Below are 72089 nucleotides of genomic sequence, written 5' to 3' on the forward strand. Positions count from 1 at the left end.
GATGTTATTAAACAAGTTATATGCAAGTCTTCAACATAGGATTCATCTTAGAGATTGGACAAAGAGGTTCAAGATCTTCTTTAACACCAAATATTCAGTGACCTGCAAATTTGCTTACATTTTTTGAAGTACAAGGCATGAAAATTTGTGGGCAGTGGCACGCGGTGTGACAAGTGGATCAGTAAATGTTGCACTATCTTAGGTGAGGGACTTTGATTTTAGATCTTGCTAAAGGGATGTCGTTTGCCACTTTGCCTATCCATAGAAGGAAAGAAGGGAAGGGCCTAAATTTCTATCTCAATACTGACAGATTATTAAGTGAATCACGTGAAACATAACTCACTGCTACCCATCACTATTATTTTATATCTAATTCAATTGTATATTTGCAAGAAGCCATGCTTAACCATGATGAAACCAATAAGAGGGCAAAGTCAACATTCGCAAGCACAAAGTAAAAAATCTGTATGTAAAATACTAATATAAATAGAACGAACCATAATGGTGGTTCTTCCTCCTTATAAAAAAAAATTGAATATAAAATTATTCAAAAATTGGATAATGATACACGAGGAAATAAGGTCCAAAATCGCAAACCACTTTTTTTTGAAAGGCAATCTGGGGTTAGGCAGACCCCTACCAGTTATACAATGATACCATTGGGATTTGAACTTGCAACGTCCCGACACAAGGTGCAGTGCACTAGCTGCTCCTACCAGACAAGCAGAGCCCCCCAATGGTGATTTGCAAACCTTTTGGTACATGAGCTTAGCGGAACTAGGCGGAGAGAACCTCACACGAGCTCATTTAGGCCCTTACATGTTCTCATAGCTTTTCATGGTCCTATCAAACTTGGAACACTGAACCGCCGGGTTAAGAAATGGTTGATCAGCATGAATTAAAACCAGCAAATTAGGCCAACAATGGAAGTCCTGGCAGTAATCATTTTGAAGTTCCAGCAGAATCGATCTAGAACCATTCTGAGCTTAACCAATCAGCAGCATACGAAGGCAAGCTTATAACACGCAAGCAAGCACAACCAGCATGCTCCCATAGACGTAGGTCTTGATCATGAACTAAGAATTCTGTAAGACAGGCTTCTTTTTCTGACTACGTTTTCAGTTCATGATCAACTTGAATGTGAAGCCATTTGTCAGGGTCGTAGCATCCTAATACCTAGACAATAGGGATGCAAATGGGTCAGATCCAGTATTGGGGTTTTATGATTTTTGGCTGTTCCAACCTGATACGGATCCGACTCCCCCCCATGTATTTAGCTGTTCTGAATCCGATCAGATTGCATCGCTACTAGCCATGGGCAACAATGTTCAATTTTTGCCAGCTAATCATGAAAGCGACCAATAAATAATGATTAACTAAATGCCTTCCAGTTAAGGTTGCAAACGAGTTGGACATGGTCGGACAAGGTTGACCCAACACTGGATCAGATTTATGGTGGGTCAAGTTGTGGATCTGATTTGAAACACATAGATATGATCCAACCCAGACTGATACTGGACCCACAAACAAACAGGACAAGCATATTAGCTTTCATGTGAAATATATAAAATACGTCGGATTAGACTCGGCTCAAATCAAATTCTGAACCCATTTATTTATCTCATTCAACCTGGATCTGACTAAGACCAACATTATTTGTTCCAAGGATGTCCCATTTATGAGATAGACAATACTTTATGGACGGTATCTGGCCAAAATACAATGAGTAAGGTCAGAGATTCAATCAAGATCGGACCCACTTGCAGGCCTAGCCTGAAGTCCCACTGGACACAAACTAGTACCTAAGGATCCAACCTGGCACACCATGAAAACCGATGGCCAACATGTTCCACCCAACCCAGGAAACATCCTAACAGCCTATGTTGGTCAAAAGGTTTAGGATTCTTAGGACCCAATTAGTTTCCTTCAGACACAAAGTACACCATGACCAACGGGGGGTTCTGTTTGTCTGGTAGGGGCAGCTAGTGCACGTCACCTTGTGTTGGAACGTTGCAAGTTCAAACCCCAATGGTATCGTTGTATAATTGGTAGGGATCGGGCTAACCCCAGCTTGCCTTTCAAAAAAAAAAACACCATTACATCCGACTTTCCAAAGGTGAGGACCCAAACCAACTAGCACCTCTAAAGTCATTACTCCCAAGAAAATTTGGTTCGAAACCACAAAGTTCGGCAGTTAGCCATCACATTAGCCTCTTCACCATGAGAGCCTAGGCACAGACTGTTTAAGAAAGGTCAACTTGTGTCATATTGGGAAGTGAGAAGTTGACAGAGCTCACAAGAGACAAGTTGGGTTGTAAAATAGGGGGTTAAAAGCCACAAGTTAGAAATCCACAGGTGTGTGTCCTTGGTCGCAAGGCCGAAGCTGGGTGTACTCCCTGGTAGGCAAGGGGACATGAGGTTTTATGCCAATGAAGGGGGTTAAAAGTCACAAGTTAGAAATCCACAGGTGTGTGTCCTTTGCCGTGAGGCCGAAGCTGGGTGTACTCCCTGGTAGGCAAGGGGACCTGAGGTTTTACGCCAATGAACTTGGTGAACGAGGTGGTTTTCCCCTATTATCTAGAAGAAAAAAACAAGGGGTAACACTGGGACATATTTCAGGCACAGAAGTCGGCCATAACTGGTGCAAAACGGGCAATGCATGTTCCCTCCCACTAAATCAAACTAAAGCTGATCTCAGTTAAACTAGACTAGGATGGGTTATATCGCATGAGATATTTGACCCATCTGCTTGATCAGCTCTATTGCACACAAAGAGCATCAATGTCGTAGAAAGAACTAAATGTTCCTCTTTCCATTCCTCCAAATGCCTGACATTAACTGGGAAAATGATGGGCACGTTGAAAAAACCAGAAAGAGAAAAGAGGGAAATACATGAGCTCCCAAATAGAAGACAAAAGGGTAAGTTCTTAACCTACATGCAAGTTCACACAAAGGATGTTAAAACGCGCACGTGCACACAGGAGAAAAAGATACAGAACACAATTAAACTAAAGATTAAAAAATTTAAGCAAACTACTTATGCAGTTAGAGAACAATTTAAAAAAAAATGAACACGTTTTTCACCTTAGCATGTAAAGAAGGGTGCGCACACAGGAGAAAAAGATGTAGAACACAATTAAACTAAAGATAAAAAACTTTAACAAGCAAACTACTTATGCAGTTATTGAACAATTTTCAAAAAACAAACACGTTTATCGCCATAGCATGTAAAGAAGCTCTCTCTCGCTCAAAATAACTATGATTGTCATGAGTCGACACCATGAACATCCACTGGCACTCTAATCAAGTTACAGGGTAAACCACCTATGCCATTGATCCAGTCTGCATATAAGGAAGATGGTGGAGCCTCCCTCCAAAGCAGAAACACAAGACAAGTGTTTATCTAATAAAAAGAAACCCGGAAAAGCCCCCAGGAGTTGCAGATGACAAAAAGATGGAACACAATTAGCTAACATTAATTTTGTTAATATAATAGTTCCATGGAAAGGTAAATCTAGAAGGTGTTTGATCAGGGCAAAACCATATAATTAACTAGGCAATCAGTCATGATCCAAGTAGACACAATATATTGAGATGTAACATACATAGTAATTACTTTGGCATAAGCTAGTTTTGCAGGATTAGAAGCACGCCAAAGACTACGATGCTTGTGCACAACATTGAGCAGTGAATAGAAAATTCACTCTAACGAAGACTTAAATTTCAATACAATGATGAAGATTACAACTAAAACAAGGATTAACAAGCAAAACTCTCAAACAAAATTTTAACAACGCTGAACTCTCAAATTCTCACAACACTGTCTTTCTTCCTATATACCCATTTGGAGCCAATTGCCTTCTTTCCTTTGGGTAGTAGGACAAGATCACATGTTTGACTCTTTCTCAAGGACTCCATCTCTTCACGCATAGTCAGCTCCCATTTATGACTATGCTTGTCAGCCTTACCTTCTTGCAATGAACTAGGTTCAACATTCTCAGTCACTACAACAAAAGCAACCATGTCATCAAACTTATTTGGTGCTCTTCTAATTCATTGAAATCGCCTCAATGTTACAGGAGTTGCAGGCTGGATTTGGTCAGTCAAAGTTTGTGACTCTTCTTCAATAACTCCACCTGCTTCAGAGTTGTCATTGTCATTGATATGACTTTGGGGTTCATTACGCAGTTCATATTCTATTTTTGAACTAGCCTTATCATCATCAGTTTTCTTTTGGACCATAGGCATATCATTTTCATCAAATACATCTCAATCAATTCTTAACTTTTGATCATTGATATCCCATAGTCCATACACATTAACCCCTTGATCATATCCAAGCATGATGCATTTTCTTGACTGAGTCAAACTTTGATCTTTGATATACTGGAATCAAAGAATATGCAGCGCATCCAAAAATTTTGAAATTAGAATAGTATGAAGGTTTGCCTGTCCAGACTTCTTCAGGTGTCTTACCATTCAATGGTATAGACGGAGACTGATTCATCAAGTAGCAAGCAGTGTTTACTGTTACAGTATAGTGACTTACTCCTTGTCAAGTCCTGCATGATTCATCATGTATTGTGCCTTCTCTAACAGTGTTTTGTTTATTCGCTCTGCAACACCCTTTAGTCGAGGATTGTCTGTTACAGTATAGTGACTTACTATACCATTTATTTTACAGAAGCTCTCAAAATCATACGACACGTACTCCCCGCTATTGTCTGAACACAAAACTTTGATTTTTCGTCTTGTCTGATTTTCAATCATGGCTTTAAAATCTTTAAATTTCTGGAGAACATCGGACTTCTACTTCAAGGTATAAATCCACACCTTTCTCGAAAAGTCATTTATGGAGACAAAATAATTTGCTCCACCTCCAGAAGTAACTTTTGTAGGATCCGATACATCAATATGGACGCAGTCCACAATAGCCTTTGTGTTATGAGAGTCGATTGAGAATATCACCTTGTTTTGCTTTCAACAAATACAATCTTCATAGAACTCCAGCTTGCAACTTACGACTCCTTCAAGGGGACTTGCTTCAACAGTTCTGTCACGCCACGTTCACTCATATGGCCAAGATGTTTGTGCCATTTTTGAGTCATATTCTGATGGTAATTGATTGCCACTACATTGTCTCCAATAACAGTGTGACCGCACAATAGATACAAGTTACCCACTTTTTCTCCTTTCACGATAGTCATGGCACATTTTAATCACTTTCATGACTCCACCTTCAATTGAAGTATTATAGCCAAGGTTATCTAGCATTCCAAGGATGATTAAATTCTTCTTGAGATCAGGTACGTCTGACTTGAGATAATGTTCGAACACAATTGTCAAACATCTAGATTTTGATGGTGCCAATTTCAACAACTTGACAGGAAACATTGTTGCCCATCAGGATATTTCCTACATTTAATACCTCATTTGTGACAAACCAGACTTTGTTCTAGCACATATGATATCGAGGATCCACACCTCATCATATTGATTGCAGACAGCAGTCGCACAAAGCAAGTCATCAAGCTTCTCTTCCTTGGCGACATTTGCATGTGTTGTACTTGTGCCAACACCATTCTTCTCATCTTCAATCTTCTTTCGACAATTACACCAGATGTGTCCTGGCTTTTGACAATAAAAGCATGTAACATTTTTTCTTTCAGGAGGTCGTGACATTGATCGTCTAAGAGGATTTGTTGATGTAAGCTTTCCATTAGTTTTGTTTGATTGACGATTCTTTGTTCGTCCTCATCCTCCAAACAAACCTAGTGCAGTGGAGTCATCATCTACATGCTTTCGCCTCAACTCATCAGATAATAAGGCAGTTGTGACATCTTCCAATTTGATTGTGGCATTTCCATAGGTGAGTGTTGTCACCAGGTGCTCATATGATTCAGAAAGAGAAGTAAGAAGAAGAAGAGCTTTGTCTTCTTCATCCAGTTGTACTCCAATACTCAGTAGTTAAGTGATCAGCTTATTGTAAGCATTAAAGTGGTTAAGGATCCCTCCTCCATTTTGAGAGTGTAGAATTGTTTTTTCAAATAAAGTTGATTTGTCAACCACTTAGTCATATACAATGATTCAAGCTTTTGGCATAGCTTAACCGTTGTATCCTCATGCAACATATTATACAAAACTTCATCCGGCAAATAAAGACGAATCGTTTTGATGGCTCTTTTATCAAGAATGGCCCAAACTTCATCTTTCGCATCAGTAGGTTTTCCTTTTCCTTTAAGAGCAACGTCTTGCCCATTTTGAACTAACAAGTCATATACTTTGACTTGCCATAAATCAAAGTTAGACTTTCCTGAGAATTTCTCAATTTCAAATTTTCTAGCAATAGTTTTCTCTGTCATTGAGAAAGTATTCTGAAAAAATATGAAATATAACTTTACAAACAAAGAAAGAAGGCAGAACCTGAGACCAAAGCCTTCTGCCTAGGAGTGGAACCTAGGCTCTGATACCACTTGTGCGTGGCGTCGAGCAGTGAATAGAAACTTCACTCTAATAAAGGCTTAAATTTTAATACAATGATGAATATTACAACTAAAACAAGAATCAACAAGAAAAAATCTCAAACAAAATTTTAACAATGCTGAACTCTCAAACGACTCTCACACAACTCATAAGACTCTCAAAACACTTACATAGGTCAACTCAATTGCTCTCAAACTCTGAGGAGCACAAAAGCTTTATGGCCTTGGATATCTCACTTGGTGGTTATTTATAGAGGATTTCCCGCCAACCGTAGTCACTTCTTGTTTAACACATGCTCACCAATCTTCCACAGTCAAGATTTGTGGCTGCATGTGTACACACAACTCTCTCTCTCTCTCTCTCTCTCTCTCTCTGGTGTGGCTACCTAACCTCAAATCTAGCCCAACCTATATAGCCTACATTATTCTTGTAGCCCAACTATTTGGGAAGATCCTTCACACTTGGAGTGAGAGCCATATCAACAACAACCTCAACTCCAGACATATGTCTATAATGTACCTTGAATGGTCAAAATCCCTGGTTTTCCTTTTCTCCTTGTCTCTTGAGAACTTATAGATATCTTTTATGTATGAAAAATTTACAAAAACATGCCTGAAATTTGGTCTATTTACAAATACATGCTAACTTTTGAAATATTACAAATACACGCCTAGTTAACAAAATAATTCTCAAAGACCCACCTCCCATAACTCAAGTGGGTTTACCATGGTAGAACCATGATTAGACTTGAGAAAGTTACCTATTTGCCCCTCCCTGTCTTTTTTACTATCAAAATGAAAACCTCGACTTCAAAACAAAGGTTTTTGTCTCTTCAACAGCCTTAATGTTGACCATTCTCAATTATTGGAGCTTGCCTCCCTTGCCAGACGTTGATCACTAGAGCGACAACTGCTAGTCTGCTGGAATCCTTCGAACCTAGTGAGTCTCTCTCTCTCTCTCTCTCTCTCTCTCTCTCTCTCTCTCTCTCTCTCTCTCTCTCTCTCTCTCTCTCTCTCTCTCTCTTGGAAAGAAGAGGAAAAAAAACCTCTACAATCTTTACATCATAAAATCAAATTGGAAGAGCAATGAAGGGGGGGGGGGAGCATACTACACTAGAGGACTCTGACAATCAGCCATCGGCAGAGGAGGCGAGATCCAGCTGTGGGAAGAGAGAAATCCTCGATTTTTTGAATGTGGGGGTTTGTAAAACCATATTCATGGTAAAAAAATAAAAGGGTAATCAAGTAATCTGACCATCGTAAACCCACCTGACTTAAGATGGGCGGGTCTTTGAGAATTATTTTGTTAACTAGGTGTGTTTGTAATATCTTAAAAGTTAGGTGTGTATTTGAAAATAGGTAAAAAGTTAGGTGTGTTTTTGCAACTTTTTCTTTATGTATTCTTTGTATCTAATTTGAGGTAGATCACACTGCAAGATTTGTAAATGACCCCCTTAGTTTCATTTCTGTAAAAGTAACTCTCTCAAGATGTATCTTGTTTCTTTTAGCATTCTTTAAATTTTTTTTCTTATCCTGGATAGTTCCAATCTTTCCGACTCAAATCCAAGTTACTTACATGCATGGCCGCAAAATCTGCCGAAACAAATCACAATGACTCTTTCTTGAGAATTCAATATATATTTAATGCAACACGTTGAAACAGCATTCATATTCAACTCTTCTTGTTTGATAAATCTTTCTTTAAATTTTACTATATTTTAGTTTTGAAGATAGGCATGTGAAAATATCTCAAAAGAGATAATGTGCAAAATAAGCACCACCTCCACAAAGGGATATGTGCACAAAGGCACAAGAACACTTAGAACAAAATGTACAAAAGGTACAAATAGAGAACACAAATGCTAAAATATAAAGGATCTTTATTGAACAATGGAGAACAATGCTCCAAGCATTGAATACATTTAAGAGAGGGGTTCACCCCTATTTATAATAGAGAGGAGACCTTGGAGGGGCTCCTACTAGACGTTGAAGCCCCTCCAACGGTTAGAAATCTAACTGTTGGAGGGGTCCAACGTCTAGTGTTGGACCCCCTCTAATGTGTTGACTAAGTCAACAAAAGAAAAGGAAAAAAGAATAAAAAGGAAAAAAGAAAAGAAAGGGGAAAAGAATTACAAACATATTCACTAACCTGAATATGCATAAAAAGTAAAAAAGACAAAAATACCCCTACGGTTACATGATGTGAAAATGAATATATATTTTTATATATAACGATAGATACATATACATATATGTATCTCTCTTTATATATATATATATATATATATATATATATATATATATATATATATATATATACAAAAAAGAGATACAATTTAACACCCTCCCTCAAACTTAGGGGGCAATGACCGAGAGTTTGCCGAGAAGAAAATTGAATCTAGGAGGGCAGAGCGCCTTGGTGAAGAAATCTGTCAACTGATATTCAGAGGTCATGTATGGAAGATCGATGACTTTTTGCAAATATGTTTCTCTAACGTAGTGGCAGTCTATCTCAATATGCTTTGTGTGTTCATGAAATGTGTGATTTTTAGCAATGTAGATTGCACTCTTATTATCACAACAACCTTGTTGTGATCCTTGAACTTGAATCGCCATGTCTTGTAACAGTTGATGAATCCACACAATTTTCATGGTTGTGAAAGTCATGGCTCAATATTCTGCTTCTGTGGATGATAGAGACACCTTCTGTTGTTTCTTGCATCTCCATGAGATAAGGGATTCACCTAAAAAAATGCAAAAACCTGTAGTGGAGTGACGGTTATTTGGGCCACCTTCCCCAGTCAGAATCAGTATATGCAAATAAATTAACTCAGAAGATGAGGAAAGAAAAACTCTTTTGTTTATAGTTCCCCTTATGTATCTAACAACTCGGAGAACGGCGCCCATAGGAGCATGCTGGAATTGGCTTGCAATGTGCACGGCATGTGAGATGGCTGGCCTCGTGATGCTAAGATACATTAGAGACCCCACAAGTTGACGGTAGGGTGTAGGATCCTCCAAAGGTATCCCATCATCGATCTTCGTTTTTTATCCCACAATTTCAGGGGTCTCAGATTTTATCACCAGTAATACCTAATTTGTCAAGAATCTCACATGCAAGTTTAGTTTGAAACAAAAAATAGCCTCTATGAGAGTAGGCTACTTTGATACCAAGAAAGTATGTCAAATACCCTAAGTCTGACATTTTAAACCTCTCTTTTAAAGTGGTTTTAATACTTTTGATCTCATTTATGTCACTACTGATTATCAACATATCATCAACATATAGCAGTAAAATCACAATTCCTGCATCAGCCGTTTTGACAAACAGAGCAGTGTCAATGTAGCATGAAGTAAAACCATCTTCAACTGTTACTTCATTAAATCGATCATACCAAGTTTTAGGGGCTTGTTTTAAACCATGGAGTGTTTTTTGCAAACGAAGGATTTTTTCCTTTGGTACGTTCATGCCATGAGGAGCATCTATGTAAACTTTTTCATTAAGGTCCCCATTTAAAAAGGCATTTTTAACATCCATTTGATAAATGTTCCATTTTTTAATAGATGCAATGGTGATCAAACATCTTATAGTGACCATTCGTGCAACAGGAGCAAAGGTTTCTTCGTAATCGATGTGTGACTATATCCTTTTGCAACAAAGCGTGCTTTATAGCTTTCAAGAGTGCCATCACTCTTGGTTTTGACTTTAAAAACCATCTACATCCTATTGATTTCTTTCCTTTTGGAAGATATTAAAAGGCCCAAGTTTTGGCTTTGTTGAAGGCTCTAAGTTCGTTATCCATTACGTCTCTCCACTCTATCCTTTTCTTAGCTTCTTCAAAATTTCTAGGTTCTTGATATGATTGAATGGTGTTAAGACATATATAATAATACATCTATATATATAAATATAGATGTATTTATAGATGTATTCACCATAATACCTGATAGGGGTATTATGGTCTTTTCATAAGTACCCAATAGGGGTACTTGTTTTATTTCTTTCTTTTTCTGTTTTTTAATTTTTGTTTTTTATTTTCTAAAATTGCTTTTTGGGATACAAAAAGGGGCCCCACAATGGAGTCGTTGGGGCCCCCAACAGTCACAATTGTGACCGTTGGGGGCTCCCAACGACTCTATTGGGAGCCCCTTTGGTCTCCTTTTCTTATAAATAGGGGGAACCCCCCTTGTATGTTGTATTGCTCTTGAGAGCTCCTCTTCAATAAAAGAGATTATTTTTCATGTGTGTAGTCTTTTTATAAGGCCCTTCGTATATCCCTTAGTGGATTTCCTCTCTTATGCTTGTTGCATTTGTCCGTGTTGGACATAGTGAATGCTTTAGCATTCTTGGATTCTTCCGCATATTTCATTACAAATGGCACTAAGACATGCCCTATGTTTTGGAGAAAAAGACTCATAGGATATAAATCTAGAAAGATTTTTCCTAGATCTTTCGGTTCTTCAAGAGTGGTTGGAAGGTTCACTAGGGTCACTATACTTTTTTATTGCACTTCTAAAGGTACTTTTATCTCTATGTGTATAGGTAATTGGTTCATCTATCATTTCTTCTTCATGTTGGATGGGTGGTGGAATACTTTCACTTATATCCTCATCCTCATTCAATTCATCATCGCTAAAAAGATCCTCATTTCTAGATAATAATTCAAACAAAAAACAGTAATCAACATTATTTTCATGAAACATATAGTTTGTCATACTGTGTTCTTCAAAACCACTCATATTTTCTAAAAATGTTACGTTTCTTGAAACATATAGTTTGTCATTTTTAATATCATAACACCTAAAACCTTTTTGTGTTTCCGAATATCCCAAAAACGCACAAGGAATAGCTTTGGGAGATAGTTTATCATTCTAGTCGGTGATGACAAAACATTTACAACAAAAAATTCTTATTCTATTGTAATCGGGTTCTTTTTTATACAAGGTTTCAAAAGGAGATATTTGATTCAAATTTTTGAATGGAAGTCTATTTATGAGGTAAACCGATGCAAGAGCCGCTTTGGCCCAAAATCTTTTTGAATTTTTTTGAGAAATGAGTAAGGTCCTTATAGTTTCTATTATATATCTATATTTTTGTTTGGTTAATCCATTTTGTTGAGGTGTTTTGAGGCAAGACCTTTGATGAACAATCCCATTATTTTCAATATAACTTTTGAAATCATTTGAAAGGTATTCTCCCCCGAAATCGGTTCTAAGAATTTGTAATTTACTATTGAATTGATTTTGTATCATCATATGAAAAACCTTAAAGGTAGAGAAAACCTCATGTTTATGTTTGAGGAAGTATATCCAACTATATCTTGATAAATCATCAACATAAATAACATAATACGAAAACCCTCTCATAGACACTACGGGTGCCGGTCCCCCATACATCCAAATGCACAATTTCAAAAGGCTTAGTTGAAAACATAGTTCTTTGTCCAAAAGATAAGCTTCTCATTTTACCAAGAATACAATCATTACAATCGAAGTTGTCTTTACATAAAGTTTTAGCAAAATATAAATAAAAAAGCTTGACAATATTAAGATGCCCAAGGCGTTTATGCCAAACATTTATATCTTTATGTTGGGAACATTACAAAAAGAGTGTTTCGAAATTTTAAGAAATTCTATAAAGTATAGATCTCCCTTCCTAGAGTCTTTCCCAATCAACTTCCAGGACCGGCGAACCTGTATCCAACATTTATTTGATGAGAATTTGATATCACACCCATGATCCAATAGTTGAGAGACGAAAATCAAATTTAAATTTAGTTTTGGGATAAATCTAACTTTAGGAATAAAAAAACCTTGTCTTTCAAAATCTCCAATTCCTTTTATTTCAAGAGAAGCCCCATCCACGGTAGAGACAAAAGAGGGTGACAAATTTTTTGAGTATTTAGAAAGTGCAAAAACATTTGGAGTCATATGAAAAGATGCACCCAAGTTTAAGAGCCAAAAAGTCTTACCGGGAGGAGAGAAGGTTGTCATGAAGGCTCCAAAAACGGATCCCTTGAGGAGAGGTTGAAGAGCTTCCTTGATTTGATTTAGAGACAAAGTAGCATTGTTGGAAGTTGATGGTCCTTCCTCCTTGGTCGGTTGAAAAGTTGCAGACATAGCCACCATCTTTTTTCATTTGAGACAAACTGGTTTAATGTGTCCCGGTTCTTCACAAAAGTGGTATATGATTTTACTATAATCTCTTCTTCCATATTGTCCACCATTTTCTCTTTCTCCTTGATTTTTGTTGAAGTGAGGGAGTTTATATGTTTTGACATTATTCTTCGGTCTTGAAACGGCATAAGCACCCCGATCCTCATCCTTAGAGGGAACGGCCAATACACTTTGATTGGTTTTATTCATCCTCAATATAGTTTCTTCTTCACTTAGTTTGGTAAGCACATTTTCCAACGGAGAAGAGAAAGAAGATAAAATAGAGAACCTAGTTTGTTCGAACTCGGGTCTAAGCCCATTTAAAAAGTTGAAGAAATGATCATCTTCTAATTGTTTGGCCCTCAATTCAATAGCCTCTCCACTCCATTTAGGTTCTTGGAGAGCAAGTTCATCCCAAATAGTGGATAGCTCGGCAAAATATTCTCTAGCGGACATTTCCCCTTATTGAAGAGTTAATGCCTTCTTTTGAAGATAATATTTATGGGACAAATCTCTTGAAGTATACATTCTTTCAAGATACTCGCATACTTGAAAAGCTTTCTTGAACTTCAATATATTTGCATTTATTCTCGTTTCAACGGAAGAGAAAAACCATGAAAGAATTTTGTAGTTTTTCATCTCCCATTCTTCATGCCTTTTGTTGTATTCTTTCAAAGGCTTTTTCTCTCTCTTCACCATCAAGAACCTTTATTTCACCCTTCTCAACAATGGTGATCTTAGGTTCGGGAACGATTCCTTTGACATATCCCCAAAAACCTTTCCCTTTAATGTGAGCCTCCATATTACCGGCCCAAACATGATAGTTGGAGCCATTTAATTTAAAACAAAGTGAAAATGAGACTTTTTCACCCATTAGAGAGGGAAGAATAAAGAATTTATACGTACCACAAAAAGACTTAAATCTTGTTGTAAAATCCTTCTAAAATATTGAGGAAAAAGAAGTCCCCACTTCAATCACCAAGAAGCCAAAGGCACACTTTTCGAGGTACTTGCAAATACGAAGAATCACACGATCTTCAACCTTGCTCTGATACCATGTGAAAATATCTCAAATGAGATAATGTGCAAAATAATCACCACCTCCACAAAGGAATATGTGCACAAAAGCACAAGAACACTTAGAACAAAATGTACAAATAGAGAACACATGCTAAAATATAAAGGATCTTTATTGAACAATGGAGAACAATGCTCCAAACATTGAATACATTTAAAAGGGGGGTTCACCCCTATTTACAATGGAGAGGAGACCTTGGAGGGGCTCCTACCAGACGTTGGAGCCCCTCCAATGGTCAGAAATCTAACCGTTGGAGGGGTCCAACGTCTAGAAATCTAACCACTAGATGTGTTTAGCATGCTCGATTTAATGGGAATGGACTCTTGGATCATGTTTTTTTGACAAAAAAAATGTATTTTCCCACTAAACAAAACCTATAGATCACATCTATGGTGTTAGATGTGAGAAAAAATACCAAAAACTACGATTTTTGAAGAGGCTTAAAGGGGCAGAACGAGTGCATTATATATATATATATATATATAGCATTTGCTAACGTCGTCCTAACCATCTGAATGAGCTAGAAATCATGTGTGGGTTGTATTGACCCAATCTGACCTCATGGATGGATTCAGCGTGATCCAAATGCTAGGAACCGGCTTTTGGATCATGTGTTTTCGACGAAAAAACATGATTTTATGAGCCAAGAAAATATCGCACATTGTACGCCATTGATTTTTTAAGGCTCATAAAATCATACCTACATGTCTTAATCGGACGATCTAAGCACCGACCTCAACTAACCTAAACATGTAGATCACATCTGTAAGGTTAGTTTCATGAAAACAACAAAAAAAATAATAAAAAAATGAAAAGAAAACACATTTGTAGGTAATGTCGACATGAGCAAATGTTAACTCATATATATATATATATATAATGGATGTATGTAGATAAAACATTGAAACCCAAAATCATTCCTCATAGTGTTCACATAGAGACGGCTGCTCGAACACAGAAGGCAATGGTTTGAGGTTTTGTGATGAATTTAGCGTATTGAACACACAGTAGAATAATTATGAAAAAGAATACAAAGGAACCCGATCATGACTATCATGCAGTGTCCAATTCCAGTTACAAAGGGCTTTGCATCTAAAAAAAGGATAAGGGTAAAAATGAAAAAAAATGAAAAGACATTCTTCATATATGCCCAAAGATCTGAATTCCCAAATGACCTAAGTGATTTGTAAAATTACATGAAGCCAAAACTTATGCACTTGAACCATAGCACTTCTAAATGACCAGCGTGGTAACTACTAGATTCTATCTTGAATTTGAGCCTTTGACCCATGACCAGTGTGCCACAATCACTAAAATGATCCTATTGTGAAGCAAGGATCATGAGCATGATGATGGCAGAACAAAGATAGATTTAACAAATGGAAATGTATGGTGTGATTCCTACAAGGCAATGGATGTTGGACTTACATGATTGCATTTCTCACAGTCTCAAATGAGAACATGACAAGTCACTCTCAAAGATTTTACAAAAAAGTGATCATTATGAGTTGAATGTCAAGCAGAATCGTATGAAAATTTTCTTTTTTCCTAACATGCAAAGTCTACAGGAATCTCCAAAGTCGAGAAGTATCACGGATTTTTAGGATCTACACTAGTTCTATTTTTATCCCATGACAAGCAACCTAGATTGGACAATCAGCAGCCTTTGAGCCACTAAGGGATCTTAAATATTGTAAGTTGGCCAACTTGCAAAATGGTTGCACACCTAAAAAGTGCTTATCACAATGATGACACAACTAAGATGCTATATGTTTCAGACCACTAATACTGCACTCCATGTCTTTTTTCATTTCTCTAATTGGGAATTCATATAATCATCTTATGGTATATAAATTTGACCAAATTGTTTTTCACCTGTATATCAAATTCAATGAAAAAAAATAGCAAATCGTTCATGTTGGAGAAATCTTCTCAATTATTGCAGCACTTTCAGCAATCACATAATAGGAAAATCAACAATAAAATTCAAATCTCTCAACATGAAAAAACAACAGAAAAAGTTATGGAAAATGCATCAATACGTAACATGCCTAATTTTTCCAATCCTGTGCACCTCCTCAAGACATTTCAGTGTCATTGCATATAGAAATTCAATGAAATGGCGAAAGCAGAAAAGGAGATCTGAAAAGAATGACAGGAGCAACTGCATTTTGAGAATGATTCTAAATTTCTAATATATTACAAGTTCCAGAAACATAACAGCAGCAGGAGCTGCTTCTTTTCGCTTTAGAAGACAAAAACTGTGAATCCAAGGGAATGTTTATAAGTATAATAAAACTAACAATCATTTTCACCTACATAGCCCATGCCATGCCCTTTAACTTGATCACTCATCCTCATCATCATCATCAACGTCATCATCATCATCCTCTTCCTGCACAAGTCAAGGCTCATAGCCAAGCAAATAATAGTAATAACAATAACTACTACTAATAATAATAATATTTATTATTATTGTTATTATTATTATTATAAATGTGAAGAAAAAGAATACAGCAGAAATCAATATGCAAAGCAATGAGACCTAGACTGGCTGAACTAGTCCTAGTCAAGTTGTCCAACAACTTGCTAGGTCGAGTATGAGAATTCTTGATTAGGCTCACCTATTCCTGCTTAGACTTACCTTTGCTCTAGAGAATTTCATATCAAAGCAGTTAATATTGGTTTGACTTCCGACCATAGCTATCGGAAGCACCCATCCATGCTAAGAATGATGTTTCATAAGAAGCAGGAATCAAAAGTGATGAGGGGAAATCTCAATTTGTGTTCAGTGCATAGCATTGCTTCCTGCTTTATCAACTATGGTTAAGAGTATCAGCTTGGTATCTGATTAGGACATTGACCATGTTTTGGTAGAAACCTATGTAACATGGACACTTCTAAAAGGGCAATGCACCCGTGTATATGTGGGTCGACAATTGAACACGGCTTCTATAGTGTTGAGTGCTGTCAACTGCACCAGAGTCCATTTCTGTCCGAAACTGAACTTGGTTAACCTTAAGCAAGTCTAGTTTTACCTATATTATATACATAAATATGTAACAACACACACATATGCATATCCATGCCCTCACACCCAACTTTTTTTTAAATTTCCGTGTCGCACCCGCACCTATCTAACCTTAGTTGTCAAAAGCGCTAGTCGGAGCCTAGGTGGAAGACCCCTAAAAGTCGGGGCTTAAGCGTGACTAAAAAAAATAAAACATCAAGAAAATGAAAAATGTTACAATAAATAGTTAAATTTAGTAGAAAATGTATGATTATAACTATAGATGAAGTGTGTAATTTAGTGTAACATGTCGCAAAATTCATGAAATTGCATAATATTGAACATACAACAAAACTTGGGGCACACCATCCGATTACTATATATATAGAGAGAGAGAGAAAGAGAGAGAGAATAGGGATTATCCTGGCCGTATTTCGTTAGGTAACTGTTAGGACCTTCCAAAAATCATAGTTTTTAGATGTTTTATGCTTGATCTGAACCGTTAGATGTGTTTATGATTGTTGATGAATATAGAACATGTAATTGATTAAGCATCCTTATGTTCAAATGTGTATTTTAAAGAGGTAAAAAAAATTATCGTTGTCATCGTACTAAAATTTCATGATAAAATGTTCACATTTTTACATCAAATCAATTTGAAACAAAGCTTGTTTTTTAATAAATAAGTATTGATAAACACATCTAATGATTTAAATTTAGCATAAAACACCTAAAACTTTGATATTTGAAGGGTCTTAAGACTCTTAACAGTGGCATAAAGAAAAAAGGGGCAGGATGAACCTTGTTCGCATATATATATATATATATATATATATATATATATATATATATATGATTAAAAAAAATATTTTACGTGTGTGTGTCAAAAACACATGCATACATGTAAACAACAAAAATAAAAAAAGAAGGAAAAAAGAAGACAGTAGAGAGGTGAGAGGAGGAAGAAGAAAAAAATAATAATAAGGGAAAAAAAGAAAAAGAAAGGGGAAAAAGGAAGAAGAGGAAGAAAAAGAGAAAGCGGAGCGGTGAAAGGAGGAAGAATAAAAACAAATAAAAATGTAAAAAAGAAAAGCAAAAGAAGAAGAAAATGAGAGAACAAAAAAGAAAGCTTTTGAGGCCGGAGGAAGAAGAAAAAGAAAAAAAAGGAAGGAGACAAAAAAATTAAAAAAATAGCAATCATGTTCCGGCGGCCTAGGTGGGGATAGCCTAGGCGTCGCTTAGGTGAAAAAACAGGGTCATACCGCCTAGACCCATAAGCCTAGGCGGTGGCCCTTTGCCTAGCCCGCTTAAGCAGCATCTAGGCACCACTTTTGACAACTAAGTATGTGACATAGGTAGAAACTAATGTGAAAAAGATTGAGATCCACTTTGGCTAAGAACAAAAGAAACTGGAATCTATCCTTTTTGTCCTAGGTAGAGTAAAAAAGGACCAAAAATTTAATACCTTGTCATGTGTAGAAAACTAATTTGATTTTAAAGTTACACATATTTCTAGGTTTTCATAATCAAAGTCATTTACCGTAACAATCCACTAGTCAAATATCCCCTCTTGGTCTATGACGTGGTTTTAACTGAAGTTACCAGAAGCTTCTTACATAAGTGGAAAGTCTGCTTTCCAAAAAACTCACTTCGAAAGCACGATGCTCCTCACTTCTGAAACTTGATAGGAATCTCGATTCTCCCACATTTCTCTTGTACTTTCCACACACTTCATCTATTCTTCTTATATGTTCTTTCACTCTCCTTTTCATATTTTTATGTGTTTTCTCTCACGCTTCACACACATCCATGTGCTTTCTCTAAATTGGCGGTCATCATTTTTAGATTTTGTTAATAATTTAATTCTTACACTAAAAATCATGAAATTTAAGAATAATCACTTTTATTTTGGTTTTTATTTGCATTCCATTTCAATTCCCATTCAATTCTTATATTGTTTTTTTATTACTCGTTTCCCGCTTCCTATACATTTTAAAATGCATCGATTTTCACTTTTGCTTCCCGTATAGTTTCCCGCTTCCACTTCCTAGTCTCGCAACCTTGGTTTTAACCACAAGATATTTGTCCCAGTTAACTGAGACACTTCTAAGCAACAATCTGGCAGTGCAATCAAGAATCAACCAGGACTCACTTGACTATACAAATCATAGATAAACAGAATTTTTCCATACAATTAAAGACTGGATTAAGATATAAATTTATTTTGTTTCTAGACCTAGACCTAGGCTGATTGAGTCCAAGACTGCAATAGGTTGAAGCAAGTGAAGGAAAGAAAAAAAGGATCAGTACTATGACAATGATTCTTGATAGCTGGTACATATATTTGGTAAAGTGATCTAAGAAGCTTTTTTTTTCTTCAATAGTTAAGGGTACTAAGTATTGATTTACATGACTAGAGTGATTCCACATCCTGATTCCTGTGCTAAGCGAATCTATTATGCATTTTATTTTTCAGAACATAACACACAGGAAAACCTGCATCAGCCCATTTAATGTAGAGACTGAAGGCCATCACTTTCATTTTTCATGTGCTTTCTTCTTACTAGTGTTACTTCTCTTTATGAAAGTATATTATGCCCCATTCACAGGTCCCTGCCTATGAAGTTTTCTTGGACAGTGTGTCACGGTTTTCTGTTGATGCTCCTAGTTGTGACATGTGGAAGATGACTTTTCTTGGTGCTACTCTGGGATTAAAGTTAAACTAAAAATGAAATCAGTGTGAAGGAATAGAAAGTCAATAATATGGATGCAGTATCTCAGATGGCTTTTGCCAACAATAGGTCAATGCTTTTGCATAAATGCCGGCAATCTATGTCACATGGGTGCGGGTACGGGTGCGGATGCGGATGCGGCACTTTAAAAAAACTTGGGTGCGGGGGTGCGGGGGTGATATATATAATTTTTAACAGTTTTAAGTTAACACTACGTGTATTTATGTGCATTTATGTATTTATATATAGAATATAGATAAAATGGACTTGATTAAAGTTAACTGAATCTACTTTTGGATAAAAATGGACCTCAGTGTGGATGACTTCACCTAACACAAAGAAAATTGTGTCCAAGTGTCGCACCAACATGGGTGCGGGTACGACGCAAGTGTGGTTCCCTGTTAGAAGAGTCCGTGTGACATAGCCAGCAATCATGTTTAAAAACAAGCACATGTGAGAAACACCAATTCTGCAAACCTTTTAGAATATGAAACAATTGAATGCTTCAAGTTCTGAAGCAGGTATTCATATGCAATTCAACAAACTCTCTCTCTCTCTCTCTCTCTCTCTCTCTCTCTCTCTCTCTCTCTCTCTCTCTCTCACACACACACACACACACACACACCATTACCTCATCATTTTCCAAATCCTCCTCATCATTAACCTCAGACTCTTTATCCCCATCATCAGCCACGCTTTCCTATGAAATACAACAGCTCTGGTTCATTAATTAGCATGCAAAAGAACCAGACAACTATTAGTCATTAAAATGAAAGAAACTGCAAAGAATGGATTGAAGGCCATGCCTTTTTCTTGTTATAGGCCGAAACAAGCTTCTCATATTCACTTTTCTTCTTTGCAGCTTTGGCTTCAAAAGGAGCTTTCTCCTGCCAAACACAAACAACAACATCAGCCTTGTGTGCATCTGCGTGTGTGCACGCATGTGCCTGTGAGAGAGAGAGAGAGAGTATGAGGAAAAAATATAAATTAATCAAATTGATATATCCTGTATTTGAAAAGTTTTAAGCTGAATTTTTTAGAAGAAGGAGAAAAGTATTAGCTAATATACTCAATTAAGACCTCACTACACTTCAAATCTAGGTATTTATGACTAAATTAGAGAGTGGAGCTAAATTTAACTTTTTTGCTCTCACCAGATTGCACTAAAGGCTGATAAATTTTACGGATAGTAAGGGATACAACAAGAGATGAAACAATGGAAGTGCATGTGAGAAAGCCTCATTAAGCAAGAAAGGACAAAACCAAAAGATGCATGTCACAGAAAGAAAGAATGACCCTTCTCCATGGTAGGACACTGTCACACGGACACTATATTTTGCCCTCCGTACCCATGTCGACACGCGTGTCACCGTGTCGACACACCTGGACACACCATTTTACCCTCCTTACATACAAGTTTGTATTCAATTTATAATTTATAATTATATTTTCAGTTTATAACTTTATATTTTCAGTATATAATATATTTTTTAGATATAGCATATATATTTAGATTATATTCAGTTTATTTTGAATTTATTTCATATTTATGTGATATTTAATATATATATATAGTCGTATCCCCGTACCCACATTTTTTGGAATTGTCATGTCGTACCCGTACCCGCACCCGCACATGTACCCAGGTGACATAGGTAGAACGTTACACAAGCACTTAAAGCACCAAATTTCCAAACAAAAAATGAATTTTTTTATCTTCCAAGTATAGATTAAGAAGGCTCCTCATATATTGAAAGAAACAAGACCAGAAAAAGCAAAAGTCTGTTGAGAAACCTCACTTTTCCTGTTCAAAGAAAAGAAAAAAGACTTACAGCCTTAGACATTGACTTCCACTTTTCACCTCCAGCTTTGCCAACCTTCAATTTTGTAAAATTAATAAGAATTAGTCGGTATAATAAAATATTAAAAAATGACTAAAAACTGATTTTTAATACCCAAACTACTTACAATTAATACAGACTTCACATTAGGATGCTGTTGCTTGTATATCTTTCTAAATTCTTCACTGTGGAAAGAAAGTACAAAAGAAACAATAAAAACATAACAAAAGAACATTAGGTGAGTATCTGAACACTTTGAAACGATAATCGACCTAATGCGGCTCAAATCCATGCTACGGACCTAAAGAACAGCGACCAACAAGGAGGAAAAGGAAATTTACAGAAATACAAAGAAAGCACTCGGCGGCCTCTTTGGCTTATTAGGATCTTTCTTGGCTAGTTTTTCCTTCTTTGCCGGCCTTTTACTTCCTTTGCTTGCTGTTGTAGCTGCCTTGCGCTTCCCAAGCTTTCTGGAGAAAACCCAAAAAGGAAACCAGCAGAAACATAAGCAGAATACTTCTTAGATCATGTTACTTGTAGGTTGCATTCATAAACAGCATATCACATGGGCTGAAGATATCCAACAAATAGTAATATTTTTACTGTTTTTGCTTACTGTGATATTATCAATTATTGTAACTGTTTTTACTTATTTTCTACATCTTAAATGTGTTTTTCTTCTTTATTTTGTATTTTTTACTTATTTCTTTTATTATTCATATACGTTATTATCTAAACATGATATTTTCTTACTTATTTTTGTTCCTTTTATATATTTTTTATTTTTTCATTCCCCAAAATTTTCCCGAGATTCATCACCAAATAATATCGCGAGAAATAGCCTCGCCGAGATATAGCCGGTACCAATATTTGTGACTGGTTACAAAAGACGTACTAGGAACTTATTTGTGACTATGGGTACAACAGACGTACTAGGAACTTCCTAGTAAGCAATATCTTAGGACAGCTTCACTAAATGTTGGTAGAAAATAGTCTTTGGAAAACCTCCCTCAATGTGCAGAAAATCAACCATGCTAACTAACCCACTTAAGCCATCAAAACAACCATAGACATATAAACAGTTATGTTCTTCTTCACAATAACACCCCCCCCCACACACACACACACAAATCTCTCCCTCTGCCTTCTCGTGAACCCAGTGCTAGCGATTATTAGTATCACCTAAGTCACAGGAATTCGGCCAACCAGGTGTCTCACCCGCATCGACGCGACGCGAGTGCAGCACCCGGTGCAGTCAACCCGACCCTAGGTGCAGTCTGCACCCAGGGTTATTTCTGTCCAGTTTTTAGACTTAAAAAAAATACCCGATGAAATGGGCTGCGGAGGGGAGGATTAGGGCAAAATTTTTTTTGCCCTAATCCTCCATTCCTCTCCTCCCGACCTCTCCTCCTGAAGTCGAAGTCGGCGACGACCTCTCCGCTGAACCCCGATGCCGACGATGACCTCTCCGTCGAACCTCTCCTCCTCAGGTACTCTCTCTCTCTCACTCGCTCTGTCTCTCTTCTCTTTGTCTCTCACTCTCAATCTCTCTGTCTCTCTCACTATCGCTCTCTCTCCCACCCTATCTTTTCCTCTCTCTGCAACCCTCTCTCTCCTGCCCTCTCTTTCCCTCTCTACGCAACCCTCTCTTTCCCTCTCCCAAACCCCTCTATCCTGCTCTCCCTTTCCCTCTCTCTGCAACCTTACTCTTCCTCCCATTTTCTGTGTGGTTATGAAGTGCTCCCAATGATTTCAACGTTGCTTTCTTATACACTATGCTGTTACACATTGTATATAGTGCCATTATCCTTGGGCAACTAGGAAGGCACATTAGAATCAGCTGCTGAGCTGCTGGTTTTACCGAAATAGCGACAGTTCTGCCGGACATAATCTGCGGGGGGACGCTGCCTTGCATTGACAGTTCATGTTTATACTTGTTATTTGCAGTACTACGGCTAAGAATGCTCTCTTCATCACTAATTTATAGATGGCTTCTGTTGTTATATCTCCTTCAAGCATAGCTCCATCATGCTAAGCTAATTCTAGAAAGCAGTAATCATCCAAACCAAACCCGAATTTGTGTACTCGGATTTGATAAAGTGAGGAGCATCCAATTAGCAATTAGATTTGAATTCATGTTGAACAGTTGAAGCTTCACACTTGAATTTAAAACCAATAGACTCTTGATTATGTTGGTTTTTATGATGTAGAATAGAATTGTAGATTGTTAATTTGATTTATTGCATGCATGATGATGAATTGATTTGATGATAGTTGTGATAATTGTTTTTTATTTCATTAGTGTTACTGTTGTTAACTGTTAAAATATAAAAAATTATATATATATATAATTTTTTATATTTTTGGCGCACCCCCGCACCCAAGTTTTTTTAAAGTGCCGCACCCATGTGACATAGAGTATCACTATCATCACATACATCACTTACAAAGAAAATCAGCAGAAAATAACTAAAGCAGAAAGAATCATGCTTCTCTATTAACTTTCTCAATGACATAAGAGTAGTACCACCATGCTCAAATAAATATACAAGGATGTGTAGGAACCAGTAGGCTCATAGAAAACGTAACAGCATTGTAAAGTGGCTAATCTGAGGCCCAAGACAAGAATTTGCTGGAAGGCTATGCGCCAAGCAAAACTTTGAGTTAATTGGGATTATTTCTAACCTGTCATCAACAGGCTTCAGCGATGTTTCTTTCTTTGTAGCTCCCTTTCCCTTTCCTCCTTTCATCCTAAGGAAAACAAATTCCTAGAGAAATGAAAAGAAGAACACGCACACACGCACACACACACACAAAAGAATTTAGCATGAAGTGAACTAGATGAAGAAAAACGCCTCTTTGTGATTTGATAGATTAGGAATATTTGGAATTTGGCAAACGAAACACATCAAAACCACGCTAAAATATCACAACTTTGCTCAAACAGGTCCCTTCATCAACCGTGGTCAACAGAAATCAAAACAGAACGATCCAAAAGAAAGACTGATAATTTCTCTGGCCAAACAAAAATATGAAATAATCCAAAATATTTTGGAGCATAACCTATAAAATGAGTCGAGAGAAAAAAAAACAGAGTTAAGGAAAAAGAAAAAGAAAGAAAGGGGAAATTGGAAGAAGAAAATCCAAAAGATACGTTAAAGGAAAGCAAAAACCATAACTACGACAAGCATTTCTTCCCCAATAACTACCGTTCTGATCAATATCTATCAAATGATTTCCAGAGACCAAGAAAAATAGCATTAACACAGAAGAAAGGCACGACACCTCACGGTAAGGAATGAAAAGAAATTGTAAAATCTACAATCACAAGAGAATTTTGCATCTAATTCCATAGATTCACTTTAAAGAGGGAAACAAAAAGAAGAGAGAAACGTAAAAAAGAGGTAGCATAAGGGAGGAAATGATCACGCCGATCCTGCTGATCGGAGAAGGGCAAGCAAATCACAGGTAAAAATGGAAACTTTCCACACAATTATCGATCAAAGAGATGATCGAAGACGAGCAAATCAAAGGAGAAACTCGGGTTGAAAATGGATAACCTTTCCCAGAAACAGAGAAGAAATGGCGGCAGACTCTCTTCCCCTTCCCTCCTTTTTAAGCTAAAAGCAGCGCAGGGTTTTTGTAAGAAACGAAAATAACTCCACGAAGAGAGAGAGAGGGTCTTGCTGGTGTGATTTTATAGGACGACCGGACCAACCGGTTGCTGCTTCTGCTTCGCCGCCACACACCCAGCGACGACGATAACGTTGTGACGGGCAGTCACCGGTTGGATATTTTTGCAGGGTCTCGTTTCGTGGGGCTCCGAATCCGATTACACTCTTCCAACCTCATCTCCTGGTCTTCTATGTCTTGGGGAGCTTACCTGCAACTGTACCCACCCAGACCGGACCGCTTCGACTCCCCTTATTAGGGGTGTCAATCAACCGATCAGGTTTGGTTCGGACCCAGGTTAAACCAGACTTGAACCAGATTTTTTGGTATGGTATCGAGTATGAAAAAACCAAATCCGAACACGATAAGAACAATATGAACCAAACCCAGTAAAACCATATTTTTTATCATTTTTACATTGAACATTTGCAGGTCGTAATCAGAGCTCGGGTGGGGTCCGAGTTTAGTATAAAATTTCACAAACTATACCCAGGTCCATGTATTAATCCGACTTTGAGGTCCGGACCCAGGTCTTAATCAAATCTTCTTATTTATCACCATACCCGGACCCTATAAAGTTTGGTTCGGGTTGAGTCCGAGTAAACCAGCCCGTTGACACCCCTATCCCTTGTTCTAGTTTTTTTTACCTGACTGGAAACCAACCAAACCTAGCCTACCTAAGCTCTGCTCATCTGGTAGGGTACAGCCTCCGAATATCACCAAGGGTATGTTTGGCTGCTCTTTTCAAAAATAAAAAGAAAACTTATGAGAATTGAAATCTCATGAGACTCAAATTCATTTGATTTGGAATCTCATGCTTGTTTAATGTTAACGAAAGGAATCCCATTTGCGTGATAATCCATTTTTTTGGTTTGGCTGCTTGACATGAGTAGGGGTGTCAACGGGCCTGGTTTACCTGAACCAAACCCTATAGGGTCCGAGTATGGGGTGATAAATAAGAATACCCGGGTCCAGACTTGAAGGTCCAATTAATACATGGACCTGAGTATAGTTTGTGAAATTTTATACTAGACCTGGACTCGACCCAATTTCCGATTAAGACCAACAAATTTTCAATGTAAAAATGATAAAAAAAAAAATATGGTTTTACCGGGTTTGGTTCATGTAGTTCTTATGAGACCGGGTTTTTTTTATAGTGGACTCAATTAGACCTGAGTATGGACCCGATACCATACCTGAAATCTGATCCAAGTCTGATTCTACCTGAATCCGAACTAAACCCAACCCATTGACACCCTTAGACATGAGATTCATTATCTCATGCCTAGCAGGAAAGGTGATGAGCTAGAGGAATAAGCTCCCTAAGCCCAAAAAGAAAAAAAAAATTGCCTACCTCATCGCGTGGATTTTATAACCCCGCATGAGGAATGTTGCCACTAAGGCGAAGGCGAAGGCGAAGGGAAGGGAGCCTTGTATAATAAGTTTATTCTGTACCTAATGAGAGAGAATAAAGAAAAAAGGGGAGGGCATCAGTTGAAAGAATCGGCCATGTGCACCAACAGGTCCCTAATTTCCAGCCAACGCTTTCAGTTGATGTGTGTGTTGCAAGCCATCCCTTCCTCTTTTGTTCACAAGTGACTAAAACGATCTCTCTCTAGAGAGAGAGAGAGAGAATTTTCTCAATCGTCATATTGTAATAAATAAATTCAAAATTTTCTACAATAACAAAACAAAAAATATTGATAAACATACGAGCTTTGCAAAAAAAATGTATTTTGGTGGTGTGCTATTTTCCCGAATACATATGTATTTTCCTCATTTTGATCCAATCATTATTCAAGAAAAAATACATATGTATAGATGTCTGCCATAAATGAATGAAAGTTTTGAAGAAGCGTTGTTCATGTGTTGTGATTCATGTTATTTGTTCATTTATGTAGTTTTATGTATATGTTGGCTCACACAATGGTACACATTTGTTATTTCTTTTAAAAAAAGAAATATATGTATATATATCAATATATATATAATATTTTGCTAATGTGCTCGTAACGAAACTACGGCCTCCACGACCCTTGTTCACTTTCCTCTAAAATGCTTGGCTAGCGAGTCAGACCAACCGACGGGTCTGACTACTCCAGTTGGCTGCCATCATCTTTTGCAACCTATGTTGCAGACCTACAAAATACAACAACCCTGACTGATGTGTGGTTGTAGCCTACAATGACCGCCCCCACTAGGTGTGGGGCAGGCTAGGTTTGCTGACCCTAGCCCACCTAGCTTGGACTCAGCAGCCAACCGAGTTTACCACCCTTGATTGTGTGTTGTAGCTCGGATGAAGATATATATATATATATTACTAATCAATAGCAAATGAAATATATATATATAAAATATGTATTCGTACTGAACACAATGGAAAATATATGACGAAGAAGATCATTCTTGGATGTATGTGAATGACAAATACATGAATATGCATAAGTTCAATTAAATACAGATCCTAAATATTTGTTATGGACGATAGTCCAAAGAAAATTGGATATTTGATCATTTTGATCATCACGTTATGCAAAAATGTGCATGCAAGTGTACTTTTGCAAACATAGCTCAATTACTACTTTATGAGCAAATTAATGAATTATTTACTTGAAAGGTTTGCAAGACAAATATTGTGATGACTGTGATGTTTTGTCAACAAATGCTTTATGAATTGAAGGACATGACTGAGTTTCATTCACGGACCCTGCCCCACCGAATGCATGATTTACAAATATGTTGCATTGCAAACGAATGTTTGCAAGGTCATGATAAGGCCCAAAGATGAGCATAAGGTTTTAAAAAACCTTCTTGGTGACATGTAAGTACTTGTGACATTTTATGTGTGTCATGCAAACTTTGCACTGTTGATCTATGGTGTACTTCTTACACCTATGTGTTGTTTGAGATTGGTCATGTGGTTGAAAAAGATCAATGGGGTACGATGTGTGTGCCCAAGTTATTAAATAACAGCATGCACACAAACCTAAATAAATGCCTGATCGATTTTAACGTATCAAGACATTGTTTTGGCACTCGTTGGTTTAAATGCACTACGAGCTCACTGGATGGGTGATCCAAACGCACCAAACACAATGTAAATACTTGTAACTATCCTTTTCGTGTAGTATACAATCTTGCTTTACACTGGTATACTGTGTACCCCAAAGTGGTATTTGGGTTATCAAAACCCTAGTTTACTCAAGAGAGGTAGGTACACAAAATCTAAATTAATCAAATAAAAAAAATGAATACTCATTCAACATCGGGCTACCTTAGAGAGGATAGAGTGTACAAACTTTGTTGGGTTATTATTGTTGAAACATACAACGTTTGTTATTATGCTATGAATAATAATAGCTCGACGGTCCTCCACTCACAAAGTTAGGAGACTCGGAGTACCTAATTTTTTTAAGTGGGTAGGTCATGTAACTTTTGTAGAAGTCGAATGCATCTTTGTTTATCTTGGTTTTTAGGTTTTTTTCCTCAGTCATTATACTGTTACTTTGAGAATTTGATTAAGGTTGTTAATTGAGATATTAAATTATCTAAGAATAACAGACCATGATTGATCTCATTTGTCTCGACGTATTCAAACTGTGGATACCCATAGGAGGTTAAACAAGTAAAACATAATTTTATGCAATTAGATATGCATACATGCTTGAATATATTTTATGTTATGATTGTGCTAGATATTATTTATCTGAAATTAAACATGTTACTTTGATTGCTAAACTTCAGCGTGTTCTTGTATGCTGACATTTTACTTGCATGCTTTGAAAAGAGATTCTCCATTGATACTTGTGAAGTGAGACCTCTGATATTACCATTTTACAAATCAGAATGATTAAGAGAGAGTTGTGAGATGTTTGTCACGAAGATCACATTTTCTTTGTCAATCTAGGATTTCTTTTATTTGGTTAAACAGTCTCATGAAAGTTTAAATTTATTTATTGTAATAACTCTTTAAACTCGGATGATTGATAATAATTATCGATAACTTTATCAAATGTGAAATCATCTGTAATTGCCCAAGATTTTTCAACTTCACTTTGTTTATTTTCGTTATTCATTGATTTAAAAAAAATTGCCTAAAAATTGGATAAATCTTGAGACGTTATATAGAGGTAGGGAGAGTGAGAGAAATTGAGATAGGGAGATAGAGTGAGGGAGTGGCGTGTGAGGCTCTCTTCTCACACAAATTTTGGAAGGGAGAGGGTGCATTGCCTTTTTCTTTGGGTGCCCCTCCTCCTACAAGGTAAGTCTTTTGGTTCTTCTTTTTATTTTTTACTTTTTTTTTTATTTTTTTATTTGATTTTACTTTGAAAGAAGAGGGGGGGGGGTAGATCCTCCCTCATTCATTTATTTGGATCCTCAAAATAGAGGATCTAATAAATGAGGCCACTCATTTAAGTAGAAGGGGCCCACTAGGGAAGGGTGCTCCTTTCATTAGGTTTTCTTTCTCTTATTTCTTGTATTTAATTTTTAGGAAAGCATCTAAATGATTTTTAACGTTAAGTAGTTTATTAATTAGATGAATTAGGTTAGATTTTTTTGAAAATTTCTTTTTGGGTAGGAGGGTCCATGGGGGGCAAGCTACCCTTGAGATCCTATCTACTATATTTATTAAAAATATTATTTATTCATAAAATATTAATTAAAACTCTATTCTAAGTTTCCTATTTGATTCTGGATTTAGATTGGATCCACTATCTTTGAATTCTAATTTATCATGAAATTCAATTTCAAGTTAAATTTATTAAAACCTTTAAATTCATTCAAATTTATATTTTGAATTTTCATTTGCTTCTGATTATATTTAATAAAAATTAAATAAAATTCTTTTTTATTAATTTAAATAATTATCAAAATTTTACAGTCTTACACTCACAGAAATTTTTTGCCCGTGACAATATCATTCCCTTTGAAAAATATATAACACCAAATCCTTGTAGCCGTCTCAGGTGATCAAGACTCAAGAGAAGCAAAACAACCCCTTCTCGTGACTTCAATATACAAGGCCATCAATCTTCCATGAACAATTGAATACATGCATAGAAAATCAAATGGACTGCAACATGGGGTTTGCACTAAACAAGCGAGACTCACTGCGACGGATGTTGCAGCCTCACGTAGTCCTCATAGAATCGGTAGGAGTGGCTGTCGTCACGGTGTGCCGTGTAGGCAAAACCACCATGGCTGGAGATGTCCAAACCGGCGACCTCCTCATCACGAGAGATCCTCAGCAGGCTCAACTTGTGAAGCACGTAGAAGAGAGGGCCCATGGTCAAGCTCACCCATCCCACAATCGCCAACACCTCAACCACCTGGGCACCAAACAGCCTCCACCCACCCCCCATGAACACCCCGTACGGCCGCGACACCGAGCTCACACCGCCCGAGTAGGCCTGGACCACCAACTCTTGCTTGGCGAACAACCCAGTGAACAGCAGGCCCCACGCACCGCACCCACCGTGCAACTGAGCTGCCTCCAGCGGGTCATCCAACCTGAACCTCGCGGCCAACATGTTGAGCCCCATCAGAACCCAGGCCGCAAAGAACCCGCACACTATAGCGGCCCACGGCTCGACCACGGCGCACCCAGACGTGATCGCTACGAACCCACCCAAGAGCCCGTTGCATGCGTCCAGCGCATCCCAATGACCAATAAGCACCCGCCTCCCGAAAAGCGTGACCAGTCCGGCTGTTGACCCGGCCAACGTGGTGGTGACCGCGGTTCGGCCAATCGCTGTCCAGTTCCCTTCCGACGTGGTGGAAGGGTACGACACCAGTATCTTTACGAACGAACCCGGGTTGAACCCAAACCAACCGAACCACAACAAGAACGTGCCCATGACCACGAGGGTCGCGTTATGACCGCGCATCGGCACGGGCTTACCCAACGCATCAAACCGACCTACTCTCGGACCTTCTATGAGTGCACCCCATAGGCCCGCAACTCCACCTACCAGGTGCACAACACCACTACCCGCGAAGTCAATCGCACCAGAATCAAAAAGTAGCCCACCTCCTTTGTAGCTGGGGCTAGCCCACCCACCGGTCGACCAGACCCAGTGTGCCACTACCGGGTACACGAACCCAGTCAAGAGAAACGAGTAGAAGAGATAGGCCACGAACTGGGTGCGCTCGGCAATGGAGCCGCTGGTTATGCCGGCGACTGCGATGGCGAAGGCCCACTCAAAGAGGAAGTAAGAGTAGTCGAAGGTCTGGTTGGGGATGTCATGCAGACCGAAGTAGGTGGTGCCGATGAAGGGGTTGCCGGTGCTGAAGGCAAAGCCGAAGCCGAAGATGTAGTATGAGAGGCTGCCGACGGCAGCATCGATGACATTACTAAGCAGGATGTTCATGGTGTTCTTGGCACGAACAGAGCCCGCGCAGAGCATGGCGAAGCCGAGCTGCATAATGAAGACGAGATATGCAGAGAAGAGGAGGAAAACAGTGTTAATGGAAGATGTCGCACTGCTCTCCCAACTCTCCGCCATTGATTTGCTTCTTGCTTGCTGAGAGAGAGAGAGAGAGAGAGAGAGAGAGAGAGAGAGAGTTTTGATGAGAAGGCGAATCTGGTTGGTCTTAGACGCTTTGAATGGTAGATGTGGACTATTTGTACTAATTATTAAGTTCGGGTTGATAATGATAAAGCAGCTCATTAAGTATGATAATTAAGATGATTGTATGAGTGGCTTGTTTTCCATTTGATGGAGGAGTGCACGAGATAATGCTCATCTTTTAAGCTGGTGGTCAGGCTTTTATTGTATCCAAAGAAAAAGGGAGATATTTCCGAGGCTGGATGGATGGGCTGCTAGTTGAAGTCCTGGGATTATGGATTTGCTAGACCAATGGTTGTGCAAGCATGACAGCTAGTGTCAAGCTTGCAGTTGGGTTTCACTCATCCCCCATCTTCTTTCCCTTAGATCTTATGATGCAAGTTGTTTTGATCAAATCAATGACCCAATAGCTAGATGGATTCAACATAGTCTATTCATTGGATCATATTTTTGTCAATGAAAAAATATCATCTTTTGAATGTTTGGTGGTAAAAGAAAAGCACAGACAACAAGTTCATGAGGTCATCATATCCAAAGTGCGTGGTTCTCCTGTTTCGCTCATCTCCTATTTCTATTAATGAGGGAGAGAACAACTCATGTCGTTAAATTGTTGGACAATATGACAAGCAGGATATTTCTGAGCAAGACAAAGCACAGGAAAAGATATATGGATTTCAATTCTCTTTCCTGCACTTTCCAAATTTCCTTTGTAACCACAGCTATCTTGGTTTAGTTTCACTCTAATCGATTCAACTATATATATGCACGAGTTGAGTAGACAATTTTTTTGTTTTGTTTTTTGAAAAAGAAGAATTATATCAAGCAACATATACAGATTCCAGATAGAATATGTACATAGAAGAGAGATATAGTTTACGAGATCAGTGTGCCTACAGAGACTGCACTTATCTGGTAAAAGTGACCTAGACATCACAAGTTCGAAACCCACAAAGACTTTCCTTGCTGCAAAGGTTGAAGCTGGGTGTACTCCATTGTGGGCAAGTGAGACCTTAAGAGTTTTATTAACTGCAAGCTTTGCCAATGTTGAATCGGTGGTTAAGAAAGGTTTTACTTCGACCTAGCTCAAAAAATAATAATAATAATAAAATACATGTACCAGACTCGACCATAGAATCCTTGTCCAATCATATAATCATGAGAATTTGGCTTATATAACCATGAGTATCTATCTGACTAACTCTTAAAGCGGGGATCCGAATGTGCTATGAACAGAATTTCATAAGTTATATCACAAATTCGTACTTAACTTCCCTGACATGTACTATTTAAATTTTAGAAGACTAGCTTAGCAATTTTCATTACATGGCGTCGAGGTATAAGACACGGATAGGGGTGCAAATAGGGATGGCAGTGGGGCGGGGCGGGGGACAAGGTCTCCGCCCCCGCCCCGCCTCAAGATTTTATCCTCCACCACCGCCTCCATCCCCGTCCGGGAATGGATTTTATCCTCCATCCCTGCCTTCATCCCCGTTTCATGTCCTCCATCCCCAGTTCAAACGGGGATTAGGCGAGGCGGGGCGGAGATATTGCGGGGAAAAGTGGTCGGGGAGGGGATGAGGCGGGGATCATGGCGGGGACGGGGCGGGGCGGGGAAAAGTGCACGTCCATCCCCGCCTCCACCCCCGGACGGGGATGGATTTTAACCTTCGTCCCCGCCTCCATCCCCGTTCCAAACGGGGCGAGGCGGGGCGGGGCCGGGCCTCGCTTTCCCCCGGTCCACTGCCATCCCTAGGTGCAAATTAGGGGTCTCAACGGGTTGTGTTTGGTTCAGAGCAAGGTAGAACCAGACCCCAGACCTGATTTTAGATGCTGGTATAGGGTCCGAACCCAGGTTCAATTGGACCCATCATAAGAGACAACATACCCGGATCCTATAAAGATTACATGAACCATACCGGGTAAAATAAAGTTTTTTAATTATCATTTTTACATTGAATAATAGTAAATCTTTTTTGGAACTCGGGTCGGTTTTGGGTCTGGTATGAAATTTCACAAACCATACCCGGTTTCATATATTAATCGAACCCAAACTTTTGGGTTCAACCTGAATTCTAATCAGACCTTATTTATCACCAAACCCTGACCCTATAGGGTTTGGTATGGGTTGGGTCGGGTTGGTCCGGGTCAAACCTGACCCATTGACATTCCTAGTGCAAATAGATAGGATATGAGCTGGATCATGTCAGATCTAAACCTGGATCTGAAAACATAAAATAGGTTCAAATCCAAGTCTTGATGTGAATGATATTTGATGAGGTAGGGTAGAATCCGAAACCAAAAGAAATATGATATTATTGCCCCCCAAAAAAAACAAGTTTTTTCACGTAAAAATGCAACCACGTCAGATTTTATATGAATCTGCAACAGGAAAAGCTATATCTTGGATTTGGATTTAATAAATGAAAATCCCGATATATACATAGCCTTAGATATAGGGGTTTCTCTCATCCTTTTTTTCTTGAGATCTAAGAACCAGTTTTAAGAAAATGATACCAACCATATTGGTTCTGTACGAATTGCAATACGTCAAGTCAATCCGGAGCTGGCGTCTAGCTTGGGCAACCCGAGATCCAATGCCATCTGATTGCTATTGAATAGGTGAGGTGGGGTATGGATCATCAGAATGCTGTCCATTGTCCAATCAACTGCATCCACCTCAGGAAAGATGATGGTCACCCAATCTCATTGTGGGTTTTTTTTTTAGGCAAGGAAAAGTTATTTGCTGGACAATTTTTTCAGGAAATTATTCTCATTATATTTCTTAAATACTATAAAAACAAAAGCATGGGTAGTGAAGGCCAAAATTTTTATTCTATATAACTTTTTCTCAAATGGCACATTCATCGTGTCTTTCTTGAATGAAATTATAGATTTCTTTGGGTATTTGTAACTTTTTTTCCCAAAAAAAAAAGAAGGAATGTATTACTTACATGCATGGCACTTGTCCAATTTTTTGCATCCATATAAGAAAGATTGGCATATCCTCAAAATATCTCTCTCTTAATATTTTCAATTACAAACCCTTTTTTTTTTATAGGCGTCAATGCCAACCAAAGGTGAAGCCCTCCCACTTTTTTGCCGTTAAATTGTGATAACTTACCTTCCTCAACTACAAGTGGTATAAAAAGCTATTTTTTGCTTCAATAATTTTGTTCATATATATTTCTAAAATGTTTTATTTTTAGATGTATACATATTGTTTATTAATCATATTTTTATCATAATAAAAGTTTTTAATAGAAACTTATTTATCTAGAGTCTGCATGCTTGTTTCACTAATGAATATAAAAAGATTGAACAAAAGTATGAAAAAACAAAAAGTATATAGAATTGAGATTAAAATGACAATAAATAAGCAATTTTTTGAATATGTCATGATTCTATCACTAACTAGAAATCCTATGAAGTTTTTAAAAAAAAAAACAGGAGGAATCGAGCTTGCAACTTGAGAGAAGATAGGTTATATTGGAGCTAAATCCTGCATGGTTGATTCAGGTTTTGGATGTCTTTCACAATAGCAGTCATGATCATATCCAAAAGGCTTGGGTTGGATTCATGACTGATATTTCTGTCTAAAAACTGGATCCGAAGGAAGGTTGGAAACTATGTCACAGAGACACGCCATTTTGGCTGTGGGTCACTGGTGAGTGGTGACACAGGCAGACATGCTCAGACACGCTGACATAGACACCGACAAGTACATCATTATTTTAATATTTAAAATAATATTGTATTTTAGTTTAGTTTTATTTCAATAAAAAATCATTTTTAACGTTAAGATGTTCAAAAAATAGTTTTTTATTGATTAAAAATTAAAAAATTATCTATCCTCATGTCTCATTTCTTCAAAGAAAAGAATTTCGAGCTTTCAGAGTCAAGTATGAATCCCGGGTCCTCCAGTCCACGAATCACTGTGACATAGGTTAGAAATGAGGGTTTAGCGTGCAAAAAGCAGGAGTGGATTACCCCATTGAGGAGAGGTGGAAGGAACTGGGGATTATGCCTAGGGGTGTCAATGGGTCGGGTTTACCCAGACCGACCCATAACCAACCCTGTAAGGTCCGGGTACAGTGATAAATAAAAAGACCCAATTAAAACCTGGGTTCGGACCCAAAGGTCCATGGAGTTGGGTATACAGCAGACCCAGGCCCAGGGGCGTAGCTAGGATTCATGTGAGGGGGGGGGGGTGCAAACAGAAAAAAAAAATTGGTGTGATAGTTTGGGGTTTGGGGGCAGCCCCCCGAAAAAAAATTGAGATAAAATAAAAAATGATTACAATTATTAATAAAAATCTATTTCATATGGACAAATCAAACTATTTGCTGCAGTCAGGGCTGGGCTGGATAGGACTGAGCTTTTTTTTTTTAAAAAAAAAAAAAAAAACTGGGCTAGGAGGCAACCCCCCTCCGCCTATGCCCAGGCCCCAACCCGAGTTTCAATTATGACCAGCAAATTTTTAATGTAAAAATGATAAAAAGTAATATTTAACGGGTATGGCCCGGGTTTAGTTCATCATGTAGTTTTTATCAGGTCCGAGTATGGTTTTTCTTATGGTAAGTCCAATTAAACCTGGATCCAGACCTGATACCATACCCAAAAATTGGGGCCAACTTTGGTTCTACTTGGGTCCGAACCAAACCCTACACTATGCCTGCTGAGATTTGGAAGACCACGCCAAGTTGGTGGCCTTTCTACGACCGAGCCTTAAAAAAAAGACCACACCAACCAACCAAGTTGGCTAGGTGCGAGTTGGCCGGTCAATGAGGGCTCATTCTTTATGGGCCTCCACCTCCCCCACGTTATCAAAGGTTGGCTGCGTCCTACCACTGGCACATCGCCACCTGGGCTGAATGTGGGCCACAAAATAAAAGAAAATTTGAAGAATCAGCGGCCACGTTTTCATACTGAACCGATAAGGCAGGGATAAGGATCAGACGATGAAAGCCGTCAGATGGATATGGTCTGCTTCACCAACGGCTCACGATCACAACGCGAGATAGACCTCCAGTACACAAACCACAAGCCTCCATTTCAACACCCCCCCCTGCCAAGAACCAACTCCCAACTCCACTCAATTCCAGAGCCCAACAATGGCTGCTGCCACCACCGGAGCAACTTCCACCTTCTTGGGCAGCCGCCTGCACAACGTGGGGGCCAACGGCGGCAGGTTCCAGGCCAGGTTCGGGTTCGGGTTCGGCGGAGGGAAGAAGACGGCGAAGAAGCCGAAGAAGGTGGTGTCGGACCGGCCGCTCTGGTACCCTGGAGCGAAGGCGCCCGAGTGGCTGGACGGCACCCTCATCGGCGACTACGGCTTCGACCCCTTCTGGCTGGGCAAACCCGCCGAGTACCTGCAGTACGAGCTGGACTCGCTGGACCAGAACCTGGCTAAGAACGAGGCCGGCGACATCATTGGCACCAGGTTCGAGAGCAGCGACGTCAAATCCACGCCCTTCCAGCCCTACGGCGAGGTCTTCGGCCTCCAGCGCTTCAGAGAGTGCGAGCTCATCCACGGCCGTTGGGCCATGCTCGCCACCCTGGGAGCCCTCGCCGTCGAGGCCCTCACCGGTGTCACCTGGCAGGACGCCGGCAAGGTAGGTTCATTTCCCCCATTGCATTTGCACCCATTCGTTCTACTTCTTCCACAAGAGGGAGCTAGGAACGGTACTCATCTTCTTCTTTCTTTTCTTTTATGGATCAGGTGGAGTTAGTGGACGGGTCGTCTTACCTGGGGCTCCCTCTTCCCTTCTCCATTTCCACGTTGATATGGATCGAGGTGATCGTGATCGGGTACATCGAGTTCCAGAGGAACGCCGAGCTGGACCCGGAGAAGAGGATATACCCCGGTGGCCCCTTCGACCCACTGGGCTTGGCCACCGACCCCGACAACAAGGCACGGCTTCAATTGGCGGAGATCAAGCACGCTCGGCTGGCAATGGTTGGGTTCCTGGGCTTCGCCGTCCAGGCAGCAGCCACCGGCAAGGGTCCCCTCAACAACTGGGCCACTCATTTGAGCGACCCACTCCACACCACCATCTTCGACACCTTCTCTTCCTCCTCTTAATTACAATCAGGAAGATATTCAGATCAGAGGCCCATTGTACTCTTGCTTAAGACTTGAGAAGAGCTGCTGTACTGTTACTGTATTTTCCATCATGTAAATCACCAAAAGCTTTTGCGTCATTTGATCATATGCGCATGTGTTCTGCTTATTTAACCACCGTGCTTCGTGATTTCAACCAATGAAACCTCTTAAAAAATCTTGGTTACCCTAATGCAAATTGAAATAAGAAAATCTCAACCAATGCAACCTCTTAAAAAAAAACCCTACAATGAGCAATTATAGGAAGCACAAGAAACTCCAACTCTAAATCCATACAACATGACTAAATCTATACTATATTCTATATGTGAAAATATATCATGGTTCAGATAGAAAAATTATATGACTATATAAAAAATAATCTATAATATTAGGGGTGAAAATTGGGTCAGGCTGGTCGGCATACCTCAACACGAACCCGACCCGTTTATTAAACGGGTCGTCTGTGGCAAACACGAACCGACCCATTTATTAAACGGGTAACCCGACACGACATTGTTAACCCGTATAATAAATGGGTCGGGTCGAGTAAACGGGTTGGCGGGTCGGGTATGAGTAAACGGGTTGGTTGGCAGATTAGGGTCAGGTAAACGGGTTGACCTGCCCGCCTAACCCGTTTATTAAACGGGTTGGCATACCCCTAACACGAACCCGACCCGTTTATGACACGAACCCATTTAAGCCAAACCCGAACCCGGCGAAGAAGCAGGTTGGTGGGTCGTGTCATATTTTCCCATCTCTATATAATATATATGAAAAACCTCATATGATGATAAAAAAATCACATGATTGTCATAAATAACTTAATTATAGCATGTGTGAAAACTTGTTCTTGAAGTTGGATGATGAAAAAACTCATATGATTATGTGGAAAATAATTCATAACATGTGAGAAAAACATTAATGATATAACCCAAGAAATTGCACATGGTTATTCATGTGCATGTTTTATTATGAAATGGTATGTGTGATACATGATGCACCAGTTATGATATAATGTGAATGTTCTTCTCGTATGGCCAAGTGAGAGATGTTGAATTCAAATTTTAGATCCAATGTGGCCATAGAGTTTCACACTAAAACTCCAAGTGACACCAGGTTGGTTGGCTTATTAATGCAAATATATGATAAATGATTATATAACTTTATGGGATGCTTGTAACTTAAAAATGGTTATTGAGGGGGTTACTAAATTTTATGGAGCACTATCTCTAATTAGTAGTGGATTAAATTCAATCCTCAAGAATGCCTACAAATGAAGACCATAATTATGACAGTCAATAAGGCATGCTCAGTTAGAGGTAAATTAGAATAGCTCAACTGATAGAGCATGTGTTTTTCACATAGACGAAGGTTTGAGTTCTTCTAGCACATGCCTCATTCAATCCAATGACTCAATCCATACCAGATTTTTGAACCACCAGTTTCAACAACTTTAGGGTTGAGAAACTTATGACTATAAGTAGGTGAGGGATTTAGAAGTTTAATCAGAGTTTTGAGATAAGATAAATTCAGTTCATTTGAATTTCAATCATGTTACTCAAATTAAGATCAACATTTTAAGTCGGATCTCAAATTGATTTGATTCAAAATCTCACATGATTACATTTTTATGTGATTTTTTTAACAAATAAAATTGGTATTTTAGAGAGCGGCTATACACCCATCCACCATAACCTAGCTTGTCTTGTGAGAACCTCTAAAACCCCAAAACGACAAAGTCAACAAGGGTAAAAATCGAATGCAACAACAGTCAGACTCCTATACACCCATCCACCGCAACCTGGCTTGTCCTGCAAGAACCCCTAAAACCCCAAAACGCAAAGTCAACATGGGTGAAAATCTAATGTAGCAACAGTCGGACTCCTAACCCCAATATTCTCCCTCACTCGCTCTCATCCATAGATGATATTGTTCCCCAAACAGATCAAGGATCTAGAGAGCGGCTAAGTGCCATGGCTACGTTACACAGCCAAACACATGGCACATTTTATGTGGGCCACATGCAATGTTGTCATGTGATGAGCTAGTGTCGCGTAGTCATGGCAGTTATTCGCTCCTTTGATCTCACCTCTTGTTCCTCTCTCTTTCTATCTTTAATTTTTTTTTGGGAAGTCAAGATGGGGTTAGGTAGACCCCACCAGTTACATTACATACCATTGGGTTTTGAACTTGCAACGTTCAAACATATGGTGACATGCACTAACAACTCCTACCAAACAAGTTGAATCCTCGTTGGTAAAATTGTTAAAGAGAAACCATACAACTCTGTAACTCTCTACCAACAGGGGTTCACATGGTTGATAGGAGCTAATATATGATATTCAGTTAATTATTATCCTTGAAACTCTATCTATATGATGTTTGTAGATTTTCACATCATTAGTGAATTTAGCGGGTCTCTTATCTTCAACAAGGACTACACGATAGTCAGAGTAAAAAGATAAAACTACCTCCAAAGTAGATCTCTATATCGACATATACAACCTACCCTTAGATAAACCTACTCTTATGGTGGTGGTGTAAAAAGACAAATCTATCGTTATATGAGAAAACAACAACAAGACCTTAACATTGTCATCTTGAACCAAGTAGAATATGAAAGTGTAAGTGACAAGATACAATGTTCAATTACTTATTATCTTTGTAATTTTAACTATACGATGTTTATGGGTTTTTCTAAACTTTAATTATCATTAGCAAACTAAGTGGGTCTCTCATCTCCAACAAAGACTTCACAATGGTGAGAATAAAAAGACAAAATTACTCCTAAAGTATATATTTATGTCGATGTATACAAGGTGTTATGATCAACAAGAACAAATTTGAAAAATATGGATAACATGATATGATGTTAATCAATATGTACGTTAGTGATGAATATTGTTAGAGATTGACCGAATAAAATTCAAAAAATTAAAAAGGTACATGGTGGCAGGGTAAAAAAACAAATCTATGACAAAATAATAAGAAAGACATTCATAATGCCATTATGACAAAATCAAATGTTGAAGTGTCATTGACATGATGTTCAGTTACTTATAACTGGAAACTCTAATAATATAACCCACGTGGGTATTCACCATACTTTAGTTTTGATATAATCGTTTTCAACGAGTATTTTTATTGATGGGTAGTATGAAAAAAAATATGCAAAAGTGATAAATAGCAAGTTTATGAAACCTTAAATTTTAAGAAAGTTTTTTAAATATTTTTCCTAATAATTTCTGTTTATATAGAAGGACTGGACTGATTCCCTATCACGATGAAATGCGCCTTCTCAATCCAAATCATGCATGTAATTTATTATCTTTAAACTCACATTTATTTCTAATTTTAATGCCATGCCCTCTTTATTCCAAACCGTTAAAGAGATGACCTCTCTTAACCGGTTCGAATATTTTCATAGTTAAAAGATTATGGTCACTAGCTTTCAGTATTTATCTTATATTTGTTAATATAAGTCATGGCTAAGCGGACATAATTTGTGATCTGTTTACTTTTTTTTTTTTTAGCATGGCTTGAGAAAGAGAGAGAGAGAGACGATTTTGACATTAAATCCTGACCTCGGGTTTTCAATAAATTATAAAGTGACGTACAAATAACACTTTGTTTATTGAAAGATATGATACACTAATGCCCAAACAATTTTAAAATGGCATTCTTAATTCCTAAGACACATGATAAAAATGGCAATTTAAAAAAATGTTATATAGAATCCAATTTTTGGCACTTGATATTTCTGCTTTTAAAATATTTAGGGCATTATTTTCTTAACCATGACAATTTAATTACATTACTGCAGTGGTTGAAATCACAAATTTGGTCATTAATCTATTTTTTTTTAATAGTCTTTGTTAACCTAATACTAACGCGACTTAAACACTTTTCTCCTGCAGTCACCTCCTACCAATTCCAGCCCTTTTTCTATGAAGTGATTATTTTTTTCCTATGAGAAGTTTTCTTGGTTACAAATGTGCCCTTAATTTGGTAAGTGGATTCTTGTGCTACAAATGTACAATTGTTTCTCTGCCCATTCTCCTTCACCTTTCTGTAGGGGTGACAATTTCTGACACGACCCGCCAACCCGCCTCTTAGGCGGGTTCGGGTTGGGCTTAAGCCAACCCGTTTAATAAACGGGTCGACCCGCGTAACTCGTTTATTAAACAGGTCGGGTTCGGGTTGGGGGTATGCCAACCCGCCAACCCGGCTGACCCGTTTAATAAACGGGTTAGGCGGGTGGGTCAACCCGCCAACCCGTCTGCCAACCCGCCAACCCGGCCCGTCAACCCGTCAACCCGACCCGCGAACCTGAAAACCCGTTTACTCGACCCAACCCATTTATTAAATGTGTTGGCGGGTCGTGTCGGGTTACCCGTTTATTAAACGGGTCGGGTTCGTGTTTGCCACAGCCGACCCGTTTAATAAACGGTTCGGGTTCAGGTTGAGGTATGCTGACACGCCAACCCGACCCGATTGCCACCCCTACCTTTCTGTAGCTTTGAATGCTGCCCTGATTCAGGGCATGGTGGGATACGAGCATGCCTTTGGGTTCTAGGGGCGTCAATGTGTCTAGTGGGGTCTGGTTTATGTTGCCCTTACAAGCCATTAGTAAGTCTGTTTGGACCTGGACCCAAACCTTGCACAACACATTAAAAATGGATCCTAGTCCAGACCCAAACCTCGCACAACACATCGAAAATGGATCCTAGTCCAGAACCACTGGGTTCAGTGAAGGTCCAACACTTTGACATCATAAGGCTTTCTTTGGAAGCCGGAGATGGAATTTAATAAGGGTTTAATTAATACCTCCTACCCCACCTGTTTTGGGAGATAAGAATGGTGTTAAAGAGTGGAGAAGGGGGTTGGGGTTGGGGTTGGGGTTGGGCCGTTTTTAAGTACATCCTCACAAGGATGCTATGTGACAAATATCATGATATTTATAAAAATATCTCCGATATATGACGAGAAATTGCCTGAAAGTTTAAAATGGCAATTTCTCGTGAGATTTTGAATCTGTGACAAATATTGCGATATTTATATTTTTAAAAGATATTTATCGTGAAAACCCTTAAGATTTTTATTTTAAAATATGTTTTATTTATATTTTCTTATAAAAAATACTTTTTATTTTTTAAATTTATTTTTTATTCCTGAGATTTTGCCAAAAAAAATGCGAGATCTATATAAATTTTCAAAGTCTCCCGAGTTTTTTGCCTGCTGAGATTTTGCTGTTTTTAACTTTTGTCACCATGCAAGAATGTAGTTGACAGCCTCATTTCCCATTTTCTTTCCAATTTTCATCACTCTTCTCTCCAGCACCTGCACCCGAAGACAACCTAAATTACTAATCATTTCTACAAAATCGTGAATTGAGAGAAAATGTGAGTAAATTTCAAACTTGTCAAAGTTAGTACGGTCATTTCCTCAATTACATTAGAGCATCATAGGGCGGATTAGGTGCAATCACATTGCACACTTTGAGTGTGCTTTTGCACCAGACTGCCTTCCATCCCTGGAGTACTGCCTGTCAGCTGAGGGCCCCAACAGAAGTGTGCAATGTGATTGCACCGGATGTGCCGTCCATTGATAGTGAGAAGGAATATAATGCAGTAGTGTTAATAGTTTGTTCTGTTGACATACAATGGTAATCACAGCACCATTTTCACTGGGCGAGGATAGTGAATTTTGATTTTGGTTTTTCATTATAAAATTTAAAACATGACATGATTATCCTATTGTTTTAAATTGATATTTGTTTGTAGGAATGTAATATGAGAGAGAGAAAAAAAAAAAGAATAGACTAATCCTACTGAGCTTTCTTTTTGACTTTTAACCCCAGTTTAGGAGGGGCAGTTGGGCTGCAGTACAGCCAAAAGAATAGACTAATTGAAATAACCAACCATAGCCAAAATAACAAATTGTTTAATTAAAATGACAAACCTTTTACCATATTTCCTAGATTGTGAATGAGATACCACTTGTGAACTCCTGTTTTAATTGGAATACAAATCAAATTAAAAGTTTTTTTTTTTTAATTTTATGATAAGGAACACTCACCCAGGATCAGGTCACTTAATGAATCCGCCTCTTGAGAGGTAAATGCCAGGTAGGGTCTGCCTAACCCCAGTCTGCCTTTGAAAAAACAAAAAATAGAATGCCTTCTTAGTTCTTATACCGTATGACAAAAACATATGGTTCTATATTATCATATTTGTAGGCAGTATCACTCTCAAAAGGCTTGGACAGTTGGACCCATGGTGCATTTTCAATCTTTTTGAGAGGAAAGAGTAAAACTAATTTTATTTAAATAGTTTAAATAAACAGCTTACGGCGATGAGGAATCGAGACAAACGGCAAAGATGGGACGGATCCAACTCAAATCCGTGGCCACCTGAGAGCAACCATGTGATGGTGCATTTTCAATCATTCATCATCATTTCCAGTTGGTACATATAGGAAGAAAACACCGAAACTTTTAGGCTCCACCACCATACATCCCTATAGATAATTGCATGGGAAGGATGAGAGTGCTAATCTCACCCAGCGTTTGACAGGATCCGCAACCCATTAATCTCTCGATTTTTTGCACGTTATCGATATTAATTATTTATTCTTTTCATATTCTCACATAACATAAATAAGAAATAACGAGCCAATAAGTTGTTGCCACACTCAAAGCTTCGGTCAAAATCTTAATTCTTCAACCACCTCCCACCCTCTCTCTGCTCCTGTATCTCCTTCTGCTAAGAATTTCCTGTCGAAAACATCCCTCTGTTCCCCTCTTTTATAATTCCTGTGGGTTTTCTTTTAGGAACTCAGATCATTGTGGTTCCAAAGAAGAAAGAGGAAGAGAAAAACATGTATGCCTGAAGGGGAGGGAGGACCAATCTCTGTCTTCCCTTTTTTATTCCCTTTAGAAGCATCAGAAGCTTGGTTTGAGTGGGTGGAATTGGAATGGGGAGGATTCACCTGACGTACCTCGATGGAAGGATATACACATGCAAGTACTGTCAGACCCATCTTGCCCTCGTCGATGACATTTTTTCCAAGGTTTGATGCCTCTTGCATCTTCTTCCCTCATGCGAAATTGCTCCAAGTGTGGTATACCCACCTAATTGATCGCCATGTTGCGTTAGATAATCGCATAGTTTCGTTGGTTGTGATTGTTTTGTTTTGGTTGGTATGGGTTGCATTGGTTTTATGCAAAAATTCGGGTTAGGGAAATTGATACTGTGATGCTGCTCCCTGTTTAGTTATCAATTAAGGATTAATGTGGAACGATTGTTCTGGTACTTCTCGTATTCGATTGTAGTGCTTCGAATGGTTCAACTTTGGTTTGTGATTGACCTTCAATTTGGGGAACTTAGTGATGGCATGTTAATCTATGAGTCAGAACCAGCGGTTTGTTTACTACGGATTGAATACATTTGCGAGAATGGTTACACCTGCGGAGGCATCTCATCCTACGGTCTTTGTCTCATCTTATTTTTGTTATCCCAAAAGAGAAAAAAGAAAAGAAAAGAAAGAATAAATGGGGAAAGTAGATGATTGCCTCAATTACTTGGTGCTGGAATCGCGAAATATCTAGGATTCTGCTGTTCTCTATTGGTTTTATAGATACGTTTCTGTTTTCTCGTGCGTGGACTAATTTTCATGATCATTTTCCAAAGTGGTGTTGAATGTTATCTTGAAAAGCTGGATAACTTGGAATATTGCATTAGGCACACGATACAGCTTCCCAACATATCCCAGTTTTCTGGAACAGTGAGTGTATCCAAATATATTATAAATTTGGAAGTGTATCCTGTCTTGCCTTTTCTTTAATTGAGAAGCGGAAGTCTGGGTATACAATGGTAACATGATAATTTTATCACGCGGTGACGCATCTGAGAAAAAGCTTTTTCATGATTACACTCAAGATGGGTTTGTAAAAGTATGCTTGTAAGAATTGCATTCTGGCCTTTATTATGCTCTTTTGGTAGTCCAGGATTGGCATATTACAGAAATAGTATGAGATGAACTGACCTTATTCTCTGTCTGTTTCTGTGATCAGCACTTCCACTGCAGGCATGGAAAGGCTTATCTTTTCAGCAAAGTGTAAGTTTCTCAAATTTCCCTACTCATTCAAGGCATTAGTAAGTTTTAGTCAATGGGGTTCCTAAAAGTTCTTTTTTCTGTAATGCAATCACCTGGGGAGAGTTTATTTTTACTTGCTATGTTGTCTGATGGTTTTTAGACTGGCCATTTTCGAAGCATAATTTTAATAGCATGTCAATTTGAATATGTGTCACACTATGGCCTCCTCTCCAATTGAAGTAACATACTTGCAACCTGAAGCCTAGGTATGGACATGTTGATGACAAGTGTTGTTTAGGAAATCTTCAAGTGTTCTTATTCACATTTTAAGAAAGGCCCAAATTGTAATTTGTCTGCAAAATTGTTATGCAAACCATAAGATAGAGAGAAGAAAGGAAGATAAGACACGAGATCTATGGGATTCGTCCCTTAGGCCTACGTCCATGAGCGAAAGGAAGAGCAAAAAATCCACTAGCAAGATGCGAGGAAATATAGAGGCGAGATACAATTCTCTCAAAATCCTAATCCTCGATACACCCAAAACTCTCAAGGGAGGCGGCTATATATATGACAAAGGGCATAAAACCCTAGTCGGTACAAAAGGGAAAATTACAAAACTGAATTGGTCCATACTGCAGGGGCTCTGGTCTCGGGCCTAACGGCCTGATCCCTCTGCTACCACCACAAACCTCATTGAAAATTATCAATGATCAGGTCATGGATCAGATCAGATCAGATCCAGATCAAGACAACCACAACAAAAATCTTAGGCTATTTTAAACTTTAAAACTTAAGACCTTCTCTAGAGTTCGATGCAGCATATATATGCATATCATAAGTTAACGAGGCTCTAAATATTTATTTAGAGGTGGTATCCTTAGCTGTTGACATTATCATAATCTTCAGGACAGCTTTATACTTTCTCCTATTTTCTGTCGGTACCTTAGTAGATCCATTTGTAAGTCATGATTTAATTAATTTTTTCATAGATTTTATTTTCTTTCTTTGTTTTGCTCTTTCTTTTTTTATAAGCCATTTAAGAAGATAATTGTCTGTAGATAGTTTTCTTTCCTTAAAGGTGGTAGTGATTTTTCTCTTTTGGTGTTTCATATAACAGAGCTGGAAAACATAGAATATGATAAAAAATTGAAGCTATTAAATTTTCTTTTATATCTTATCCAGATGAGTGATGTGAAAGTTTGCGGCTCTTGAATAATTAAGGGAGTTGATGACTGATCTTTTTGTATGAATTTTATTTTATTGGAAAAGAATGATACTATGTAATTCCTCACTATGGTTGTCATAATTAATTCATAATTTCAATCCAACTAATGGCATGAGATGTTCCATGATTAACCAGAACGGCTAGTGCCTATGGAAAAATTGATCCAAACAGGCTGATTCTGTCAATTTGTGATCATGTGAAGCCAACTCGATCTGTTGAAACAGTCTGTTCATGTCATCACTTACCTTCCGTCGTCAAAGTGTTTTCCTGTCAGAATCCGCAAACCCTTTTTCCCGCTAAGTAATAAAGATGAATCCTCCTTCACCCCCTCATATTAGCCTCTGTGCTGTTGAAGAAACTGCTGAAAGCATACCTAAAACCTGAAGGGCATTTTAAGGGCATGTTTGCAATGCCCTGTGATTCTTGGATTTTCTCAGCTTCCTGTCATTTACTATCACTTTACTTTCTCAAGTTTAGTGAAACATGAGAAAGCACGAGTTGTGATTGGATTCTCACTTGAGAATACTTTTCCCTTGAATCATGTGAAGTTGGTCACAAGACTGACCTTCTGACCAACAATCACAGCTTTTGGATTCTAGGCTGTGATTGCTCATCCCACCTGTGGCCAAAGCAAACATGCCCTAAGTTAATGTAATGACTCATTTTCATCATATTTGTACTGCTTAGGCTTTTTCATTAAAAAATGTTATACATATTTCTTTCAGTTTAATAGTTTGATTTGTATTTATATTTAAAGGTTATTTCTCTAGCATTTTGTTGAACCTTGTTGTGTATCATTTGTATATGTTATCCTTGGGCAAGCTCTGAATATGCTTCTGGTTGGTTGCTTCTTGAGCTAACTCTTCATTGAGAGATCACCAACAGTAACATTCAGACACTGGAGGAGGAAATAGATACAAATGTCATAATATTTGCAATGTCGCACAACAAAGCCAACAAGCCCTGCATAACACCAAACAATGCTATAAAACTACCCTATGCTTGTAGCCACAGTGGATAGATCAAATTCCCTTGAGGTTTGGTTCTGCTCCACAATTACTTAAATCATGCCTAGTGGGTTAGACACCAAGTTTTTAGATGTGCCGAACAAGGATATGAGTGTGTCCTTGATGAATTTGGATTGAGTTGGTTGTCTTCTTTTTTCACATACAGTACTTACCTAGGAATGTGGATGCATAACATATATTTTACATGAGCTTTCCCCTTTCATGTCCAAAAAACATTGTTTTCACTTGTTTTCAAAATAATTGGTTATAAACCGTCCCCATTTGTTCTGGATTCACAGGAGAATCTAAAACTCTAGATCTATGTGTTTAAAACCCAAAGCAAATGTGAATTGGTCAAATTGCTCAAAAGTGTCCTAAATTAAAAAAGTGCCTATCCTTGGGTTTCATCCAAAAAATATATCAGACACTTGATTGTAGGATCTTACTGGTTTGAAAAGTTGGCCAGCCATCAATATTTTCAAAAGTATCTTTATTCTAAGTATTTTTCTTGTTGATCCGATTGTTTTAATACACAAGCTACCCTGGCTTTGATCCTCATTTTAGTCATTATGCTCTTGCTAAGAGGTATATTCTCACAAGGGCTCCACTCATCTGGCAGGGTGAATCATGAAACTCACTAAGCTGAAGGGATGCGACGAGTTTGAAACTCATGGGTGTGCATCCCTTACCAGGAGGCTGAAGCTAGCTGTGTAAGCTAAGCTCAAAGTCATCCATTTGGAACAATACTAAGCTCCACAAGTGTAGCATGTCTAAATAGAATCTCATGCAGCTGAAATGACAATTTAACTATCGCCCACCATTAACTGGAATTTATTAGTGTAATTGCCTTAAGTAACTTGTACAAAGTGCCTTGTGCATATTTGCTGCCTTAAATGTTTCAGTTCTGGAACCTTGACCACATTGTGTGGACTTGCAGAATACACAGTGTATCCTGCCCCACTATAGGCTTCAGTGTTATGATTCTGCATCTTAGTCACTTGTCAGGCTTTATAACGAATCATCATATTCTTTTAGTAGGCTATAGTTCCAGTCAACTTGATGGAAATCCATTTCGCTCTCAGCATTTTCGTAAGAGATATTATGCTCTAGATCCAGCAAAGAATGGGGGATTAAATGAAAATTTTCAGCATTGATTTGATGAGGACTCTAGTTAGGGAAGTAGATTAACACACGAATATCTATGGATCGCGCAAAGGAATCCCAACAATGATATTTGGAGCCAACTCATGTGAGGAATTTTATGTACTTCTAAAGAGCAGGCCATTTTCTTGTCCCAGATAGCTGTACTTGCATTCAATATTCATGCTTCTAGATCTTGCTTTCTACATTCTTTCGGGCTTTCATATGTTTACTCTTGTATGTTGGTGTTTTGACAGTGCGAACGTCTCACTGGGGTATAAGGAAGAGAGGATGATGATCACTGGCATGCATACTGTTGCTGATATATTTTGCAATGGGTGTGGAGCAATTGTAGGATGGAAATATGTAAGATCATTGGACTACTAGTGGTATCTTTTCATCTTAATTCCACCTATAATGGATCACCGGCTTGCTTGCAGGAGGTAGCTCCTGATGAGACACAGAAATACAAGGAGGGAAAGTTCATCTTAGAGAGGTAACAATGTAGTATTTAGCTGGCTTGCTTTTTTGTCGTGCTGGTGCAATGTTGCATGGAGTTACTGGCACCGTGTTTCTTGGTAAGCAGGATAAAGGTGGTTGACTTTGATGGAACCCACTTTTGGGTAAGCAGTGAAGCACAGGTGGGCGGAAGCGATGCAGACAACGCTGGAGATTAAGCATCAATATGCAACACAGACAGCAGTTATTTGAACATATGTTCTTGCCTTCTCGTGTCTTAAAACTGTTTGCAATCGAGCAAAGCTTCTGAACATGAAAACTCTCCTTTCTGCATGCTTAAAATATGATACCAGCATTAGTTCTCTGTAAATGTCCCGTCAATTCCATTGATGTTTGCTGTGTAATGCATTATGTCATGGTGGAAACAAGTATTCATTAGCATTCGTCAGATCCTTGGATTTACAATGTAATCTCAGTCATCAGTTTCCCCGTTTACTCCATGAATTCGGTCTTGCATGTTCTTGGCCGATAGACCCTTAATAAAAAACAACAACGATGACGAAATCTTTCTGCGTGTAACCCATGAAATTTTGGGGTTCTAACGTTACGTTTACTTAATGCACAAGAATACAAGCAGGAAAAGGGAATTTGTACATATTTCATTTGTGAACCAGCATCGTGAAACAAAAAAAAAACATTTCCCAACTTGGCGAGACCACATACAAATTCAGCTTGTCTCAAGTCTTTTTTTTTTATTGAAAGGCAAGCTGGGGTTTAGGCAGACCCCCACCAGTTAATATTCAACGTACCACTGAGTTTTGAACCAGCAACGTCCCACCACAAGGAGACGTGCACTGATAGCTCCTACCAACCACTTTGGTCTTTAATGAACCTGAAAGACGCAGTGGTGGTTAGAGGTAATAGTTATAGACCATGAGCTCCGACAATGATGAACCGACAACCCTCCTGTATCTACGCAGCCGCTGTTCTAATGAGTCGATCTCCCTTCTCCTCTTCGAGCCAAAAGCCTGTTGCAGATCCTTCAAACACATGCAGAAATGTTAGGTGGTACCATCGTTCCTAGATGACATCAAAACTTGATGCTTCAGTTTTAAACCATCCATTGATTTATTTATTTATTTTGTTAAACAAAAAAGAAAAAAAAAAGTTTTCTGCAAATTGGTCCCTGCCTTGTAGTCATCTTGCAAATTAGTCCATGCCTTTTGTAGTTTTGCAAATCGGTCCTTGCCTTTCTCACCGTTATTGCAAATTGGTCTTTCTAGCTGTTAGTTTGACCTTGACCATGGTTAACTGGTCACCAAAATGCCCCTCATCAAATAGTTGTTAGTTTATTAACCTTTTGCAAATTAGTCCCTACCCCTATTCACATTTTGCAAATTGGTCCTCCTGTATGCGCAGAACTCTCAATCTGTCTGCTCTTAAACAGTTACCACCAGGAAAGCTAATGGCTGTCAACTTCAAGGACTGATTTGCAAAGCTTAATGAAAAGGCAAGGACCAATTTGCAAAAAAAATCCAAAAGAAAAGCGTTCATCTGATCCCAGGAAACCGGATGTTGGTCAAGGCCCGCTAAATAACAACTGCACAATAAGATTACGACATGAAGTCGAACTGATATTACCTTAAACTGCAGGCGAGTGTTGCCAAATCCTACTACTGTTATCTTGCTGACATCTCCGGTCTTAATACGATCAAGCAATGGCTCAGTGCCAGATTCCAGGTCTAAGCCATTAATAGGCCCTGAATCAGAGCCATGGAATGCAACCTTCAATCCTTCACCTCCACCAGAAAGGGTTTCCTGATCGTCTTCACCAGAGCTTAAGCATGGGTGCATTGCAGAATTTTCTCTAGTCTGACGGGTCATGATGCTCTCCTTTCCCAGGCCAACATAATCTGACAGGATCACATAAGGCTTTTGATCAAGCAAAGGTTTTGCGATATCAAAGGGCACCCACCTGTGATAACCAATACATCTTTCACTTGGAAGAAATTTTCTAGAAAAAAGAAAAATATGAAAACAAAGTAAACTGCACACATGCATTAAGCAGCAGTGCAGCACCATGCACCCTTTACTCATGATAATAAACATGTTTATTCCATGGCATGTCCAAATAAGAACCAGCCTGTGGAACCAACCCCGGGGGGGGGGGGGCTCCGCTTGTCTGGTAGGAGCAGCTAGTGCACATCACATTGTGTTGGGACGTTGAAATTTTGAATCCCAATGTATAGTTGTATAACTGGTAGAGATCTGCCTAACCCCAGCTTGCCTATCAAAAAAAAAAAAAACTGCCTGTGGAAAGTATCGCTATGCAAGAGCTTCAACAACCTAAAATCTTGCTCTTGACTTCTTAAATTGATCATTTGCTTTTGTTGGACCTAGCTCGATGCTCGACTTCTTAAAGAGATAATTTGTTTTTGTGTTATATTTTGAAAATATTGTGAGAAATTCCGATATTTTAAGGTAGCCGATAATATCGGTAAAATGTCATGATATTTTCAAAATATTGTGATAATATCACAATATTATCATGATATTGATGCAAAAGAATTTAAAAAACTTATCTTTATATATTTTAAGTTTATTTTTAGAATTTTTGTTTCCTTTGTATTTTAAAAACTTTTAAAACTTTTTTCTTTATATTTTTGTAAGAAAAATAATAGAAAACCTCTTGTTTCTTACTATTATTTATATTTTTTTCAATTTTTTAAGCTTTTGATATTTTCTCGAGATTTTTCACCTTTTGAAAATATCTTTGAGAAAAGCTCTCGCCGAAAAATTACCTTGAATGATATAGGTGACTATGATTTCAACCATACGAGCAAACAGCCATTTGTATGATATACCAATTCATGGCATACTAACCCCTTTTATGTCTATTCTTCTGAGAAAAGTCCTTGCATATGAAACCTGTTTAGGATTTTGCTTTTTTTTTTCCAGAACAAGTTGTTTAGCTTTTGGGGTATTGGCTGATTAACAATTTAATATCTGTTAAAAGCTCAACCAGCTCATTTAACTAGGAACTAAAAGAGATGCAAAGACACGTAAAACCAAATAAAAAACATGACAGTAGAAATTTGCAACACTAGCAATTCCACCGAGGACCTGATTTACACTCTTCTTCCATGTCTATCATTTCAACAGCCAATCTAATGAGAAACAAAAAACTTATTAAAAACCAGGAATCAGGAACTTATTTTTCTTTGGAACATCATGTAGGATGTGCAAAATTTGACATTAAGAAATCCAAACAAAAATTAAAGGTGGGCTATCAACTTCTAAAATATTACACAACCACAAGCACAACAGAAGCTAGAATTGATGTTACATCTTAATTTTTGAATAGAAGAATTTGGGGTCCTGAATTGTTCAAGTCACAAAAATTTCTATCGTGTTTATGGTGACAGAAAGCAGGATTTCTATTGCGGTCCAGGCAAGTGGAAAGCGCAAACTGGTAACATCGTATCTGTTCACCAACTTATGACATAGACCATTTCCTTGTTTTCATACAATCAGGAAAGTTCCCATGATTTCATGAAAACTAATTTATGATTATACTGCAAACAGCCCAGAGAAAAAATCTAGAATGGGCCACCAGGACTTTCAACACCATCACACAAAAGCTAACTTGGTTCATATCTCAAAATGTAGAAAAGATAAAGAGCATAAAAGGATTACAATAAAAAAAACTAAATGTATGTTGCCTATAGAATGATAGAGGTTACAAAGACGGAGCATTCTGAGCTGGCTGGTCAGCACCTAAAACTAAAGAGGATCATGTAAATAAAATGGCCATTTGAGAGACCAGGCTACATGAATACCCATAAAGCATAGTTTAAGTTCTCGATATTCAATTTGTCTCCCATCAGAGTGTATTCTTCATAAATCATGGATTAGATCTAGGGGTATACACAAGCCGAGATGAGTGCAGGCTTGACCTATGTGAGCTCCACTGAATACAGCTTTGTACCAGGCTCAAGCTCAGGTAGGCTGAGCTTGAGACAATCTGTGCCATGTAAACCTTTTCTTTTTTCGACTTTACATTTAAGGTGAAAAGTTATCTTATGCAAGCAACAGTGCAGAACCACCCCACCAATGTGGATACATCAATCTTACTATTTATAAAGCTTAATTGAGTCGAGCCTTTCCAAGCCCATGCAAGGCTCAGGCTCAGCTTGTTATTGAGCAGGTTTTGAATCCAGGCTCAAGATCAGCCAGTTTATCAAATAAACAAGCCCAGGCAGAGCCCTCTTGCAAAAAAGCTTGTTTCCCGTGCACCCCTAACTCCATGCCTGTACTTCCAGATGCAACTGTTGCTATTTTCAGTAGTGAAGTTCCAACGGTCAATTGAATGGTTTGAAAGGACAAGCCGTAAAGAGGTATATGAGACAACCAACATGAAAGAGCAACAATACCATCCATATTATACAGTTAGACAATGGACTGCATGCATCAAAATTTGAGAACAGAATTGGCTTAACATTAGATAGGCTTACAGACTATGTGATGCAACTTGCAAGATGATGACTTACTGGTAACGAAGCGGGCATAGAAGCTCTGAGGGAGAGTATGACGCCTTATATCTCATTTTGCTGCAGGAGTGGATATAATATCCAAGATAATAGTACTGCATGCTGGGGCAGAGGATCTGTGCTTCTTTGACCCAATTAATTTCATGCAGAGCAGAATATTTGCCAAGTGACAAACAGGCAAAGTCTGGGTCCCAGAATAAATATTTACTCGACAGACATCTTGGAAGGACATCTACTACACCAACTGCAACAAGCTTCCCATCAATCAAATACTGTTCATGGAAGGAGCCAAACCCACAAGGTGGAACTTTGCCATCATTAGAGGGTGGGACGAATATGAGAGGAGTTTCCACCAAAAATTTTATATAAGAAAATTTATCCAGTCGATTCGGTTTATCATTATGCACTATAGTTTGATAGCGTCTATAAAGCGCAAATTCCTCAGGATCAAAACTTGACCTGTTCATGCGAATCTCAAGTTTTTGCTTTTTGCACTGAGACAGCCCTTTGTGACTCAGAAGGAACTTCCGCTCGGCATTAGCTACATTAATCCCAAGAGATTGAATAGAGGTTTTTATGGTGGAAGGTGCTATTTCTGAAGCAGCCTGTTTTGTTGCTGAATAAAAGTTGATGTGGCCATTGCATGCTAGGACCAACAATCCAGAAAGTTCACCTTGCTGTTCCATTGATTTGGCCAGTTCAGCTGCTACATAGGTTCGTGAAAATTCCTCTTTTACTGATGATGACCGCTTTATAGTTGCTTCTATCTGAAAGGCAACACTGCTTGTGTACAATAAATCTCCAGCAACATTTCGCAGCTTGTTCTTGATTTGTGGCACTGCCTTCTTGACAGAAGCATGTGGAAAGTCCATCATGGAAGGTAAAACACCACATTTGATGCATGCATTAACAGCATTATCAATCTTAATGGATAAATTCCTTGCACACTGATCCAACTCATGCGTAACTACACAAATACCACCAGGAGATTCTTCCATTAATGTACCTGAAGATCCATTTGAAGACACACTGCCATCATTGGTGCATGTATTCTTAGAAGTATGTGATCGGTCCTCCCTCAATTTTGTCTTCTTTAGGCAAAACATGCCATCTAAGAACCTGCATGTTGATTGCTTTCAGCATGAGGTATTTAAAAAAAAATCACAAACAAACAGCCTGTATCCTGATTCACTATATGAACATAAGCTTGTTAATTTAAGCTATCAGGTAAATTATGTTTGTCCTAGCATAAAATGCAGACAACATCCTGGAATATAAGAAGAGACCTAATGTGCACTTAGCAGAAGTGCAAATATTCAGTGAAATTACCTTTTCATTTGTGTAGATGCACGAAGTTGCTCTTTGGAGGGAACAAAGTCATCCACCTTAAGACGGATGGTGTATGAAGGGCAGCATGTTCTTTCCATCTCAGGTTTGTAAAGAGATTTCCCAGCTCTCCTCCATCCACGGTCAAGAAGTTCTGTAAACATTAAAAAGTTCTGTAAATACTAAGGTAGGTGAAAGACAACAATGAACAGTTGCATTCTATAAACACCAATAAAATTAACTTGAGTCAGTAAAGCATAATATTGTCTGTGCAAACCTTACCAACAAAGAGACGGATCTAAGAAATTAAAAGTGCAAGGGGAAGACTGAAATAATAAAAACAACAGTTAAGCAGCCAATGATTTAGGGCATGCTCTCCTTCTGCCTCCAGTTAAATAATCCATAGACTGGATTTAGTTTTCACAATCTAAGTAGAAATAATGGATGTCCTCAATTTCTGTTTCTGGACATTAGCTCAATTATTTTCATATGAATGTTCAAATTATTTGTATTTTTATTGACTCTGTATGCCCAGCATGTCATTTTTTAAGTTGCACAAAAATTTCCATAAAAAAAGTTTTCAGGAACTTGTGTTTCCGACAATAATTTGCAACTTTAAAATCTAAATTCCCATTAGAAAGTGTTGGTCAACATGACATGCTAATACTCGTAGCACCTAATGGCTAAGCCAAGACTTGCATGAATTAAACAAAATAAAACAGGCCCTAACCAGGTCCAACCCAAATAGGAAAACAAACCTTACTTTTGGATGCACATTCACCCAAAACAAGCTCATCAGGATCAGATAACCAATCCAGATGGTCCAATCCATTTCATCATATTCATCAGGAAAATAGATAGCAAAAGGAAACTGTATCCAGGAATTACAGAAATCTAATGAAATTTACATTGGAAATTAAATTAATCACATTCTCAGCATTTCCCCAGCAGGACGCACCTTGGTAGTCTTCCACTGTGATACTGTGAGCCGATAAATCTGAAGAAAGAAATGACAAATGAAGCATGTCAAGGAAAATGCTAAGATACATATCAAAAGCATTCGTATTAATGGTTTAGTACAAATAAAGGAATTTTAGATTTAATCGCCTAACCTATGACAAAATTATGTTTAACTGCCTGTGTTTCAAGATTTTTTGAATGGGCGCCTGAGTTTTCAGCATATTGCTCATATCACTGCCTTATGCTACTTTTTTATCATTTTACTCCAGTTCACTTTTCTAATTTTGTCATAGGTTAGGCGGTCAACCATAAAATTCCTACAAATAATGCACCAATGATACACCAAATGCAAGTGCCGCAGAGATGTACATGTCTAATTAAAATGATTAACAGATTGAACCAACTTAACACAGAATCAGTACTTCTTAAAAAAAAAACACAGAATCAGTACGAGATGTGCTTTAAACAAATAGCAGCCAAGATGACTTTGTCAAAAGAATCTTATTGCACCAGTTAACCTGTAAATTGGATGGAAGAAACAAAGAAGAGATCTTAATTGTCCATCTAGTCAGTGCCTTTTCAGGATAAAATAACAACTAGACATCAGAACTTATATCAAGAAAAATGAAAACATCCAAGGGCATCTCAATTGCACCACACTAAAAGAAAGAGAGACCATGTGGCACAACAGACTCACTTGATCACAGGTATTGAAAGAAAGACATTATTCCAAGAAAAAGTTACTGAAAAAAAAAAAACTGAATAGAACTACTCAGTTATCATAAAGGACTTTCTTGAATTTGCATTCATATTATTGTACGTGATTTCAGACCAATAGTAGGGGGGGGGGGGGGGGAACGAAGAGAGAGAGAGAGAGAGATTTCCATGAAATTACATGATTCACAGAAATCCTAACCTTGTGCAAACTCGATAAATTCACAGTTTGAAATACTCTTGTAAATTCTTTTATTTTTCTATAATTCAGCTTCTAGATCCGAACTAACCATAACAGACTAGAAACAGACATGGCGAAGTACCTTATCGGAAATTAAAAATTGTCGAAGAAAAAAAACAGAAGATACACAAGCTTGTGCTGATTGTCAGCTAAATCATCCAGCAAAGAAATTAAGTAAATTTCGAGAATTATAATCTCAGTCAAATCGTGGTTTGAAAGAGTTTCCAATCTGCAAACGAGTAACACTGAATCCAAAAAACTCTTAAGCAAGAGGCGAATTTCAGCATAAGACAGAAGCAAGAAGACAGCCAGAGATGAGAATTCAAGCTATTCAAGTAATCGTAAGAACATCAGACAATCGGAGCACAACAAGAAGTGAGTACCGTGAGTGACACTCGTCTGGTCTTCGGATTTGCAGTAACCGCAAGATCTATCGTACTGCCCCCAATCGGTGATGACGCTTTCTCCGGCGACTCTGCTACTATTGCTGCCGCTCTGGTTCTCCCGTCCGTCCATTTCCAAAGGATTTCTTCTCCTACAAGGATCGATAGAGTTTCGGAAGATTGGATTCGAAGAAGGCAGAGAAGAAAATTAGAAGCAACCGCAGCCCAACACCTTCCCTCTTCTTCTTCTTCTTCGTCGTCTTCGCTAGCAACGATATCATACCTCTCTCAAACGCGTTAACGCCAACTTTTCCTCCTCTGCGTACCCAAAATTTACCCTTCACAAACCCGAGTAAGACGTGAACGCCAGAAATGCAAGCTGGGTCGGGCTCGCGTCCAAGGAACCTTGGACAGAAATTTCTCCAAGGCACCTTGGTTACCGTCCATCACAGGGATGAACGGCAACATCCAAAGCATGTCAGAGGTTCTGTGTCCTGTCCTGAGAACTTCACTTTCAAAATTGTCTCCGTCCTTTTCACGCACACAAGGGATAAAACTATTTTAAAAAATGCAGAGAAAAGATTCCTGACTTTAATTTTTCCGCTTGTTGACTTGACTGACTCCACTGAATACGTTTGGAAGCAAGAAAAAGAAAGTCTCACAAGAAAAAAATATATTTGTCTATGACAAATTTTAATAAGAAAACTTTTTCAAGGATTTTTTTTTTCCTTTGTTTGTATAGCATGAGAAAAATAAAGTAGAAAAATGATGGAGAGAGGTGTAGGTCGACCAAATCAGAGCTAGACCTGAAAATAGTGGTAGATGAGAGAAAGATGAAGATGGAGGAAGATCTTTCTACGGCAGCCCATGGAACAAGATGTGCTGTGAATATAGTGAAAAAGTTAAAAATCGCAAACTATCATTTTTCAAAAACTTGCGAGAATTTAAATTTTTTCATAAATCTTGCATTTTTTGGCAAACTCTTAGCAATAAAAAATTTTAAATATAAACAATAATTTTTATGATAAAATTTATTTAAAAATAAAAAACACAGTTTTTCATGATAAATAGTAATTTAAAACGTAAATATTGTGTTTAAATCATGATATTTATGTTTTTTCATAAATCTCATGATATTTTGAAAAACTCACGAGAAACTACCATTTTTAAACTTTCAGGCAATTTCTCATTATATTATCATGAGATTTTCATAAATCTCGCTATATTTGTCACTATGGTTGTGAGTGAATAGTTGTCCTATCACAATAATAATAATAATAATAATAATAAGAGCCAATTGACTTCATATTTTTATGATGTTCACGCTAGACATTTTCATGAAAGAAATGAAAAATAGTTGCTGGATAATGGAAGATCCAACGGCCAATAATTCAATACCACCGTATTATGGTAGTATTGAACCGCCATATATATATGTATATATGTATATATATATATATATATATATATATATATATATATATATATATATATATGTGTGTGTGTGTGTGTTGCAGACCATTTATCTTTCGACCCTTTTTAAAAAACATATTTATATGTATTTTTTGTTTAATCTAAACATCATGCTTTATTTAGTAGAAAACATGTATTAGTTTAAGTATTTCTCATGTTTAAATGTTTTTTTAAGTCAACAAAACATCAATTCTTTATTAACTAAATAATAATAATTCTTGTTAAATTGGTTCGATCAAAGCATGGTTTTTAGTAAGTAGGCAGTGATAAAGGGATCTACAGGTTTGAATTAATCCAAAAACTCAAGCAAATATATATGTTTTCTAAAAGGGTTTGGGACACTGTTGGAGATAAATTGTCTGGAACATACACATTATTATATATGTGAGAAAATATTTTTTACTAATGAAAATAAGGAGCTAATGAGCTAAAAATCATAAGTTCAAGTTGTATCACTCAATCCAATCATAGAGATGTGTTCAACACTGTTTGTTGGATAAGGCATGCTCTTTTGGTGTGATATGTAACATTTGATCTACAAAGAATTATAAATTTAATGAAAATGATTTCTACTCATTAGTTTCTTACCTTAATTAGTAGCCAATATTTATCCTATATGTACATGTATGAGCATACATTCTTTTTAAAATATTGTTTTTTAAGTGTATCTTATTCATTTTAATAAAGTTGAATCCATACAATGTTAAACACGACTAATTTAATGTTAGATCAATATATATATATAAATATATATATATAGAGAGAGAGAAAGGAATAATGTCAGTCACCTTTCTCATCGAACATGGGTCGGACACTTATCCGCCACTGATAGCACAAGATCAGCTGTGAAGCATCACTGTTTTGCAAAAAACAGCATTTAGCCTAAATAAAAAAAGGTCTGATTTAAAATCTATCCCCCTACGGGGATGGACTTACGCTTTCCCCCACCTTGCCCTTCCCCGCCTCGTCCCCAATCCTTCAAGGATGACTATAGACCGAGGAGAGACGGGGCCCGCCTCGCCCCCATTTGGACCGGGGATGGAGGACTTGAAACGGGGATGGAGGTGGGGGTGGAGGTTAAAATCCATCCCCGTGCGGGGATGGAGGCAAGGATGGAGGTTCGGATTTTGAGATGGGGCGGGGTGGAGACCTTGTCCCCCACCCGGGTCCACTGAGATCCCTATCCACAATCCTTGATACTAAGCAACCACCCTTTAGTTAAGTCAATGCTCCATACCACGGACCTAGTTCCCACGTTAGAGGCCTATTCAGCAGCTCTACTGAATATCCTTTTCAAAAAATATGGTGCAAAAGTGATGTCAATCCGCTCTCGGATTTACAGGAAATTTTTACCAAACTACAGTATTTAAGAAAAAACATGAAATAACAGAAAAATACAGGAAATAATAAATTAACTGAAATTAAAGAAAATAAATTAATTGAATTTCATATCCCAATCAACTGTCTAACCCTTAAATCTTTCAATCCTAATAGTAATAAATCTAGCTTTTCTATTTGATAAACATTAAATAAGACAGGTTGATAAGCTTCCTAATTAGATATGGATCCAATGTAGATCTAATATATACATACAAACTAAAAAGTAATCTAAACTGTAAAACATAACCAATTGGATCATGTAGACTTGAAGAAGTGTTTTTCTCGCTCATGTATCATTCGTGTCTCACATTGGAGAAGACTCGCCCTCAAGTTTGATCTCACTTGCGCTTCTTCGGGTTATGGGCCCAGGATATTGAACTAGGTCTTCGCGCTGCTCTATGTATTGAACAAACCAAGTTTTGTCCCAACATGCATAAAGCCCAGAACATTCTTTTTTAACCATCCAAAATTATCACGTGTCTTCACTCAGGTATGGGTTAAATTGATCAAGAGTAAGAGGCTAAGATAAATTTTGGATCCATTTCGAAGGAACCCGATTCGATCCAAAGTAAGTCAAAGGTTGGGGGCAGGCTTGAGTTAGGTAATATGGGTTTATGTTGGTTTTGGATCTGGGTAGTAGGTAGGATATAGAAGCGTTCACTTTGAATTGGATCTAAATTAATTTGGTTAAGGACTAATTGAGGTTGATTTGGAATATGGGTAATAGACTCTAAAATGGGTATGGATAGATCCAATATATCAATTTTGGATTTGTTAAGAGATTTTGGATTCAAATCTAAAATAATTGGATATAGGTATTTAGAATGTTTTATAGTGGGTTTTAAGGAATGTTCAATTAGGTTAGGTTCTAGCAAAGTATAAATCAGATATTTCACCGTACCCGGACCCTATAGGGTTTGGTTCGGTCGGGTCGGGTCGGGTCCAAGTAAACCCGACCCGTTGACATCCCTAGCTACAAGTAGTTATGGAAAGATCCAACAGTCAATTCCCAATAGAGCATATCAGGTCCAAGGGTTCTTGAACAGTTTTCTGTCCTAGACGCATTGGATGCCATCAATCAACAAAATGAACGGTACCCAAAACTCATCTCATAGAATGGTCTCCACCTTGATGGGCCCCACAAGATGTATTGAGACCATCTTGTCTTTGATGAACGGCATCAAACACTGAAAAATGGACTGCTAAAATTCGATCAAAATAAAAAAAACTTTTAGTACTTATTTGGTGCCGCTCATTTTGATAATGGACTGCATCTAGGTTGCCTTGGATATATAGAAAACTGTCCAAAAACCCTTAGTCCTGATCCACTCTCAATTCCCACTAACCAAACTATGTACATCACATTTAGAGGTGTCAACGGGTCTGTTTGGGGTCGGAGTCGGATGAAAAAAGATAAAACTGAATCTGTATCCGACCTAATCAGATTCGGATTTAGAATCACATGGAAAAAGACAATTGAATCCAGATCCGACTAGTCTAAAACACTATATTTACACTTGATTGGACTCTGATCTTAGTTGGATTCAAGTTTTAATCATATTGAGATTCGGATTTCAATGCAAAATTAGTATTGAATCTGAGTCCAATTTTTAACCGGATCCAAATTTAGCTACCTAAACCGACTAATCAATTTGGATTCGGGCCAGATATCGAGTTACATCCGACCTGTTGATATCCCTAATCACATTTTTAATGTTAGATTCATAAAAAAAATGACTCCAAAAAAAAACTTCTTTGTAGGTAATGGCGACCTGACCAAATGTTAACTCTTATATAAGGGGTAAAAAGGATCACTTTTATTTTTCATTAAAAAAAAAATAAAAACCTACAAGTTATACAGTAGTACTGGCACCAAATCTTCCCTAACTAATAGCAAATTTGTTACATCGATGTAAATGTATTAAAAATGTAATAAAGTGTTACATTTCCATAAACATTAAAATGGGCACTGCTGACCCAAGGGGTTTGGCTTAGTATGATGGAGCATAGAAGGTTCAAATCCCATGGGCGTCACCCTCTTGCATAAGCCCAAGTTTGACGACTCCCTGAGGTCTAAGTTAGGGGTGGCAAAACCTGACACGACCCGCCAACCCGACCTGCCAACCCGACCTGCCAACCCGCCTCTTAGGCGGGTTCGGGTTGGGCTTAAGCCAACCCGTTTAATAAATGGGTTGACCCGCGTAACCCGTTTATCAAACGGTTCGGGTTCGGGTTGGGGGTATGCCAACCCGGCTGACCCGTTTAATAAACGGGTTAGGGGTCAACCCGCTAACCAGACCCGTCAACCCGACCCGCGAACCTGAGAACCCGTTTACCCGACCCAACCCATTTATTAAATGGGTTGGCGGGTCGTGTCGGGTTACCCGTTTATTAAACGGGTCAGGTTCGTGTTTGCCACAGCCAACCCATTTAATAAACGGGTCGGGTTAGGGTTGAGGTATGCTGACCCGCCAACCCGACACAATTGCCACCCCTATCTAAGGGTAAGCTCTCGGAGTTTTACGCTGACATGGACGGAGACGGTAAGTATGGCTGAGCAAGCGTGGTTAGGTCTCTGCGCCCAGCCGATTTTCTCATTAGAAAAATCGGCTGAGTTTTTTTCTCTTCATGATAAAAAAAAAAAAAAAACTCAGCCTATGAGACACAACTCGACATGTTAGTTATTTTTATTTATTTAAATTTAACTGTTTCATGTCTTAACTTGTATATGCCTGTTTGGGAGAGAGTGACCTTTGGGGTGGCCTCTACCTTACAGGGTCACTAGTGTTTTATTTCCTATGACCACCGATCTCATGTATTTTTTCTTTTTAAATGAACCACAAATTTCAAATTGAAGACTCCATGATGTGATTCAAGCTCGAGATAAGATCTTCCATGTTTCAGTTTTTTTTTTTAATTAATTTTTCTTGTTATGATTTCTCGTGTTCTAAACATTTCTCTTAAAAGTGCAACTTTTTTTTTTTTTTGAGCGGGGGGGGAGGGTGGGAAGTCTACATTGGTGTTACTTGGGGCACGTTTGATTGAATCATTCTGATTTACTTTCTCATTTGAATGAAAAAGTGAATCTGATTTGTATAAGCAGCTGAATATAAAAAGTAAAGCTGTGAGAAAGTGAATCTCATTTGCCGCACTTTGTAATTTGCTTGAGATTCAAAATCACATGAGACCCCGTATGATTATGAATCTCAAGCAAATTAGAAAGAGATTCTTAATCATGTTTTTTGAAAGGACCCTTGGATCTAAAAAAGGGTAAGAAAACTTCATGCAAGTTTAATTGCTACAATGGGCTCCATGTGGTTGGTAGGAGCTGCCATTGCACTTCTCCTTGTGGTGGGACGTTACAGGTTCAAACCCCACTGGTGCGTTGAATAATAACTGGTGGGGATCTGCCTAACCTCAGCTTGCTTTAAAAAAAACAAACACTTGGCATCATATTGAATAGGCTCTTGCTTTTAAAATAGTTAAGTGGCCAAACTATCACTGCCCTTCCCATAGTTGCATTGGTACTCATATACCTTAGCATATTGCATCCCAAACATGCCTATGGACCAAAATTTATTTTTCAAACCATAAATAGAAGTACCAAATTGACCGTTCTCTAATAAAAACTAGTTTTTAGCCCATTATAGATGAGTATATACTTTGTGTCAAACTTTTAGAATCACATACAAAAATTTTTAGATTGACTAATTATTTAGACTATGAATTTTAGTTGTTCCCTAGCGACTTACTTTGTATAGTTTTGTCTAGAGTTTGTATTACTTTGGTTGAGTTTTGATGTAAAGTGTCGAGTCACTTGTAACTTTCTCTGGGCCACCCTTGCACTTTGATTCAGGTTGCTAAATACCTTGAAGGTTCAACTCGTAGATCTGAACTGTAACGGGTCTTTGGGCAAAAATGTTAATGAATGTAAATGCAAAGAGTTTTTTTTTGTTCATCCTCGTTGTGATTGTGATTTCTCTCCTTCTCTATTCTCTCGCTTTCTTGCACTCTCAATTATCAAATCTTCCGCGACGGCAAGTGAGCCATCAGAAGGCTTGCGACAGTAAGGAAGGATCGTCGTGCTGCACTGGCCTATTGAAAAAGTAGGCTCGTGACAAGTGGTATCAAAGCTCATTTTTTAGCTGAAGAAGGGACACAGGATTCGGTGTTGAGAGACGCACCGACAAGCGACGATTTGTGAGTAAGACATCATGGCGCACTGTTACAACTTACGGAGGACTAAAAGAAAGGCAGTTGTCAAGGTCGAGGAGATGAGTTCACCTCGAAGCCATGAGAAGATGGTCGTGACCGTCAACAGACTGGTGGCTTATGTGACTTCGCATGAAGAAGCAATTTCATGCATAATTGAGTCGTTCAGAGGACTAGACGATGATGTGATGAGCCTGCGAGAATAGGCAAACTTGGTGATGAGACATGTTACTTCGTTGACTACGACAGTGACCACCCTGTACATTGAAGTTGAGGAGTTTCAGTCAAAGAACCGCATTATGCAGCAAACAGTTACCCTCAATGGTTGAAATGACGATAGGCCATCAAAGATAGATGTGACGAGGCCAACTAAATTCAATAGTTTCAGAGATAGCAAGCTCATAGAAGACTTTTTGTTTCATGTGAAACACTACTTGGATATTCAGAATGTATTGACCAAAGACCTCAGGGTGAAGGCGGCAACAACTCTACTCGACGAAGATGCTATAGCCTGGTGGAGACGAAAGCGTAGCGACATGCAAGTGGTACACTACATGATTGATACCTTTAAAGCCTTCAAAAATGAGCTACGAAACTACTTTATGCCAAGAAATACACAACGTCAAGCTTATCGGATGGTGACAAAACTCAAGCATACTAGAGCCTTGATAGACTATATTAGGATGTTCCAGAAGCTCATGCTAGACGTACCCAATATGCTGAATGAAAACAAAATCAACTGGTTTATTGTTGGACTACAGCCTTGGGCACAGTTCAAAGTGGAAATGAATGATTCTCAGACTTTGGAAGATGAGTATGTGACGACCGAGCGACTAGTGAATACACAACGCAAGTCTTTCACTCCATCGACTAAGGTTGTGAAGAAGCCAGACCACAGAGGCAAGAAGAAGGATTGATGCGATAATAAAGGTCAGTCGTCGACCTAGCACCATTCTGATAAGAGGCAGAATTATAGAAAGCACAACAATAACGACAACAAAGGGTCATTTGTGACTTGTTGGTTCTATGACAAAAGACATATTGCTAGGCAATATCCAAAGCGCCTCGTGAAGTACGACGGGCAGGCCAATGCAGTGTAGGCGAAAAGTAGTGACGTCGAGGTCATGCAACCAAGGATGGGAGTTATGCAGACGATCAACACAATCAGAATGTAATGATGTTGTCGAAGTTCAACTCGTTCACAATCATGTGGCCAAACTCTTCACACACGATGTAGTGCCTTACTTTTGGAGGTAAGTCTTCAATAATATCTACTATTTAATTGAAAAAAGGATGTCAAGCGTGGAGATCAAACATTCATAATCGCCATGCGCACCAAATAAGGGAAGGTGGAAGCAGCAGTGCCGCCGACTCTTACCCCACTATTGGTTGAGTTTTAGGGAGTGATTCCCCTAGAACTGCCGAAGTGTCTGCCGTCGAGATGAGAGGTCAACCACAAGTTAGAGTTGACCCTTGAAGAAAAGCTCCCTACCATGATCCCTTATCGCACGGGTCCGACTGAATGAAAGGAGATGCACATGTAGTTAGACAAGATGTTGGAGGCAGACATTATTTATGCTTCTAAAGCATCATTTGGCACTCTATATACTCTAGCCATACAGGAGAAAAGAATGTCATCATTTGCCTATCAGTTTGTTCGAGATTGACACGAGCAGACTGAGCTGGCAAAGGCATTTCTACACAAAGCGACCAAGAGGATAAAGAAGTGGGCGGACAAGCACCGTCGTCTTGTTGAGTTCTGTGTTGAGGACCAGGTGTTGGTGAAACTTTATCCGGATCGCATATGCATCTTCTGTTGATGGCACTGCAGACTGATCAGTAAGTACGAAGAATCATTCACTATCACCAAGAAAGTGAGTAACTTAGTATACAAGCTGGACCTACCTCCAAACTTTAGGGTACAATCAAAGTTTCACGTGTGCAACCTGAAACCGTTCCATGCGGATGAGAGAGATTCAGAACGTAGTGTGCCACAACGCACACCTATCCTGTAGAGGGCCTCAGCAACACAACAGTCCGACAAGCGTCTCAGCAAGATCATTCATCATAAGGTCAATTACTTGAGTGAAGCGAAAAAGTATCTGGTATAGTGGGAGAAAACAGTGAAGCTGACGTGGGAGCCATCATTCTAGATAAAGAACCGCTATCCAGCCGAAGTCAGGGCCTACCACAAAGCAGATGGCGCCGAGGGTGGCACATGACTTGAAGGGGGAGCCTATTTTCTTGCAACCTACTTTGTATAGTTATGTTTAGAGTTTGTTTTGCTTTGGTTGAGTCATGATGTAAAGTGTCGAGTCACTTATATCTTTCTCCAGGCGACCTTTGCACTTTGGTTTAGGTTGATAAATACCCTGAAGGGTCAGCTTGTAGATCTAAATTATAACGGGCATTCGGGCAAAAATGTAAATGAATATAAATGCGAAGAAATTTTTTTGTTCACCCTCATTGTGATTGCTTTTGAGTGATTGTGATTTTTCTTCCTCTCTATTCTCTCGCTTTTTTGCACTCTCAATTATCAAAGTTTCCGCAGCAGTAAATGAGCAATCGAATGGTTTGCGGTGGTAAGAAAGGACTGTCACGCCGCACTGGCCTATTGAAGAAGTAGGCTCGTAACACTAGCAATACAAAAAATGTTAGATTCTATTTTCTTTGAAGTTTCTTGCAAGCAAGACGAGTTTGACTTGTAACAAAATCCTAGCGACTTCTCGATATCCAAACTCAAGAATTCAACTGACTAAGACATCCTAACATTAATAGAATTCTAAGACAAACTGTTCAATTTGGATTACATGTGTCCAAATGGTACATGTTCTTATCATTTTCTTCTACTCATAGTTGCATAGAAACCACGTTTTGCCATAAGTATCTCATTTTAGGTGTACCAGTATTAGTACCAAACCTGTAACACCCTAAATTTTTAACTCAAAAATTTTGAAATGATTTTTTTTTTAAACAACAGCGGAAATGTTTTATTAAATCCTCAGTCAATTTATTTGAGCGAGTTACAAGTAATAGCACAAACTCAATAACATTAGGCGAATTAAACTCTTGCATTGGAATCTTACAAGTCATAAATCACTAACTTAATGAATTTATTAAAGCCAAAGTTCTCCAGGACATTCGCAGAAGATATGGTCTTATGGCACTGTCTGCAGCGACGACCGTAATTGTCATCTTATCTTGTTTCCTAAAAATATCAATTCAGAAGGGGTCAGACTACCCCGTCTGAGTAAGAAACATAATATCTACATGAATATGCACAGTGTCATGTATACAAGTATATATGCAACACATTTATATAGAAATAACAAACAGTTAAACAAGTTTTGATTGTATTGTTCACTAAATTCAAGCATTTTATGATCAATTACATAAAAGGGAGACATCAATGAACAACACATCATATGAATGAATCACATTTAGGTTATCGCATTTTGCATTTAAAGAAAAACATTTCTAAACTATTTATCCCATGAGTGAATCACAACCATATTCTAACAATTGCAACATCAAGCATTGTGCGAATACTTGAAGACTTTTGAAAGTATACTAACTTTATGTTTTCTCTTATTAATTACCGTGTGGGTACGCACAGACATTCGACATCGTAGCAGACCGACACCACACGGGGGTCTATTATTTTATAATTCGTATGACTAGCCGTACAGAGGTTCAAAGGGGACGGTTCACGATCGAGATAGTACTCCTCAATGGCTAGAACTAGAATTATGATGCACCCTATAACTTCTGCAGAAGACTTGGATCTATCACCTAGGACGCATTGGTAGTTTTGGCCTCCTAACTCCAAGGACTGGGGATCGGGTGAAATGCCTTGCCCTCACAAAAAACCAGAATATCCCACGGAGTTTGTACCATCTATACTCTCCAAGGTAGACCTTGGGTCCAATAACATACATCGTCTTTCAGGTGTTCCCGGAGCCCTGGAAAACCAGTAACATATACCGTTTTCAGGTATACCCAGTATCTCGAGAAACCAGTAACATATATCATCTTTCAGGTATACCCAGAATCCCATAAATATTTATATTATATGTGCATATTTTTAATTCTTGTTTGTTTTTGTGTGCGAGTCAATGCACACCAGGGATTTCCAAAAATCTCAACCCACACCCGGGGTGATCTCAATGTATGCACATTTTTTAACTTAGTGTGCAATAGGCACTAATACAACTTTTCATTATTTCGGTTCAAACCCAAACCAAGTACTTGTATATGCATTATCATAGGTTTTGTTTTTTGTGCTAGGGTATACGTATCGTACCCCACTGGTTATGCTACCACGTGAAATATCCCAACTTTAACATTTCATAAGTGCAGAGTCGTACCTGTGATTTATGGGGCCTGAGGCGGAGGGAAAAAATGGGCCCCCTATTAATAGTAGGAGTTCGGGGTGGGGGGGGGGGGGGGGGGTGGGGGCAGCGCCTCCGATTTTTTTTAAAGAATCAAAATAACAATAAAATTTGCATTCACATTAAATAAATATAATATTCCAAATATTTATATTATATTAAATAAAAATATTTATATAAAATACCTAAACAATACTCATTGGCCTTAAAAATGGGCCCCTAAAATTTTTTTGGGCCCAGGGGCCCTGAGGCCCAAGCCTCATTGGCCTCTTTACAAGTTCGGCTCTGCATAAGTGCACGTATGACATTAAAAGGGTTTTACAGAACCACGAATTTAATTTTGAATGTTTAATAATTCATGACCCGCCATAACAATAGAATTTATCAAATCTCATGCATTAAATAATATGCGTTTTATAACTAGAACCATGGTCATGACATTTACAAGTATAAGATACATAATCTCATGTGTTCGATGGGCAAGAGTCTATGAAACTCGATCATGCTTGATAGATTTCCAAAGTAAATGCAATGGTACTAACCTGATAGTTCCTTATATCACACGAGTCGGAGAACAAACTTTCAAGGAAATAATACATTCTCTTGAAATTAGTAATATAACTAACTTTGTGAACATATTCATACATTTCCTATGAAATGATGTCCAAACCTATCATCCTTTTCACCTTTCTTTATGTCCCAATCAAAATCAAACAATCTTGATATGTATTTAATTGAATTTATGCCTATTTAATTACATTTAACGTACTAACAATCATTGTTTGTTATCATTTGGAACTTGTTGTTTGATATATATATATATATATATTATAAGAAAGTTGAGCTAGTTGAAACCAACCTTTCCTTCTAGTCATACAACATATTCTCGAATCTGTCGTCACTCAACCTTGTGTGCAATATGCTAAGACGGAGGTCGAGGTGACTCCAACCAACTAACCATGCCAGTAAAGTACAACCTATCCTACTGCACACGGTGGCCGTTGGCCACCCATAACAACGACAGACTGGAGACGACTCCCTGTTTACTGCATCCCCATGCTGACCATGATCACCGCATCAGCAGGATGCAATGCCCCCTGCCATATCCCTACTATTGGGTTCAGATCGACTTTCGTCAGACTGGATCAGACCCATTCCATATTCAAGTCTGATCCCCCATATTACAGAAAGAAAAAATTTCCAACCTAAGGTTGTATTGTCCTTACCTAGAGAAATTACAATTTGTTTAACTTGTCAATACGTGTAGTGAAGATACAATGCATATTTTACGTGAATGATTCAATAAAACTTTGGACTAACCGAGTGAATCACGCCAGCATCTTATACATCATTAACTCTATGATTCAGACCTATGTTCAACCTTTTTTTTTTCTACATATGCACAAAATGTAACGATCATTCAAACCATATTCCAATTTATGGGTTATACAAAATCACATTCAAATGCAAGTAAGGATGTTGTATCCTCTTCGAATTTATACAATTTTGCAATCCGACACTTGAAGGTATGTAAAAGGGTTTCTCAGGCCGGATGACTGTGCAAATCCACCATTATCCGTGGATCTGCCCATATACATCAGCCGAAAATCACCCCTTCACCACATGATTCAGGAATTTTCAATACACACAGACCTATTATCTATGTTCATCCACCAGCAGACCCATGCTACATTCCACGATTGTGTGAACGTGCAGATCCCTGTGTCCATAGATATAGGAGATTCATTCATCTATAGATACCGAAACTCTCCAAAAAAAATTATGCATACATGGATGCATTTGCAGTAACCTAGCGACTTGAAGATTCATTTCTTTCATGGCTATGCTAAAACATATGTATTATACTACATATATCCGCAGGGCCAAACATATGAGTTACCCACGACACTTCACACACATAAAGAGATTGTACCCTTACCTTGTTAAAGACCGAAGGAGTTTTGTGAGAGGGTTTCCTCTTGCTCCGCACGTCTCCCCCTTGCTGGTTCTTACCAGAAATGAGAAGAAAATGGTGGAAGATGACTGGAGTTGGAAAAAACGTGAAAAGGGAGGAAGATGGTCACACGACTGAGAGGAGAAGACATGAGAGAGAAAGGGAAAAGAGTCCAAAAAATTGACTTTTTTGTAAACCCTCCATTCCATCCATTTTTTTCTTTCTTGAAATTGACACCCTCATTGAAGCCTTCTTGTAACCTTCCCCATTCATTCCGAAAATCAAGAGGCCCTTCCACCTTCCATTAGCCATTGTTGGGTTTCTCATTTGGGAATTCAGCCAGCCTCCTTTCTTGCAAAAAAAATGCACATTCTTAATTTAAATCTTCTTAAATGAGAGATTATGATCCATTTCGAATTTCAAAAATTCTGATAAAAGCCTTCTTTAGCAAAAAATATCCCAATGCACAGTGGAATTTGAATCAAGGTTCTCTTCCCTAAGGAGTAACGAACCCCACCAGTACACTATGTTAAATTTTGTTGCATATTCTTGCAACATTATTCTTTTTATTTTCTTCCGACGTTTGGTCAAAATCCAAAAAATAATGTTTTTGACAAAAAGACACATCCTCTTTCTAAAATTCATGTATATGGCTAATGAGCTTTGAACTCAGGTTGCCTCATAACTAGGCAAGACCTCTTGTCATAACACTACTTCACCTCTTGCTACAATATTAGTCTTGTTTAATTTCTTTATATACGAATTGGTTTTTGACGAATCTCAAATACAAGTTGGATAAAAAAATATATATTTTAGATCTTCTGAACTTTCTAACTAGATTTTCAGATCTTGATTGAGATTCGACCATATTTGGATCCATTAAGATCCAATTAAAATCTAATTGGGTTTCAGATTCATCCAGAATCCGAATCCA

The 72089-nt window shown here is 38.3% G+C and overlaps 5 protein-coding genes across 7 annotated transcripts; 2 read left to right on the plus strand and 3 right to left on the minus strand.

The window, feature by feature from the left end:
• Nucleotides 1-15885: 15885 nt before the first annotated feature.
• On the minus strand, nt 15886-24979 carry LOC149828115 (HMG1/2-like protein). The gene is made up of 8 exons (XM_090017390.1): nt 24860-24979; nt 23985-24050; nt 21641-21769; nt 21427-21484; nt 21291-21335; nt 20265-20345; nt 20090-20158; nt 15886-16111 (listed from the first exon to the last, which is right to left on the minus strand). Exons 2-8 carry the CDS (start codon nt 24047-24049, stop codon nt 16064-16066), a joined length of 495 nt encoding a protein of 164 aa, XP_089873516.1. The 5' UTR covers nt 24050; nt 24860-24979; the 3' UTR covers nt 15886-16063.
• Nucleotides 24980-29803: 4824 nt separating this feature from the next.
• LOC149828116 (ammonium transporter 1 member 3-like) lies at nt 29804-31562 on the minus strand. Its single transcript, XM_090016764.1, has one exon. The coding sequence runs from the start codon at nt 31475-31477 to the stop codon at nt 30080-30082; it is 1398 nt and encodes a 465-aa protein (XP_089872890.1). The 5' UTR covers nt 31478-31562; the 3' UTR covers nt 29804-30079.
• Nucleotides 31563-36590: 5028 nt separating this feature from the next.
• On the plus strand, nt 36591-37749 carry LOC149828117 (chlorophyll a-b binding protein CP29.2, chloroplastic-like). Its single transcript, XM_090017391.1, has 2 exons — nt 36591-37152; nt 37260-37749. The coding sequence occupies exons 1-2, from the start codon at nt 36652-36654 to the stop codon at nt 37620-37622; spliced, it is 864 nt and encodes a 287-aa protein (XP_089873517.1). The 5' UTR covers nt 36591-36651; the 3' UTR covers nt 37623-37749.
• Nucleotides 37750-44335: 6586 nt separating this feature from the next.
• On the plus strand, nt 44336-50066 carry LOC149828118 (protein yippee-like). 2 transcript variants are annotated; one of them, XM_090017394.1, is made up of 5 exons: nt 44336-44714; nt 45718-45761; nt 49370-49478; nt 49553-49608; nt 49699-50066. In XM_090017394.1, exons 1-5 carry the CDS (start codon nt 44619-44621, stop codon nt 49787-49789), a joined length of 396 nt encoding a protein of 131 aa, XP_089873520.1. In that variant the 5' UTR covers nt 44336-44618; the 3' UTR covers nt 49790-50066. The 2 variants fall into 2 exon arrangements, with proteins under 2 accessions (XP_089873520.1, XP_089873521.1); XM_090017395.1 differs by lacking the exon at nt 45718-45761.
• Nucleotides 50067-50303: 237 nt separating this feature from the next.
• Nucleotides 50304-58175, minus strand: LOC149828119 (arginyl-tRNA--protein transferase 2-like). 2 transcript variants are annotated; one of them, XM_090017393.1, is made up of 6 exons: nt 57746-58175; nt 56406-56444; nt 55451-55601; nt 54122-55240; nt 51213-51546; nt 50304-50651 (listed from the first exon to the last, which is right to left on the minus strand). In XM_090017393.1, the coding sequence occupies exons 1-6, from the start codon at nt 57876-57878 to the stop codon at nt 50544-50546; spliced, it is 1884 nt and encodes a 627-aa protein (XP_089873519.1). In that variant the 5' UTR covers nt 57879-58175; the 3' UTR covers nt 50304-50543. The 2 variants fall into 2 exon arrangements, with proteins under 2 accessions (XP_089873519.1, XP_089873518.1); XM_090017392.1 differs by having other exon boundaries at nt 50304-50611; nt 57746-58168.
• Between the last annotated feature and the right edge of the window lie 13914 nt (nt 58176-72089).

The sequence above is a fragment of the Nuphar pumila genome, chromosome 9 (assembly GCF_984573655.1).
Source record: "Nuphar pumila chromosome 9, dmNupPumi1.hap1.1, whole genome shotgun sequence".
Taxonomy (NCBI): domain Eukaryota; kingdom Viridiplantae; phylum Streptophyta; class Magnoliopsida; order Nymphaeales; family Nymphaeaceae; genus Nuphar; species Nuphar pumila.

Coding starts and splice junctions, on each gene's coding strand:
- LOC149828119 (XM_090017392.1), bottom strand. CDS start 57,878: ATGGACGGACGGGAGAACCAGAGCGGCAGCAATAGTAGCAGAGTCGCC. Junction 56,445..57,745: donor CCAGACGAGTGTCACTCACG/GTACTCACTTCT, acceptor TTCTTTCTTCAG/ATTTATCGGCTCACAGTATC. Junction 55,241..55,450: donor GCATCTACACAAATGAAAAG/GTAATTTCACTG, acceptor ATCAACATGCAG/GTTCTTAGATGGCATGTTTT.
- LOC149828118 (XM_090017394.1), top strand. CDS start 44,619: ATGGGGAGGATTCACCTGACGTACCTCGATGGAAGGATATACACATGC. Junction 44,715..45,717: donor TCGATGACATTTTTTCCAAG/GTTTGATGCCTC, acceptor TTCTGTGATCAG/CACTTCCACTGCAGGCATGG. Junction 45,762..49,369: donor GCTTATCTTTTCAGCAAAGT/GTAAGTTTCTCA, acceptor GTGTTTTGACAG/TGCGAACGTCTCACTGGGGT.
- LOC149828116 (XM_090016764.1), bottom strand. CDS start 31,477: ATGGCGGAGAGTTGGGAGAGCAGTGCGACATCTTCCATTAACACTGTT.
- LOC149828117 (XM_090017391.1), top strand. CDS start 36,652: ATGGCTGCTGCCACCACCGGAGCAACTTCCACCTTCTTGGGCAGCCGC. Junction 37,153..37,259: donor CCTGGCAGGACGCCGGCAAG/GTAGGTTCATTT, acceptor TTTATGGATCAG/GTGGAGTTAGTGGACGGGTC.
- LOC149828115 (XM_090017390.1), bottom strand. CDS start 24,049: ATGAAAGGAGGAAAGGGAAAGGGAGCTACAAAGAAAGAAACATCGCTG. Junction 21,770..23,984: donor CTGAAGCCTGTTGATGACAG/GTTAGAAATAAT, acceptor GGTTTTCTCCAG/AAAGCTTGGGAAGCGCAAGG. Junction 21,485..21,640: donor AGTGCTTTCTTTGTATTTCT/GTAAATTTCCTT, acceptor TTCTTTCCACAG/TGAAGAATTTAGAAAGATAT.